This window comes from Arachis hypogaea, chromosome 10, assembly GCF_003086295.3.
Source record: "Arachis hypogaea cultivar Tifrunner chromosome 10, arahy.Tifrunner.gnm2.J5K5, whole genome shotgun sequence".
Lineage (NCBI taxonomy): Eukaryota > Viridiplantae > Streptophyta > Magnoliopsida > Fabales > Fabaceae > Arachis > Arachis hypogaea.
The window spans coordinates 105,552,780-105,619,693 of record NC_092045.1 but is presented as its reverse complement, the minus strand read 5'-3'; the positions used below and the strand labels follow the sequence as shown (position 1 = coordinate 105,619,693).

At 32.4% G+C, this 66,914-nt stretch overlaps 2 protein-coding genes across 2 annotated transcripts; both read left to right on the top strand.

Annotated features, from left to right (window-relative positions):
* Positions 1–33,273: 33,273 nt before the first annotated feature.
* LOC112716288 (ATP synthase subunit gamma, mitochondrial) lies at positions 33,274–37,295 on the top strand. Its single transcript, XM_025768161.3, has 9 exons — positions 33,274–33,572; positions 33,840–33,883; positions 34,011–34,163; positions 34,381–34,494; positions 35,437–35,564; positions 36,099–36,221; positions 36,399–36,518; positions 36,717–36,838; positions 36,974–37,295. The coding sequence occupies exons 1-9, from the start codon at positions 33,481–33,483 to the stop codon at positions 37,041–37,043; spliced, it is 966 nt and encodes a 321-aa protein (XP_025623946.1). The 5' UTR covers positions 33,274–33,480; the 3' UTR covers positions 37,044–37,295.
* Positions 37,296–40,055: 2,760 nt separating this feature from the next.
* Positions 40,056–41,734, top strand: LOC112717890 (protein disulfide-isomerase 5-1-like). Its single transcript, XM_025769815.1, has 4 exons — positions 40,056–40,142; positions 40,889–40,947; positions 41,039–41,121; positions 41,631–41,734. The coding sequence occupies exons 1-4, from the start codon at positions 40,056–40,058 to the stop codon at positions 41,732–41,734; spliced, it is 333 nt and encodes a 110-aa protein (XP_025625600.1).
* The last annotated feature ends 25,180 nt before the right edge of the window (positions 41,735–66,914 follow it).

Genomic DNA, 66,914 nt, shown 5'->3' with positions numbered 1-66,914 from the left:
AATTAGTGTTCATTTTTTTCATAAGAATTTCACGAACTAGTCTAAATTGTAACACTTTAATTACTGCTTTACATCGCATAATTATGTAATTGGATAATACATCTAATTTGATAGAATAATTTTATAATGAAAAAGCTAAGTTTTTGTGTGTAGAGAATAAAAATAGATATTTAATCTTATTTTAAACAATTAACAAAAATAAAATAACATAAAATTTGTTTAGATATTATTAAGTTGTTAGAAAAAAATTATTTTTTAATATAATATATAAATAAATAATATTTTTATATTATTATATTCAAATATTTTATATAAAATATTTAAATATAAAATTATTTTTATTTTTTTAAATTAAAAAATATTTAAAAAATAATATTTTTATAAAAAGGCACACAAACAAGTTTATACTCTATAATAAATGAAAAAGTTTAGGAGAGCAGCATTTTTATTAAAATTTGATCGACACTTAACTAATAAAAAAAAGTGAATAATCATACACTATTAAATATAATCTCACGCCTTACAAAACCTATTAACTTACTAGCACTTCTCATAATAAATTAATAATTATCCAACTATTCCTAACAAAGAATTTCATCCTCCTTACTATTTTTTCTCTCCACATGCCATGCACCTTAAGATTGGAGAAATAGATGTGCCAACTTTACTTAAAATTTATACAGCTCAACATATATTGATATGAAGGAGGAGGAGACTCCAATTAGCTTGAAGTAGCACCGGTGAAGGTTAAGAAGTATTGAAGAACTATAGCAGTAATGTTAGAGCAACTTGAATGGTGAGCTCCTTCCTTACTTTTTTCTGATACAAAGAGATTCAGATCATTAGAGAGAAGAGTGAATCGGTCCTTGCACAAGAATCAAGAAGGAAAAATTCTTTCTCACAGGGATTCTATATCTCCAATCATAACTTGTCATGTGGCAAGTTATTTTTAAATAATAATTAATTAAATAATTATATTAAATAATTAAATTATAATTAATTAATTAATTATAATTTAATTATTTAATATAAATATTATTTAAATAATTATATTAAATTATAATTAATATTATTAAAATAATTAAATCATAATTAATTTTAATAAATAATTATATTTTTATTATATTAATAATTTATATTAATTATTTAAATCATAATTAATATAAAAAATTATATTAAATTATAATTAATTAAATTTATTTACATAAAAAATAAATTTAATTTTTTACACATTATAAAATAATTTTTTAGTGCGTTGTTTATTTTTATTTATAAAATTTAGAATGCTAACCACATTACAAAATTATAGAGCTTAACTATATTTTTTATATTAAGTAGTTTTACAAATTAATGTAATCTTGATTATATATTGTGTATTATTTTTATATATAATTTTTTTATTATTAATATTTTTAACAATGAATTATTTTTGAATTTATAAATTTAAAAAATATTATTGTAAAAAAGTAATAATTATATTAATTTTAATTACTTTAATTAATTAATTAAGTGGAACCACGATAGGGACTAAAGTTAGTTCCTCCTAATGGAGAAGAGAGAGATACTTTGAGTTCCTATTTACTGTTTATGACGCAAAAGCTGATGTGGAGTTACTTTTTATGACAGGTGGGTCATAAATAGGGATTGGGATGAGTTCCCTACTGGAGATGGTCTTATGGAATGATTCTGTAAGTTTAGAACTCTTAGATATAATTTTGTGTCTAGAAACTTAAATATTAGAAAAAGTGATAAATAAATCTCTAATTTTTTTAATTCAAAAATAAATAAATTATTGATTAATTAAAAATACAAAATATTCTTTATTTTCTAAAAAGTGAGATATTTAAGTTAATTCGAAGAACTAATTTATTCTCATATATTCTGGATAGAGACTTAGATGTCTCGCGTTTTAAAAAATGAAAAACGTTTTTTTGTTCCAGGGTATCCATCAGTTCAGAAATCCAATGACTAATTCCTCAGCTACTACAGAGGCACACAAAATGGAGGACCTTTCCACGCAAATAAACTCCATTCTCATCCTCCAGTGAGTATCGAACTCAGGAGAGATACTTAAAAGACACAGATTATCATCCATCTGTGCCAACTTACATAGGTCGTTTTTTGTATTTTCAATTAGCTAACGACTTATTTATTTTCGAATTAAAAAATTAGAGACCTATTTATTTTTTTTTTCATTTTCAAAGGCCTAAAGCCAAAAGAACAAAAAAAAACCTAAGCAGCTCTGATTCTAGAATATACCCAAAGCAATTTCATAATCATTTAATACCATCCTCAATATACCAATTCTTAAGGTTTAACAATTCTATTCCAACAATTCTCCATCAAAACCATACAACTCATCATTTTCAAAATCATCATCAAAGACTCAATATTTACAACAATATACAACTCAAAATCATCATTCTCATCAATCATCGTCAAAGTTCATGACAACTCAACATTTATACCAAATATCACTAAACCTTATCAAGTTTACATAGTTTAACCTATCCTACGGTCATCTAACCTAAGTTTTTACACTACATTATATATTATCTACGAAAAATCAAAACCATATCTTAACCGATTATTTCTCCCTAACACTCGGGCACCTCAAAATTCCTCTATTCCACAAGTTTCAAAGCTCTAATTTCCAATTCTGCAAGTTCAATCACCCGAATTTCATTTCAGACTGCTAAATTGAACTCCAAATTAACAAAAATATAATATACTTCACACAACAATACTATAATCATTATAGAGCTCATTAATTTAGTGATTCAGTAGGGTTTAACAAGTTCTTACCTTATGCACAAGTCAAACGGACAAAACCCAGAGATTACCCGCTGTTAGAGTTCACTTAAATCATCGAAATCATTCAATTTCTCAATATCAAAACCTAAGATTTTCGAAAATGAAAAGGGGAGAAATGGGTAAGAAAATGTGATTTCCATACCAAATCGTTCGGTGAATTCTGTAGAGAATTTCAAAACGAACGCGTGTCTATAAATGACTTGTCAATCGAAACTCTAAATCGAAAGTTACGTGAATTTGAATTTTGGGTAAAGGTTGGGTTCATATTTCTTGCTCCCCCTCTTGCATTTCACGTATTTTCATGTGGTTTTGAGGAAGAAGATGACACTTTTGGGTTTTATATAATGGGCTTTAGGCCCAATCTAATCGGTTCGGTTTGTTGACTCGTTTTTTGGCCAAAAATTTTAAAATTAGTATTAAAATTCATTTTTTAATTATTTTTACTTCCTTTGACTGTAAAATTTTATTTTTTAATCTCTTTGAATAATAATTAATTTATTAATTAACTATTTATTAATTATTCAAAATTTACACCAACAAAGTATAGAATAGTATCAAATTAATTAGATATAAAAAAATTATTCAATTTTTTAAAAATGATATAGAACAATATAATAAAATTACTTAGAATTTAGTTTGAAAGATTAAAACTTTAAAGTTGTAACTTATAAAAATTTTTCATTAGCCTACGCTAATAAAATGACACCAGTAATTAAATAATATTTTAATATTTTATGTAAAAAATAAAATAAAACCAATAAGATATAAAATAGCATTAAAAAATAAAGTAATTATTATAATGATTATGATGATGAGTTTTATTGTATCGATTACTTTATAAAAGGCCATTCTAAGTAGTGCATTAGTACGAGAAAATTCAAGAAAAATAATAAGATAGCCCATGTACCAACTTGAAGAAAAAATATAGTTGATTAATCTACGATTTTGAAAAAAAAAATAGTAAAAATAGAAAAGTTTAACACTTGAATACAGGACATTTAATATAGTGTATGAAACTTTTGCTAATTGAACTCTAATCATATTTTATATAATTTTATTATTAAAGATTTTATAAAAACTTTGGGAGCAATGACCCCTATTATCTACACTAAGTTCCGTTAGTTATGTAATTACAACTGTTAAATATTTTTAACAGTAAAGTATATATCGAAGAATGTTGTGATATCTAAGGTTGCGAGAATTGGACCGGTCAATAAATCGGTGAGGTTATTGGTTCAATGATTTACTGGTTCGACCGGGGTTCAACTGGGATTCAACCAGTTTAATTAAATATTAAATAAAATTATTAAACTTAATAAAATTCAATAATTTCTAACTTAATAATTTCTAACTTACTAAAATATTCATCATGAAGCAACAAACAGAAACAACAAAACATATTCAGAATCGAAAACAGCAATGATGAAAATAATGAAACAGCAAACATATTAGAAGCAGCAAAAAATATTCATCATGATTCATGAAGCAACTAATAGAAGCAGCAATGCAAAACATATTCAAAATTTCTAAACATCAATCATGAAAATAATGAAACAGCAATCAAAATAACCTCAGAAAATCAAAAACATAAATCAAGAAGGCAGCATAGAACAGGCGAGCTCACAGAACCTCAGAAAATCAAAATCCAAAATCAAGAAGGCAGCATAGAACAGGCGAGCTCACAGAACCTTAGAAAATCAAAATCCAAAATCAACAAGGCAGCATAGAACAGGCGAGCTCACAGAATCTCAGAAAATCAAAATCCAAAATCAACAAGGCAGCATAGAACAGGCGAGCTCACAGAACCTCAGAAAATCAAAATCCAAAATCAACAAGGCAGCATAGAACATGCGAGCTCATAAATCAAGATCAGAACCTCAGAAAATCAAAATCAAGAAGCATAGGTGAAAGAACAGAGTCTTACCGAATTCAGAAGGAGGCGGGCTCAGCCGGTGGTGGTCGCGGCTGCTGTCGATGGTTGTGGGTGGCGACGAGGAGGCGGGCTCGGCCGGTGGTGGTCGCTGTTGCTGTCGATGGTTGTGGGTGGCGACAAGGAGGCGGGCTCGGCCGGTGGTGGTCGCGGCTGCTGTGGATGGCTGTGGGTGGCTATGGTGGCCTTGGTGGGTGAATGAAGGCTGGCGCCGAATGCTCAGATTAGGTTAGGGGAAAGGGGAAGAAAGGGGAAGAAAGGGGGGAGGGGATTACTGAGATTAGGGTTAGTGGCAGTGCCTTAGGACTTTCGCGTACGCCTTTCTCTTTCTTTCTTTTTTTTAAAATGCCAAAACGACGTCGTTTGGCATCTGAAGTTGCAAACCACTGAACCGTAAAAAAACTGGACGGTTCTTTTGGTTCGCCGGTTAACCGTCGGTTCGACCGGTTTTTCCACCGATTTTTTACCAGGCAGTTTTCAACGTTACCCGGACCAACTAGGTAACCGATTTCCGATTTTTCTGGTTGAACCAACCGATCCGTTCCGATTTTCAAAACCATGGTGATATCCATTATAACTAACTTCAAACCAAGTAATTGTAATTTACTAAGAAACCAACAAATATGTTAGTTGGAAAATTTATTTTGAATTAAATAGTTTACATGGTCACACAATTTTGACTTTATAATACATTTCCTTCTATTTTTGTAGTACCTCCTTCTTCATAAGTTAATTTAAGTCATTGTATATTTTGTTCAAGCTAGCATAATATCAAAAATGCATTTAATACTAACTCTTAAGTTTTATAAACTACTCTTCATCTTTACCGCTCTTAACCGCAGCTAACACACTTACACCTTATGAAATAGAGTTTCATTAGAATATTAAAATACACATAAAAAGACTTAAGTTACATAACATTGTACTTAAACTTAATAACATTGCAATTACAGAAATGTTGGAAAACACTAATCTCTTTGCATTATAACCTGAACTTGTGAGTTAAGTAAGATCTTACTAAGGTCTTTTACATAGTAGTTGCTACATTTAATAATATACTTGACACTGTACCATCTAACACATATAGCTTGAAAGCACAAGTGATCACACTGGAAAGCATCTTTGTGATAAAGGTGAGCTGATATAAGTTGTACATGTCCTACGTAGAATGGAGTCTTGAATATCTTCTTATGTTGACTTAATGGATCAAATCTTAAAAACATGGATTGAGATATTTCTGGACAGGCCAGAAATACATTCCTCTCTCTGTGGGTTTTTTTTAACAAAATAAGTTCTTTTTCAAAAATCAAAACAGAGTTTTCTAAACTTCGTATGTTGATAAATGTGAAAATCTTATCCCATGCATAATGAATTCCATTTTTACAAATTCTGAACATATTTATTCCGTACCCATAAGGAGTATCTCTATTGGAAATCATGTGAAGAGAATCTTGATATATCACGAGCCGATGATCATGTGACACTACATGATATGGTATTGGATAGTAAAAGAACTCTTGTCTACAATGAAAAATGCAACAATATAGGAAGGGCATGTTGAGTTATGCATGGACCAACTCAACTAAAAGGAAACTCCATCACTCGTGACACAAATTGGATCTAAGTTCCTTACATACTTTGGGCAAGGAATAACATATTGCCAATAAGAGCTTTCAGTAGAAAACATGGTTAGCCAAGAATCCTGATCGTCTAAATTCTTTTTAAATATATGAACTATTGCATATTTAGGAGACTTAGGATAGTATATACAGGCATATGTAAATGTGTACATAGTACAAAAGTGTTGAATAGCATCACGTATTTTGTGTAATGTATGAGTAGCAGGTTTCCATATTAATATTTGAGGTGCTTTACTTGTAGAGGAGAAACGCATACACACATTGTCGTTTGCAATGCTGATTATTCAAAACTAACCCCCTGGAATGATAGTTATAGGCAATGCAAGCTGCATGGCTTCCCTTGTTGTAGCATCTATCTTCACGATCCAATCAAGCTTTAGATTGAAGGGACCAAGAGTAAAATGAAAATAGATATACCGGCCTCTTATTTTTTACTTTGAGTGTGTCTCCTGCAAAAATAGAATCGCATTCAACTTGTCCCTCTAGTAATGATTTGTAGCTTTGCATGCAATCAATATTTTTGGATCATTTTTGAAAAAAATGTCAAAGAGTAATTCTTTTGGAAGTGTTAGATGGTAGACTTTTGTGGGAGATATGTCACTCATGCTTCCTTTTAGTTGAATAGATGAGCAGCTTAACGTTTTAAGTTGAGATGAAAAAGTTGTGCATAAAGGCAGTGTAGTGGTAGTGGCTATGTATTCCAAACATGCAAGCTGATGAGCGGATAATTTATACGCTTTTTGGCATTGTTTTTAGTATGTTTTTAGTATGATCTAGTTAGTTTTTAGTATATTTTTATTATTTTTTAGTTAAAATTCACTTTTCTGGACTTTACTATGAGTTTGTGTGTTTTTCTGTGATTTCAGGTATTTTCTGGCTGAAATTGAGGGACCTGAGCAAAAATCTGATTCAGAGACCAAAAAGGACTGCAGATGCTGTTGGATTCTGACCTCCCTGCACTCGAAGTGGATTTTCTGGAGCTACAGAAGCACAATTGGCGCGCTCTCAACGGCGTTGGAAAGTAGACATCCTGGGCTTTCCAGCAATATATGATAGTCCATACTTTTCCCAAGATTTGATGGCCCAAACCGGCGTTCAAAGTCACCCTCAGGAATTCCAGCGTTAAACGCCGGAACTGGCACCTAAATGGGAGTTAAACGCCCAAACTGGCATAAAAGCTGGCGTTTAACTCCAAGAAGAGTCTCTACACGAAAATGCTTCATTGCTCAGCCCAAGCACACACCAAGTGGGCCCGGAAGTGGATTTTTATGTCATTTACTCATCTCTGTACACCCTAGGCTACTAGTTTTCTATAAGTAGGACCTTTTACTATTGTATTTTAATCTTTTTGAAATCTTTTGAATCTTTTGATCACTTTAGATCTCTAGATCATCTTTGGACATCTAGTTCTTAGATCATTGGGAGGCTGGCCATTCGGCCATGCCTAGACCTTGTTCTTATGTATTTTCATCTTGGTTCTTCTGGTTCCCTCTCTGGGGCCGAGGCCAATGATCACTCTTGTTCTTATGTACTTTCAACGGTGGAGTTTCTACACACCATAGATTAAGGTGTGGAGCTCTGCTGTACCTCGAGTATTAATGCAATTACTATTGTTCTTCTATTCAATTCCGCTTGTTCTTGTTCTAAGATATCACTTGTTCTTCAACTTGATGAATGTGATGATCCGTGACACTCATCATCATTCTCACCTATGAATGTGTGACTGACAACCACCTCCGTTCTACCTTCGATTGGGTGAATATCTCTTGGATTCCTGATACACGATGCATGGTTGATCGCCTGACAACCGAGCGCTCGCCTGACAAACGAGCCAGCCATTCCGTGAGATCAGAGTCTTCGTGGTATAGGCTAGAACTGATGGCGGCATTCAAGAGAATCTGGAAGGTCTAACCTTGTCTGTGGTATTCTGAGTAGGATTCAATGATCGAATGACTGTGACGTGCTTCAAACTCCTGAGGGCGGGGCGTTAGTGACAGATGCAAAAGAATCACTAGATTCTATTCCGGCCTGATTGAGAACCGACAGATGGATAGCCGTGCCGTGACAGGGTGCGTTGAACATTTCCACTGAGAGGATGGGAGGTAGCCACTGACAACGGTGAAACCCTTGCTTAAGCTTGCCATGGAAAGGAGTAAGAAGGATTGGATGAAGACAGTAGGAAAGCAGAGAGACGGAAGGGAAGGCATCTCCATACGCTTATCTGAAGTTCCTACCAATGAATTACATAAGTATCTCTATCTTTATCTTTATGTTTTATGCGTTTATCACCATACCCATTTGAGTTTGCCTGACTAAGATTTACAAGGTGACCATAGCTTGCTTCATACCAACAATCTCTGTGGGATCGACCCTTACTCGCGTAAGGTTTATTACTTGGACGACCCAGTACGCTTGCTGGTTAGTTGTGCGAAGTTGTGTTTATGCCATGGTATTGAACACCAAGTTTTTGGTTTCATCATCGGGGATTATTTGAGTTGTGAAAAGTAGTGATCACAATTTCGTGCTATTTTATGCCATGGGGTCCAAACAATATTTTATAGTATTCCATATCTAAACTTGCTATTCTGTTTAAGTTGTACTGTTTATTAGAATTTATTGATAAATGATACAAAAATTTAGAAGATGCCATATTTTTAAAGGGTAGGACGTGTTTTGTTTGTGGTTTGGTTATTTTAGGTCCTCTTATTTTCTGGTACGAAAAATATCTTTAGTTTCTTATACAATCTTCCAAGATTTGTATTATTAGATGTGATGTGTGTTTTTTTTATATTGAGTGTTTTCGTGTATCTTTAAGTTGACAAATTAATTCTTGTTACCTCCATCATATATGTGTATTTTTTTTTCTATGCTAGTTGATGTGTATTATTCTTATTTAAAGATGTTTACTTTAATACATAGTTGCATATATGATTGTTTTATCTTTTATTGCATTTAGATGTTTATGTTGGCTTTATCAACTGTGTTCTGTAAGTGTAGTATCAGTCTTCATTAAAATTGGCTACCTGATAAATATAAAATCAAATAATAGAGAATGCAACAATGAAATTCAATACTGAAGGTGCCAAAAAACAAATAGAGTCCCAAAGAAAAAAAATATATTTTAAACTTTGACATCTCACATACATGGCCAAAATTATCCTGAACCAGAATTGTAACTTTCATTACTAGTGTTATTATTTTGCTAAATTATAGCTACATGCATTGCAGTTTTACTATAGAAAATAAATGATGATAATACACTGAAAAAAAAAATGATGATGTGGACAACCATCTTCAATAATTAGAGAATTTAACCATTATTTATTTTTAATAATTAATTGCAAAAGATAATTATCTACAATTTTAACAAATAATTTTATTTTTAAGATATTTTAATTTATATCTATTAATTCAGATAACAATATTGTTTTTTGTACAGTATCACACGAATTTACACTTATCTGTTTACATATTTTTTATATATGTAAGACTTCATTAATTTAGTCTGTGCTTTTTTTGCACTAATTTTAGACATATAAAATCTTCAGTTTTTATAATAATTATTACCATTGACTATATATTAAAGAGAATTTTCGATGATATGATAAATAAATTTATTGCTGTATAATGAAGAATTTAAACATTTTTCATATTATGTATATTTCTGAATGACCTAACAATTTCTACAAAAATAGAAAATAATATTTAAAAATTTTAATAAGTCCAGGATTATAAATAATAGTATCATATCTTACACAAATTCTATTTCTTGTTTTGATATCAATGCAACATCTCTTAACTTTTAAGTATACTAAAAACAATGTCAAAATGATTGAAATGACACGAAGTAATCTTTCATATCCATCTCCATTTAATTCTATGTCTTGAACTACTTGACAATAACTGAGAGAAGTTTTAAAAAATGCAAACTAAATACACATAGATAAAAGTATATACTTAAGTAATAATTACACCTATCCTTTAATATCCTAAGAAATTCAGGACCCATTTAACATAGTGCATTAGTACTCAATTAGTATGGATATAAACGACTATCAAATGTAATTACTCTTGTTAATACACTAATAAATGGTTACTTTAACATGCAAAGTATTGTCGTATTGTGATAATGCTCAGTGTGTATAGCAATATTTCTTGACTTTTTCCAAACACTTTTTAATATTATTAGAATTATGTGTGTATGATAAAATATTTAATTTCCTTTTTTCAAAGAACTTTTATTATGGTTGTAAATGTTAGGATAGTTTTACGTAAAAAATATTATTCGTCAGTTTTTTTCAAACAATTTATTAAGACTGATATTGACCAATACCATAAACTTAAAAATTATTTAGTCAAGCAACTACGAGTATGATTTTTCTCTGCACGTTAAATGCTATGTTTAATGCGACCATTTTTTTATATATCTAAAATTGTTTCATAGCATACCCAAACTCTCTAAGTGATTCAAAGATGCAATTCAAAACTTTATGTTTTAAATATAAGTTGCTCGCTGGAAATCATTTTGTAAACTTTGATTATGTATTGTGTCTTTCTAAAAGAAAGGGCTCGAAGATTTTCTTTCCAATCACATGAAATACAAATCCATTAAAAACACAACATAATAAATAAAATATTTTGCACCAAGTTCGAGAAATCCTTACAACAAAAATAAGGCAGACTAACTGGAAAATAAAGGATAAATATTACAAATGACCCAGAAATATAATGTATGATCTTGGCAATGCAAGTCGAACCAATATTTGACATTGGTGGTAACACTCATACACACTAAACAACCACAATAAACAAACACATAATGTTCCACAAAAACTAACCCCAAATAGCACACAACCATTAAAGCTTTAAACCCTAAGTCCTAGTAAGCATAGTTTGCACCAAAGCATGACTGTTACAACTTTTTCATGTAATCCATCACACAGGAAATAAAATTTTTTCATATGCATGGACAGATCTAATTTTAACATGATTATCATTAAAAACCCAATGAAACCTCTTTCTTGTGCTTTTAATAGGGTTATCGAACGACATAAAAGTGAGCATAGGCGATTACTTCAGCCCCAACCATTTGTAAGTGTCTCTCCATAATTTGGATAAGATCATGATCAACCATGATAACTGGCACGTACAAAAAATCTATTCTATTAGATGTAAATAGTTGTGACCAATTTACACCTTCATTGGTGTCACTTACCTGCCATATAACTAAGTTGTATGAGTAGATTGTGTGATCATTTGATGTCAAACACAGACGTTCATCTCTAAGCAAAAGGCAACAACAATGAGACATAGTTGCAGCAGGGACATAAATTTGGCTAAAAGTCAGAGTCATCAATGAGAAAGATACAATGTATGATTGTGAATCGTCTTCGTGGCCAACAGACAATATTAGCCAATGCACAACACCACTGGTTGCAAAATATGTTGGATCTAACCGGTAAACATACGATGGACATGAAACCCTAGCATGCTAGTTCTTGGTGAAACTTGTATACATAACTAAAGTGTACGCAGTGCTATTGGGTTCATCTTTAAAAACGTGTAAAATGGCATAATGAATACTATTCGACAAGTGCGCAAACGAATACGTAAAGGCACACTCACAAGAACTACGTTGCAAAGGATCATTTAGTACCCGAGACATTTGAATAACTGGGTTCCAAATCAGCAAGTGGCTTCTTCTTGAAGGAGGTTAGCATGTGGTGTATATAATAATAGTTAGTTAGACCTTTTTGTAATGTGGTTAGCTATTTGTTAGGCAGTGAGTGTATGTTATGCAAAGAGTCTGTTAGAAGGGTTAGTCACACTAGTGGATATATAAATTAGCACACATACACCATTGTAAACTAACTATACATTTTCTAATTCATCAGATCATTCTTTCTCCTCTAACGCTCTCTCTTCTTCTCTCTCTCTATTGAGTTCTGGCCTGATACTTATATGGTATCAGAGCTCCATATCCTTGTGACTATGACTTCCGCATCACTCACTATTGCACAAATTGCTCAAGTTTTCTCAAGTCTGATTGCAATGAAATTGGATGAAAAAAAACTTTTTGCCATGGAAAGATCAAGTAGAATCTATGATAGAAGGTTACGAAATGTTGAATCATATTATAAGCGAGTCAATTCCAAAGAAGCATCTTTCAATCGAAGATGAAGCTTCAAGCATGGTGAATCCAGAATACACAACGTGGAAGAAACAGGATACACTACTCAAGACTTGGCTTCTTGCATCAATGAGCAAGAGATTCAATACACGCATGGTTGGATGTATGTTTTCTCATCAGATCTGGAAAAGATTGGAGACTTTCTTTGCATCACAGATCATGACAAAGATTAGACAACTCAAGAACAACTAGTAAACACGAAGAAAGAAGGTTCGATTTGTGATTACTTGCTAGAGATAAAGAAGGTAGTAGATTCTTTAATTTGTGTTGGAGCGACGATAAATGACTCTGATCATGTAGACGCTATTTTAAATGGACTTCCGGAAGAGTATACCTCATTCATCACCACATGCTAACCTCCTTCGCTTCTTCCAACGAATACAAAACACTCCCATCTCGATTCCAATGAAGTGAAACCAACCGTGTTAGATTAAAAGGAAAGGCAAGTTCAGATTGCCAGTTTCTCCAGTAACGACATCAATCTTCACGATCCAATCTATTGAGTTGATCACAGAAGATGCAAACCCAAAGTAAATAAACAGTGAGCAGCCACACCTTTTCCATATCTCTGAGATTTGAGTGAGAAAGTCAAACGACGTTAACCTTTGCCTCCAATAATAGCACGTAGCACTGAAACTGAGGATGGTTAGAGCATCACATAAATAGAGGATTTCACTTATAACCTCATCAGGGAGTTGTGGAACCTCTACTTTTCTGCGAGGTATATCACTCATATTTGATTTCAAACATAGAAAAAGTTTAAAAGGAGGAATATAAAAATGTAAAGTGGAGTATTTGACAAACTCCAAACAATGCTTTGTGATGACAAATACTTGCTGAAGTCCATTTATAGAATACTAACATATCATTGAAATCATGCATACCTTTCTAATATTCAATAAATTTCACAAGTTTTGTGTCTTCTTTGCATGGTTTAGCTAACGTTAAGTATAAAATTACATTATAAAATAGTAAATAATAAAGGATATGGGGTGGATAAATAAAATTTGGCTTTTAAGGAGTCAGACTTAAAATACTATATTAGTTGTTAATAATGAAATAGTATTTCAAATTCTTTTATTACAAAATTTTTCCAGAAGTGTTTAGAATTGCAAGTAGATCATAGTTAAAAATTTGGTAAAGTATATTTTTTTCTCTAAAATTTGTTAAAAATTTAAAGAATACTCCTAAATTTTATTTTGTTTCAATTTTATCCCAGAAGATTTTAATTTTGAATCAGATATACTGTTGAAAGTTAAATTATATAAAAAGTTTAGGACTAATCTAATAATAATATATGACGATTATATTTTATTTGATGTGTTAAAGGTTATTCTTGTGAAATTATTGTTGTTGAATTGATCATAATTTTTTTGAAAAAAGTAGTCACCAAGAATATATTTAATTTAAATTGAAAACTTGTTCTAAGACAAAATTGAAAAAAATAAACCTTGATGGTATTTTTTAAACTTTTAACTATTTTTCAAGGATAAAAAATATATTTACCCTATAAATTTATTTTGACATTTTTTACCTTTGTTATTTATTTAATTATTTTCAATATATAATTAGACATTTTTTTAAATAATCGTTGCTAATCATAAATATGCAGTTTAAATGAAAAATTCCTCCAAAATGTTAATATTTACAAAAGATTTCGACATATCTTTGAAATTGTTAAAGTATCTATGTTCAAAATATGGGATCAAAACAAAAATTAATCCAACATTATCAAATAGTTTGTTAACAATTATGCTTTATCTCATCTATTTCAAATGCATTTTTTTTATTAAGAAGCTGGTACTATTGATATAATGAATCGAACCATGTCAATCGCAAGTACTTGCCAATAACAAGTCTAGAATTTTGCTATCTAGAAGCCATACAATTTGCATGTCTCCTTCAAAAGCAAACATTAATAGTTAACAATGACAATTATTTTTTCTTCTAGATTATTATGAACCCTAAGTAGCAAAAAAAAAAAAAAAAAAAAATAGGTAGTTGCAAACCACACTTAGTGTACATGAACTATGTATGTTAAGAGATGAGCTTGATTTAAAATATGAATTGTGAAATACAACCAAAGACTTGAACATAATCAAAATTTGAAATAATGGCCTCCATCAAAGCACAGTAATTAATAGGTTACTTTACTAACCATGGTTGGTTTTAAACGTGTTAAAAGAGTTACTGAGTTGACAAATTATTGTTTTTTTCGAAAATAAAAAACTTTAAGTTTAATTATTCTGTTGGTCCCAATAGTTTCGCGAAATTTTCAATTAGGTCCTTATACTTTTTTTCCTTTTAATTGGGTCTTTATACCAATTTTTTTTAATTAACTCCTTCTTAGTAGTAATTGGCTTAATTGTATAGGGACCCAAGAAAAAAAAAAATTGGTGCAGAGATTCAAATAAAAGGGAAAAAAGTATATGGATTCAATTGAAAAAAATTTGGTGCAGGGACCTAATTAAAAGAAAAAAAAGTATAGAAACCTAATTGAAAATTTCGCAAAACTATAAGGACCAATAGAGTAATTAAACCAAAACTTTAACCTTAAAGCTTATACAAAATAATAACAAAATATTGCCAACGGTATCGAATTGGGTTTCAAAAGTCAACATTAAATATTAAACAATCAATAATATACTATAACAAAAAAAAGCTACTTAGAATTTAATCAACAAATATTTCAATTGTATAATGATATATATTAATAACACAAAAAAAGACAAAATCATTGTTTTTTCAGTGTATGCTAATAATTTAATTTATGTTTTCTGTATTAAGTATTAACTAATTTAATCATTAACCATAGTATATTTTCAGCTTAATTCCCTAATGAAGGATCTAGTGTCCTCTATGTCTCTATGATTCTAGTAACCAATAACACGCTTTAATAGATAAAAAAAGGAGTATGAATTCATTAAGCAATTTTTTTTGTATTAATCATTAACCATTAAACAACCAATAACACACTTTAGTAGATAGAAAAAATAAAGGAGTATGAAGTCATTAAGCAATTTTTTTTGTATTAATCATTAAGCATTTCTTTGAAAGTGATATTGTGAAACTATTAAGTTTGGTGAGAACATTCAATGGCTTCTTCCAATTCTTTTTAGTATTCAGTTTGTATTTGATTGGGTCCAAGGCTGACGACTATCCAACCCAACATCATGACAAAAAAAAAAAAAACAGTCAAACCATTAAGTTTACACAATGTAAAAGTCCTAGACCAATAAAATAAGAAAAAAAATAATATAGGAGTGCTTACATAGAAGAGTATGGATGGATCGGGTTCATAGGCGAGTTTCTCAGCAGGTTAAGTTTTTTTTTTTTTTTGCCGGGTTGAGTCCACGACCAAATTAAAAAAAGTGCTTATCACTATCACGAAAGAATTTAACATCAAAATTGTTACATATTATTTATAATTAAAATTCTATTTACAATTTCTTTATAAAAAAATATATTAGTTTTATTAACCATTACTTATGCTAATTAATAAACTTTAGCTTATAGTATTCTATTATGCTTTTCGTATGGAGTTGGAAAGATAAATTAAAAAAAAAAAACATGGTCTTCATAATTTTTTAACTAATGATGGAGTTTGTACATATTTATTGTTAAAAATGCGCTGACATATTGAATTGGTCTCCTATTTTCAAAGTATAAAATTAGCTCAAACAAAGGTCTCTTTAGATACATGCTATGGAATATTAAAAATAAAGATAAAAAAAATTGAATTTAGATCCTCAAAATTTTAGGTTTCACTTTAGAAGATAAAATATGATTTTTCATCATTTAATTTATAGGTGAGACCAAGAGAAAACATGAGAGCGGAAATATTCAATGGTGAGAAATTATACTTTATCATCTCAAGTGAAAATTCAAAATTTAGAGGATCAAAATTCAAACAAATTAGCCATAATTATATACGGTTAAGTGAGTATTGCGTGATTCAACCATGGTTATGAAAATCGAATCGGTTATCGAACTATTCTAACTATTGGATTATTAATTTAGTAGTTTAACCGGTTCAACCGTAATTTAACCAAATAACTGTTCTATACTAAAATAATAAATAAAATATAAATAAACATACTAAAATATAATTAAAATCTAATATAAACCTTAAAATATCATCCAAATTAAAAATATAAATAAATATTCTCATTAAATATTTACGTTATACAAATATAAATAATGACATTATATTCTCATCAAATAAAAAGATATAAATATTTTATAATTATTTTAGTCTATCTAACTATTAATTTTTTACAAAAAAATTTAAACTAATAATACTATAAAATTGATTTATTCTATTGAGTTTAAAATTAAATCCATCAAAAATTACTATATAACCCGTAAGTTGTTATTAGAAAGAAAAATACAATAAATTTAAATGAAAAGAAAAATAGAATAAGATACCAATTCTTTCTCATCAGCCACGTTGTCCCGTCGATCGGCCTGGTATCAATTGCCACCACCGGCCTCTACCAAAGGTTGCATTAATACCGTGCCTTGAAGCCCGCTGCATTGCTCCTATGTTTCCGAGGACCGTCGTCACTATTCGCTGATTGCTTTTCGTTGTGCTTGTGTTCTTCGATGCGACTCAGCCATTTTTAATTTTCATCCCTATTATAAAATTTTCAAAACATCATTATACAGTTTTGTCCATGAGTTACATATATTTATTCCCTTATCTGTACATATTCTTTTCTTTTTTAGTTTTTTTAAATAGTTTTTTTCTTATTGTGATGTCTTGGACCTTTACATATTATTTTATACAATGTGGGCCTCGTACTCTACTCCCTGTCCTAAAAGCGTTGCTTTGTTCTTTTCTTGATTTCCAGTAGTTTACTTGTTAATCCTCCAAATACCAATTCCAGAAGAGGAGCCGAAGCGGAGATATGGCTATTTCTGCCTCCAAGAGTGACACTAATAGGTACAAAAACTTCAATCAAATTACTTTCATCATTCTATATTCTTCATTGTATGCTATTCGACACATGCCTGTGTGTTCCTTAAAAATTGATATGTGATATATTCAACTTGACAGAAATCGCATATTCTACCCATCCATAGTTTCATTGTTGAATCTCCTAGGTGAAAATCGTTCATCTAGATTCAACTATGAATATGTCAATCAGATTTGAACTAAGATTTCAAGAGTATTTTCACGGCCCATGGTTTTAATGTGTTGTATTTTTTCAGAGGTTTATACTGCAAAGTAGGTTACTTGTATTTGAATTTCTTTATTATGTTTGAATATCTGTTCTATGGGTATAAATTGAAAAGCATGTTACCTTTACCACGAAGAGAATTTGTTTTAAAACTCAATTCGTGCATCTTCCTCACAATTTGATTACCTTTTGTAAAAAAGGGTACTTACTAAATCAAAACAGTACAATCTAATATAGTTTACGTTTTGATAACACGGAAAATTTATAGCAACAATGAATAGTTGGCCTTCAAATAATGACAAAATAATCAAGTTTTGTCTCGTGAAAGGAAAGGTAAGTACATTTTTTTGTAATTTTATGTTAAATAGACTTAAATTTGAGTTTTCACCGCGAGTAAAATATGTTCATATAATGTTAAGGTGAGAGGCATTTTCCCAAACACTTCTTAGCAACATAGGGCAACAAATTTATTAATATATGTTTCGCAATTGATCACTGTGACAACTGCAGGAAGTTACAATTAGCCGGTAATCATATGAATAGAGTTATAGAAGAAGACACATTAAGAGAATTAGAGCCTTTTATCATTCAGAAAGAGATGTAACAATTAAGCTTTGGTATGTAAGCTTTGGTCTCTTTTATCTTTTCCTATGGGATATGATGACCTTTGAGTTATCCTTGAGACCAAACCCAAATTTCTATGTGAGAGACCAACTAACCTCTCACACACTTGATCAAAATAAAGTGAATTTCAATCTGAAGTACTCACAAGAGGATGAACAACCTGAAGTGACCACAATTAGTGTGATTCTAAAAAGTCAACAGATGTTGAAGAAGTAGTATGCCCTAACACAGCTGATCTTATGGAAATAGATAATCACATGAGGTAACATGATTCTTATTCTATATTTGATACATTTTACTTGAACAGGTTGGCATATGTTATTCCTTTCAACAAACACAATCCTAAAAATCAATTATCTGACAATTACATTGTGTTCAAATTCGGTGTTCTATTTTAGAGACATGATTTTCCACACTTCCTCCATAGAACTTCAGCCAAGTGATATAAGAGTCAACAGATTGGCAAAATTACACAACACTAATATCAGTCTATCTTGTATGGTTCACTTAATTTATCTTGTTGACAATTAGACTTATAAGTTTGTTTTGGAATGACGCCTGCAGTATATGTCAGTGGAATTCGCAGAAATATTGAAGACCTTCGAAGATGGTGCCATTTGGACTATAATAGGTCCCCTTCGCCACGGGGGAACATCTTCCTGTTCTAAGCCCATCAAAGCCCTACTAATCCTTTTGATATCAGGTTTGGATTGAGATGACATAATTTTTGCAAGGCTCATGCGCTGAAACCAAAAGATCTTCTAGCCTTTAGGATAATCTGTAAACATAATTTGCAAATTGAAATAGACATTCAAAGGTATCCGAGGATGTAGAACTTCCGTAAGTCTTGCCAGAAGATTATTTTCTATGAGCTGACCTCTGATATAATGATGTATCTTTTGAGCTAGAGTTATCAACTGATGTAAAATTTTTTCTAATATTATGAATATTAATTAGGGTTTTGGCCGTGTAGCATTTCATATTTTGTTTAAAAACATTGTTAAACATATATATAAACCTGTTGTGATGAAACCCGCAGGATGGATCTTCTATGAAGTATTTTATTAAGTTTACTCTGCATGTGTATCGACAAATTACAGGCTTTGCACTTACTTCTTTTTTCGTTCAAAATTAGGAATTGTCTTGTCAGAATATTTTGTAGCCAGGGAAAGAACCCTTATCATAATACTTCACCTAATATATACTTGCTAGATTATTCTTTAAAAGCACTTCAACCTTAGTGAACTATGTATATAAAAAAAAGCTTGTTCAAGTAATTTTTAATACAACCATGTTGTATTATAATTGACTCTTAATTCCATTTTAATTGCAATCCTTTATTTTATTGTATAACCATATATCTATTTAAAAACTAACCAAAGTATAGTTACATATAGTCATCAATATTCTAAAGCACCATGGTTATGCACTTGTCGAGAAAACAATTTTCAGACAAACTCAACAACTAATATTAATCTTATATATATACACACACACACCCCTTGCACCCACTTCTACCTACCTTCGTGAGTCAACTCCTAACTAATTAGAACTCACGACATGTTCCACTTAATTTTGATGTTCTTAACATTACACTACTAAAGCAACACACATAATATAACATATTCAACATTAGTTTTACGACATTAATTCCACATTTCACCCTTATGCAAATAACTAAAACCAAGATTACTCCAGCTTTCTCTTTCCAACATTTCTCCTGAATGTCTTGGTGCTGGAACCTTGACCATCTAGAGTACATATCCCTACCATAGCAGCATTCTCGACGAACTCATCGACCACCGATTTAGTGGGAGTGGCATGGACACTTTCACATTTGCTTTCAGTTGGGGAGTTTTACGTGTACCAAAAAAGTAAGGCATTCCAAAACATAACATCTTATAAATTCACTTTTGGGCAATGTTTAATTGCCTTCTAACCTTCGACGAACATATCAAATCCAACTCATCTGCTTCTGATTCAGTTTCCAATTGGCAAGTACCACCCAAAGTGGTGGAAAAACTATGATCCCCTTCATGATACCAGCACCCAAACTAGTAGAAAAACTTTGAACCCTTCCTTGAACCACTGAAACATAGTACTTGTAAGAAACAAAAGTAGGTAATCTTTTAACAAATAAAACATGTTAAACAAAATGTGAGCATACCCCAATATTAACGGATGTCAAAGATTCCGTCCAATAAAGATCCATCAGTGACTCATCATAACTTATCTTAACTACATTGTAACCCTGGTCAACCAACCTGATATTTCGAGACATCACAGATAATTTAAACAAATACTTCCTGTCAATAATGGCATGAAAAGCTTTTGGATACAAACTCCTCGAATATGTGTCATGTGTTTTGGCAATTAACAACTTAGAGACAACTCTTGTCAACAATTAAAAATATTATTAATCACAAATACTTACACTTGGATGATGTATTTCATTAGCTGATTTTTCAACAATAGCTTTGACTTCTGAATTCCATAGGGTTACCTTAATAGAAACGGTACCATCAGTAAGGATGACAGCAAAGTGATATCTATAAACACATAACGCAGTTTTAATGGCAATTAGGAACACCAAGTTGTATTGTGACAGATGCTAAATAAATGCACATTAATACATCTCCATTGTCATTTAATTACTTGAGAACGCCATTAAACCCCACCTTTCTACAGTGGTCACACCAATAGCAGTCCTTATTTAGCTGCACTTTTAAGGAATATGTGGTGCATGATACACAGAAACCAATCTTTCAAACCCACATTGACAGAAATTATAGTACTAACAACCCAACAGGATTTCTCCTAATAATTAAAAAAACATAACGTCTTTCCATCAACAGATTACATAAAATAAAGGAATATTTGAACTTAAAAACTGAATGAAAAAGCTCACGTGGTCCAAGTTGAGAACTTCTTCCATTGACTTGATTGGAATTGTTTCCCGAGATATTCATGAGACACGAAAGGTTGGTCTTGACTCTCAATAAGATTGATTTTCTGAGAAGCTAGATAACCTTGCTTAACTAAACTACATAACACAAAAATATTGAACATCACACAATACAGTTTTTGGTAAAAAAAAATTGTGCATATTTGAAGACAAAAGACTAAAAAAATGGATCCTTCACTCTTTATCATGTTTGCCTACCTCTTTTTAAAACTAATACAGTAGAAAAGTTAACATTACAATATACTTGAGAACGATCAAAGCTAATTTGGATGTTAACATCATTCAAATACATATATGATTTAAAAAGATGGGCGACCATAACTAATGGCTCACAATCTGACCTATGTAGAAATATAACCACTTCATCAACAAAGTTTCCAAATAGAGTACACTTCATCTTATTTTCCCTAAAAACATAGATAGAATGCATGAATAAGCACACCACCAAAGTCACACAAACACCTGATATAGAATAAATTATAACCCCCATAAAAATAATTTATTCAAAATTGATTCAACACAAACGGAGTCTCTAAAAACAAACTGAAAATGCTTCAAACAAACCACCATGCGTTTAGTGTGTTGCCCAGTTTTGGTTACCAAATCTCTTGCATCTTCTTTAGCTACCACATGACCAATGCAATCTAAATAAGACATTGAAAAGATTCTCTAATCACTAACTCTTACTCAAAATCAAGGTGACCAATAATTAAAGCAACCATAACAACTTAGAATAAAAGCCCCAATACTAACCAATAAGGTGGTTTTGAGCGACAACCGAAGCCATTGGCTCAATTTCTTCATACTTTGTGAATCAAAACAGGTTGAAAAAAATGTGTCAAGGGTGAGTCTAGACATAAACATTTTTGTATAAAAACTTAGTTTATATTTGTGAGGTATAGTCCTTGTTGACTTTCCATAGCTTTGCACAATAAAGTTCTTCATGGAATAAATTTCATGCTCGCAGATAACTCTCCTAAATATCACAATGCTGTTCTTTGATACAGTATAATGAATCGGATCACCCTATGAACAAAAGGCAATGACACAAAAACAAAGTAAGAAAAATATAATAAAAACATTAATAAACCCATAGACTTCATCACACTAAAATAATAACGATATCAATACACGATACACTTACCTGTTCATCCTAAAGGATCATCTCAATGCTAAAAGCTTTATCTGGATTCCACTAGCTCAAAACCTCATACATTCGTACAACGCCAACCACCACAGATCATTCCAGTTTAGACGGGTTGATGTCTACCACATGATCAAATCCATAGGTTACACTGTTTGAGACACTAACAGTTGCCTTCTAAAACTATCTTTGCAGTGTATATACGTTCTACATGACCTTATCATACAAACGTTTGTATATATATATATAGCACCAGCTTCACACAACGTGGACAAAAAAAGTTGCCATTGAAATGTATTAATAGCGCAGGAAAATTTAAGATATTTTATGCATATCCAAGTTGGCAATCCTATAAACTACTTATTAACCAATGAAAAAAGAGACGGTTAAGTTTATTGCATATCTAATCTTGGGATTACTGAAAGTAAATTGGTGGCTGAGAAGGAGTAAATTAGTGAGTAACTAAATGCTTCATACTCAGATAATAACTTGGGAAATTACATGTGCAAGCAAGTTTCTATTAGGCTATGTTTGTTATTTAGAATAGGACAAGACAAGACACTGAGAACAAAACACAAATGATAGAGGCACAAAATTTTATGTTCTTGTATTTTATTTGGTGATAAACTAGAACAAATTATAAAAATCTAATTTATTCTTATTTTTTTCATTCAAAAAATTTGAGAAGAAAAATATAATAATAAAAAATATAATTATGAAAAATTAACAAGAATAAGAAAAGAAAAAATAAAAAATAAGTCGTGTCTCTTGTTAGTGTCTCTGTGTCATTTCTGTCAGGATGGACATAAGATATACTAATTCAGTATCCCTGGATACAATGTCTCTGTCCATGTCTCATCTGTAAAATATAATTGTGTTTCTGTATTCCTGTCTTTATAAACAAATGCCTTAAGGAGTTGATAACCACTTGTCAATGTGTTAGCCATCAATTAATCATCATTGGTGTTTTTAATGGTGTGAGATTTTATTCAATGGTGTGGAATTATTCACTTTTCTTTTGTTGGTTAAGTGCTGACCCTAGACTTTCTCTTTTATTACTATTTTTCTATCCTATTTTTATTTCAAAAAATCTCAACATACAAGTCTTTTTACTATACAAGTCTTAGAAGTCCTCCATATCTCTTATCCCTAAAACACGCTTCTCTTTGGACGTATGTTTCACGCGCCTGTTTAACAAATTTTTCAATTAATCAACGTGCGAATATATAACTTTCTTTTTTAAAAGAATTTCGTTTTCTTTTTCAAATTTCTTCTGCGTTTTCTTGCCTTCTCTCTTCGACCTCTTTCGAGCGTTTCTCTGTGTCTTCTCCTTCATGTTTTACTTGCGTTTCTCTTTGCCTTACGTGCTTCAGATTTTTTGTTTTGTTTTGAATTTGAAGATAATGGATGATTCAACTTCAAATTCTCAACTGAACCAGAGCGAAGTGGATTTTGAAATTGAATCTAATGAAGTTCCTGAGGTGTGATTTAGTTTTAGTTAGTAATTGAATCTGAATTTAAATCTGATTAGTAGTTTTTTATTGTGTAGCTAAATAATCTGTGAACCTTGCTTGTGATATTTGCTGTTTGTTCTTCCTTATTTGAGTTGAATCTAATGCACTAGTTTTCCTTAGAATTAAAATAATTTTGTCCATTTTATATCAGACATTTAGGTGTAGATCAGTAATAATTGGGTGCATTTAAGGAATGTTTTTGTGCATTTATAGTTTGTTACAGTTTATTATTTTAGTTGAATTATTTTAGTTTCGTTTTAATATAGTGTATTTTTTAGTTTATTTTTGCATTCTTTTTGTGCAGTTGATGACCAGTTTGTCTCCAAGGTTGGAATGACTTTTAAAACTCTTGACGATGCTGCAAAATTCTACAAGAATTATTCAAAGATTGCAGGTTTTTCTACAAGAGTTTGGTCCAAAAATAAGAAGGGAAATGAAATTAAGAATCAATTGATTACATATACTAGAGAGGAAAAATGGAAATAAAAAATATCTCCGACCTAGAAGACAAATCCCTCAGCTGGTTTAAATTGTCCTGCAATAATTTATATACATGTAGTGAAGGATGTTGGTATTTGGATCATTTTGAAGGTCGTGTTGCATCATTCACATCCTTACTGTCCAGATCAAACACAGATGCTCAAACAGCACAGGGAACTAAGCATGTCCGTGCGTCGTACAATAGAGAATAATGAGGAAGCTGGTATTAGACATAGCAAAACTTTTCAATCATTTGTTGCAGCAGCCGGGGGTCACCGCGAGTTAAATTTTATCGAAAAAGGCGTGAGGAATTACATCACTAGAGAAGTGCGGAATGTTTCGGAACAAGAGGATGTAAAAAAATTCGGGAAATACTTATTAAGAATGAAAGAGAAGAATCAGTATTTCTTTTTCAAGCTCGAACTCGAGGACAATCAGTCCATTAAGCTTGCTTTTTGGGCATATGCAAGGAGTAGAGCTGCTTGTGAGTATTCGGAGATGTTATTTCATTTGACACTACCTACAATACAAACAAGTAGCATGGTGTTCTGGTTTATGATGTTTTATGAATCTGCTGTAGAGGTGTATATTGGCATTTTTTGGGTGCAAAGGATCATTATTTTGGTGCATTTTGTTGATTATAATTCTGTTTTTGTTGTAATCTGTTTTAGGTATAATCTGGTTTGTGGTTCTTTTGTCGAGGTGAATCTCCACGGCCAGTCAACACTTCTTGGATGCGCTTTGATGAAAAATAAAGATATTGAATCATTCAAATGGTTATTTCAATGTTAGCTTCGTTGCAAAGTAGAAAATGCTCCAAAAGGGATTCTCACCGATCAATGTGCGTCAATGAAAAGGGCTATCAAGGCTTGTATGCCCACAACAATTCACCGTTGGTTTATTTGGCACATCACGAAGAAGAATCCAAGCAAATTAAACAACTATAAGGGACACATAGAAATCAAACAAGAAATGAGCCATGTAGTTTGGAACTCTCATAGCAAAGATTCATTTGATAGGAATTGGAATGATTTTCTGCTGAAATATGGTCTTGTGGAAAACAAGTGGCTTTCAGGTAATATTTTTTAAAATCTACAGCAGAGGTGCAAATTGCATGTTTTTGGGTGCATTGTAGTCTGATTTGAGTGTATTTTGCAGATCTTTATGAAGACGTCATATATGGGTTCCAATTTATCTAGATCACTACTTCTGGGCTGGGATGAGAAGCACACAAAGGAGCGAGAGCATGCATTCATTTTTTAACAAGTTTATTATCCAGAACAGCTCACTTATTCAATTTGTCAAACAATACAATAATTGCCTTGGAAGCAGGGAGCAAGCAGAGAGAGAATCGAATGCTACAGATTTTTATATGGTGATACCGTGTGCAACAAAATCCTCTATTGAAGCTCAGTTTCAACATGTGTATACTCACCAGAAGTTTAGGGAAGTCCAATCACAATTCAAAGGGAAGGCAAACTGCATCACAAGATTAACGAACTCTGCTCTAGACTATTCAGTATACGAAATTGGAGAACAAGTTTCCAGCTCAATATTCAACAAGTTTGTGGTTACTTACGACTCAGTAGCAGCCCAAGTAGGGATGTCAATGGGGCGGGGCTGGGGCGGGGGGATGCCTCCCTGCTCCCCGTTCTCGCCCCAGAATTAATCCATGTCCCTGCCCCGTTCTCCGCCATGGGGGAATAATTGTCTCCATTTTCGTTTTCCGTGTTCCCCACGTTTCCCGCGGGGCCCCATTCCCCATCTCCCTATGTTTAACATTCATATGGAAATTATAATAAAAAATATAAAAAACCAAAAAATTACAAAATATTATTACAAACACACAAACATATCTTATCCAAGATTATAAGTCCAGAAATATAACATAGCAAATCATAGTCCATAAAATAAAATCTTGAACAATAAGGTTAGGGTTTTTCAATGAGTGAAATTACTAAAAAACCCCTATATTAGAAATAAAGTAAGGGTTATTAAGTAAGTTCAAAAATTCGGAAAATTATCGGGGATGGGGCAGGGATCCCCGCTCGGGTCCCCGCGCCTATCTCGGGGGAATTTCGCTCCCCGTCCCCATTCCCACGGAAAAAATTCTCCACCATTAGGGCCCTATTTGGGGCGGTCCCCGCAAGGATCCCCGCCTCCTGGGTATTTTTGACACCCCTGCCCAAGTCAAATGCCAATGCTTATTATTCGAGTCAAGAGGGATATTGTGCCGTCACGCACTAAGCATTTTAAGCTTTGAACGAGTAACCCAAGTGTCACCGAGATATATATTGGAACGATGGAGCAAGAAGGTAAAGAGGTGACACACACATTAAGAGCAGCCACGACGAGCCACTGTTGGAGCCAAGAAGCAAGAGGTTTGACGAATTGGTGTTTTGTTCGCAAAATATTTGCGAATTTGTATCAGAATCGGAGGAGCTGACTGTCATTCTGCACCGTGCGTACGATAACGTCATGGTTGAGATGGAAGAACTGAAAGCCAAAAGAAAGGGGACATGTTCGTTATCACACAAAGATGCCAACTTGAAATCCATTAATGAGCTTCAAAGTCCTCTAAGAGTTCGAACAAGAGGACGTCCAAAAAATAGGCTAGGTTCAAAGTTGGACAAACAGATTGCAAATGCCTTAAAGAAGAAGAAAACGAAAGCTTTAAACGAGGTAAAAGTGATGTTCTTTAAATATGTGGTGATTGAGTTTAATTTTCTTGTTAATAGGTTTGCTAATATGTGAGTTTATTATTTCCAGTTAAACCTCTTTGATGCTGCATCAGTGGTGCGTCCAAATTCTAGCCAATATCATGGACATGCTATGAATTATCAGTTCAGGTAACCAGCAGTAGGGGATAGTTTTTTGGGTGTATAGTTACAGAATATGGGTGTAAAGCTCAGGTTTTTGGGTGTATTTTGGAATTTTCTTGTGTTTGATATTTTACATTTATATATTTTTTAGATGCTGATGTTTATGTTATAAATTATTGTTTTGTTTAGTTTTTATGATTTAGGGTTTAGGGACTAGGGTTTAGGATTTAGGGTTTTAGGATTTTAGGGTTTAGGATTTAGATTTTAAGGTTTAGGGTTTAGGGGTTTAGGGTTTAGGTTTTAGGGTTTAGGGTTTTAGATTTTAAGGTTTAGGGTTTTAGGGTTTAGTGTTTTAGGGTTTAGGGTTTTAGGTATTTAGGGTATATATTTGGGTTTATACGGGTTATATTTGGGTGCATAATTAGGATTTAGGGTTTAGGGTTTTAGGGTTTAAGGTTTTAGGGTTTAGTGTTTTAGGGTTTAGGGTTGTTAGTTTAGGGTTTTAGGGTTTAGGGTTTATGTTTTAGGGTTTAGATTTTAGGGTTTAGGGTACATATTTGGGTGTATACGGGTTATATTTGGGTGCATAACTAGGGTTTAGGGTTTAAGGTTTTAGGGTTTAGTGGTTTAGGGTACATATTTGGGTGTATACGGGCTATATTTGGGTGCATAATTAAAGTAATTTGGTGTATTAGTTGGTTTGATGTTATTTTCCTTTATTTTTTATGTGCTTGTAATTTACAACTTTTGGATACAGCACAGACAGTTTATTTATGCAAACAAATTTTATAATGCAAATGAATTAAATATTTAGAGAATTTACAAGTGTTCAAACTATTTCAAAACTACATAAAACTGAAGTCAATCACTGTCACTTTCAATATCATAAGAATCTACTTGACAATATGGACTCAACAAAGCTGCAAATGGCTTCGACAATCTCATTGTTTCATTTCCCTTGATCGCTGCATCTCTGTCACGATTAATGTCATGGAAAAGAATTCTGGAAGCAAATGCAACTCTGAAGTGGTCGACCTCCGCCTACAGTTTGAAAGAATATTATTTGAATTAAATCTGTTAATTTAGAAAAGTAATAGAGAGTTATATAGTTTTAAATATAATTACCTGAGCCCAATTGTCCCACTCATACTTCCCCTTTTTAATATTTTGAGGCTCAAAAACTTGGTGCGGAATTTGCAACCACAAACTAACCGGCAAGTGCACCGGGTTGTACCAAGTAGTACCTCAATTGAATGAGAGTCGATCCCACGAGGATTGATGGTGTTTGAGAGTTCAAAAAGCATTAAAAAGGAAACTCAGAATATTAGAAGACAGGCAATAAATAAGTTGGGAATAAAATATAGAGAAAGCAGTTAAGGCTTCAGAGTTATCTATTTTCCGGATTGACTTTTCTTATTAATTTATTTTAATCAAGCAAGATTTAATTCTTGGCAAACTATATATGACTAAACCCTGATTCCTTAGACCTTTTTAGTCTCCTCTAAAATTCATCAACGGCCAATTCCTTGGTCAATTAATTCCAATTAGAGGGTAAAGTTCAATTCTAGTTATATGCCACAGAAATCCTAATTACCCAAATATGAGAGAATTATATGTCACGTATCCCATTAAATCCAGAGAATTAGAAATTTAGGAGAATATGTTTTCAAGCTGTTGTTCAAGTAAAGAGCTTTTCTAAGTTATACAAGAACTCAATTAGAAAGAGGGTCATACTTCCGTTCCACCCAATTTCATAAAATAACGAACGAAAAAAATTCTTGAAATATAAATCAGTACATAAATTAAAATAAAAAAAGCAACAAAATCAATCCATACAATACACAGAGCTCCTAACCTTAACGGTGGAGGTTTAGTTGCTCATAGAAAAAGAGTGAAAACTAGGATTCTTGTAAACTATAAATTTCGAATGAGGTGGAATAATCCCCAGAAGAGAAGTTTCTTTTCTTTTTTATATCTAATCCTAATTAATTTAAAATCTATTTTCTAACACTAAATTAATATCTTTTCCTATTTTAAAATAAAATACAAATTTAATCAAAATTAATTAAACTATGCGTGTAGCCTTTGGAAGAAGATTGGGGACCATTGGTATTATCAGAATCCACGTTGAACTTGAAAATTTCCAAGTTCAGCGTGGAGAAGGCAGCGTGTGCTTTTCTAGGAGTTCTCAATTCCACGCTGAACTTGGCAAGAACAAAGTTCAACATGGAGGATACAGAGGTTTATGGAGGCGAAATGTGCACTATTATATTTCGTTGGAAAGCCCTGGAAGTTAGCTTTCCAATGCCGCTGAAATCATATCAATTGGACCTCTATAACTCAAGTTATTTCCGTTTGAGTGCAAGGAGGTCAGGATTGACAACATCATTCGCTTTCTTCCTTTTCTGCTACAAAATTCCGTCAAATTCATCCGAATGCTACTTGAAATAAATAGAATTGTACACAACTCAAAGTAGCATCTATAGTGGCTAAAAGATATTTAAATTTTGATCAAACTCAATAATTTGAATGCAAATTTACTAGGAAAAGATAGAGAAGATGCTCACGCATCAATTATTTCAAGCCATTTCATGACATAAATAGCACAATCATAGATGAAAACAAAAAATAATTTAGCAAAAAAATAGGACAATAATTAAAAACACAAATTTTTAGAGTGAAAGATATGTACTCTATTTTTTGGCCTGAAATGTCAATGTAAGGAGGCTCAATTTCACGATCTTTTCTCTTGAGAGGTGCCCCAGCATATACCCTAATTCTTGAAATCACATACCCCTAAAAACAAAAAACAAAGCCAAATATAAGAAGGAATAAGTCTAATAAATGAATACACCCAAAGAATCATAATATACACCTTACATTGAATTGAAATGCACCCAAATTTTAAAACGCAAAAAACATAACCAACTTACAATAAATTTATTTAGCTTTATTCTGTCTTTGGAGGGACACGCCTTGTGATAGGGGTCAAGTATATAAAAATTTTTCTTTCTTACATCAGCCACACATATCCACTAATGATTTGAATAGCAAACAGGTGCAAAAATCTGAAACATCTCCACATTGAACAGTGTTTTAGTTTAATTCATAGATAACCAAAGAATTGTGATAAGAAGTTTTAGAAATGAAAACTTACATATGAATGTGATGCTAATTTTTTCCGGTCCGAAAAGGGTATAAACATTGGGTAGTCTTCTACATTAAATGGCTTTTTGGACTTCGGCTGTAAGAACTCACCATTTGGATGATTTCCAATGGCCATGTTCTGTAGCATTTGTGAAACACCAAAAAAAATCTTTTAATGCACCCAAAAGATAACAAAATGCACCCAAATTTTAATACATTACACCTTACCACAATATTAGGTGGGAGACAGTAAATTTCTTTCTGGAATCTTTTAATATTTTGTTCGTTGAGGATCTGGCACATGGCAGTCATAATCTAGAAAAACAAAACAGCCATATTAATTACATCAATCAATATTGTAGTCACATGACATAACATAATCATTAATCTTATTCTAATCTTACGTCAGCTTCAATATATGAAGTAGACTTTAAAGATGCAAAATGGACTCTTCCGACTCAGACTCAGAGGAAACATCAACATCAGTCTCTGATGAATCATTCTCAGAGGAAGAACTTGGTTTATTTTTTTTCTTTTCTTCTTTCTTTTCTTTTTCTTTCATGTCTTTCAATTTCTTTTTTGCTTCCGCCATCTTGACAATACCCTGAAATAGTAGAAATGTTAATTTACAGCTTTTACATAAATAAAACACACAAATTAGGGAATGTATTTTGTTTGCTTACCATATGGCCATCTATCTCTGCTCTAATTCTTGCAACCAGCTACTCTCTGTTCCAGTTTCTAACCTAGGGCACTGCAGCTTTTTCCTCTCCTTTCTTCTCCTTGTTTTTTGCGAGATGGAAAAAGATTATCATCAAGGCATAGAGGCACCTGTTGATTGATTTTTTCTTTTCAGACGGTAATTCGTTATGTCTTTAATGATGAAATTCAGCACATGGGCTCCCCAGTTGTCCTCTGTTATTTTCTCCATCTCAAAAATTGGAGCTATGTGTACGGAAAATACTTTGGTTATTGTACTTGGCAACAAGAACGCCATCTGAATATAGAGGATGAAAATCCTCTTAAACATCAGCCAATCTTGTTCACTTTCAACACTGATACTCATAATCTCATCGGTCAGCTGCTTTAGAATTTTGCCATGAAACCTTCTAAAAATGAGTTGGTTCTCTTCAGAGAGATTCTTATTACTCACTTTATCAGGAAATAGATCTCCTACAAAAAAGAAAACAATTTATTACTTGAAATGCACCCAAATATCACTCATGTGTACCCAAATATCACTAATATGCATCTGTAATCTGTTACCTGATGCATTGAGGCAAGGGCACCCCCTGTTGTTTTGGGTTTAACCTTAAAGGAACCATAGCTTGTTTTCATTGTGTTTTTTCCCAATTTAAAGGAGTTAGCCAACTCCTTTAATAGTTTGTGAGGCACATTCATTGGTGGTATGTGCATGAGCCCCTCAAATCTCGATCCACGAACAATCACTTTCTTCGATTCGCTCATCTTTTCAAATTTTTCGCTCAGTAGTCTGGTGGCACACTTTAAGTCTTTGGTTTGCTGTAAACAAAGCAAAATTAGAGTAATTTAAATAATCTATATTTATATTAAGAAAAATTGAATTGTTCTAAGATATATATATATATATATATATATATATATATATATTCACTTACGTTGTATTTTTGTCCACCTTGATTTTTGGTTATCATTTTTACTGCAAGGAAAAAGAAATATTGTCAATAGATAAAAAATGTACCCAAATACCAAAGTCATAAACCTAAAAACCAGTCACGTGCACCCAAATACCAGTTACAAACACAAATCCAGTCCTATACACATTTTATTTTTCAATTAAACAAAATTAAATGAGGTCAAAATCATATTCAACTTAACCAAACAAGTAAAATCATAAATTAAACGAGTTTAGAATGATATTTAAATTCAAAATGCCACTAGAAGCACCAGTCACATTCTATACTGACATATACACCTAAAAATGCTCCATACACAGTTTATATATACACAAACCTACTTAAAAGACATCCAAATATTCACAAAACAGAATTTTTATGTATACACCCAAATATCATTTCACTAGAACTACGTAAAATAGCGTAAACGACTTAAAGAGTTTCATTAGAACAGTAATATCAGATCTAAACCAAGAACAGTGAAATAGAGAGAAAAATATCCCGATATAGTACTTCGATTTCGAAATCAGAAACAGAAATGTGAAAATTCTAGAAGAAAAACGAAACAGTACCTTGAATTATGTTTGTTCCTTCTTTTTGGTCTTTTTTTATGGAGATTTGAATATTTTCTTCTTGATTTCTTCTACTTTTTGTGAGGACTTAGACGATTTCTTCATATTTTTTTTTGTTTTGAACATGGCTTGAATCTCGAGGGTTTATGTATTCATTGAGGAAGAAGAGGAAGAACTTTTCATTATGAGTGCGCTTTGGATAAGTGAAACGGTTGAGTAACGCGCGTGGTTTTCACGTTCGAGTGTGGAGAGTGTGGGTGCGCGTCTTTTTTGTTGGGCTTGGGCAACTTGTATAACTTGTAAGCCAAAAATGCTTATATGGGTAGCAGGCCTGTTTTTATTTTAATAATAATAATAATAATAATAATAATAATAATAATAATAATAATAATAATAATAATAATAATAATAAACCAACTTGAGTTGGTCGAGTGGTCAGTTCACTCGTCCGCTTATGCAAGCAGCAGACCCTTAAATGGAGCTCCAATCCACGACGAATTAGTTCGTGACCTGTCGGGTCGGGAGATACCGTGGTCAACCAAAATAATAATAATAATAATTTATTATTATTGAAAAAAAATGTATTGCGCCACGTGGTCATGTTATTGAACCAGTCATGTAATAGAAGCTAGTGAAAGTGAGAAGTGCGTAGGGTTGACACAACACGAGTGAAAAAGTAAAGAGAAGAAACACACCCTGTTTCGGAACCAAACAACGCTGCACCCTTTCATCGCATCACCATCACCCTAGGGTTTCGGAAGAACCGATCACCGAACGAGAAGAATCTCCCTGTTACCGAAATGGCCATGGCTGCTCTCCGTCGTGAAGGGAGGCGATTCGCCACCCCACTCCTCTCTTCTCCTATCCGCTCCTCTCTCATCTCTCACTCTCAGTCAGTTTCACCATTTCCATTCTACTTTTCTTTTTAGGGATTCGAAGAAATTAACCTTAGGTTATAGAAACTTTTGATCTGAGAAGTATTTCTCGTTTTCCGCTGTAACGAACAAATCATGATCTAGCATCATTTTTTTATTTTTCTTTTTTATGCTGAGCATTCTGTTTTTTGAATCTGAAGATCTGAAATTTACATATTTATATATGCAATGTGATGGTAGATGTTATATGTTCGCTAAAGCACATGATTTTACATTATTAACAGAGAACAAGCTCCCAATGGAGTGCGCTCTATTTCGACTCAAGTTGGTAAGGATCAATATCTAATGATGTTTTGATGTTTTTTATTGGTTTTTCTCCGTGTTAGAAGTTTTTATTCTTAATAAACTTATTCGCTAGCATTTTTTTGGTGAATTTGTGTAATTGAATGGTACAGTGAGAAACAGGATGAAGAGTGTTAAGAATATCCAGAAGATCACAAAGGCAATGAAGATGGTTGCAGCCTCTAAGCTTAGAGCTATTCAAACCAGAGCTGAAAACTCCCGTGGCCTCTGGCAACCATTCACTGCCCTTCTGGGTGACTCTCCCAGTACGTAGTGCACTCTTTTTATCTTTTTGGCCTACTTTTAACAGTTTATGAATGGTGATTGATGTTCGATTATTAGTTTATTACATATTCTGATTTTTTCCATATACCTATTCATGTAGTGATTTTGCAATAGTTTATGACATGGGTTAGCTCTCACACACACACATCTGTTTTTTTAATTAGATTGAGTTTCTGATGAATTTGAAATGGTGTTTAGGTGTTAATGTCAAGAAGAGTGTTATTGTTACCGTTTCTTCAGACAAAGGTCTTTGTGGTGGTATCAATTCCACATCTGTCAAGATAAGCAGGATTTTGCACAAATTGAGCTCTGGTACTTATTCCACTTCATATCTTCTTGGGTTAATTACTATTTATGTTTGTCAGAATTGTGTTCCCTTATTAAAATGAAATGGTTGAAACTGTAATTTTGTTATATTCAATGATTTTATAATAGAAAATGTTCGGATGATGATGATCCACTTTCAGTGGCCAGAGCATGTTTGTTGGATATTTGCAGCCCTGAATACCCATTCTAGGGTCTTAGAATTGTTTTTTTTCCGTCTCTTTTTTTAGCATCTTGTTTGGTTTCATTACTAGCTATTGCTAAAATGGATTGTAGCAATCCAAAATCAATTCCAGATTTTCAGTAGAAGTGATAATCACTTCTAGGTTTCACTCAATGTTGTCAAAATCACTTCTCAGATTGAACTACCAAACATAAATTACTCCTCATGTCAATTCTAAGTGAAATATGAAAGTCAAATGCTGCAGAAGTTGGGGTTTTGAGAGTAAATATCGAGTACTCGTTTAATCAGAAAGAAACAGGGAATATGAGATCCTTGTATTTCATTGGCATGCTTGTCTGGGTGGTGGTTTCCAACATAGAAAATTAACATATGATATACTCATACTACCCATTCAGTGGTACAATTGAATGTTACGTGCATATTGACTAAAATCTTGTAACAAATGACAGTTAGTATTGAAAAATTTTAAAACAAGTAATAATTAAAGTCCTATAGAACTGGTGATATTCAAATATTTTATGTGAATATAATATTTTCGTGGATTCCTTTCATCGGAAAAAAAAAAAAATTACGTGGATTGCATTGAGGACTAATAATTTTTCTCCTTTATACACTTCTTTTTTAAAAATATCCTGTCTTAAGTTACAGCAGTGTTTTGTGTATTCCAGTTTATTCTAGTCTCTCTCCCTCGCTTTCCTTTTTCTCTATTTTTGGCTATTGACTATTATACATCCTTACTTCAATAGGGCCTGAGAAAGAGACAAAGTATGTCATATTGGGTGAGAAGGCTAAGGCTCAATTGATACGTGATTCCAAGGATGACATTAGTCTCAGCATAACTGAGCTGCAGAAGAATCCCCTGAACTATTCTCAGGTTATTTATTCTGTCTCTTAACTGCTCCATGGTTTAATTTTCCTCCTCTATAACTTCTGATTTAAAGTTCTTGTGTTTGTGTTAATTTTTGCATTTAACTTCTTATATTTTGGTCTTGTGACTTTTAATTACAGTGGAAAATGATAGGGATCAATAGTTTAATAATTAAGGAAAAGTGAATTCAGCAACTGAGACAGATATTTGTAACAGAGAATATTCTGCAAATTAAAACTTAGTAGTGTATTTTTTACATTTTAATGTTGAAATCTTTTGTTTACCCCTTTAAAAACAAAATTAAGCACTTGTTGCTTGTTGAAATTGTGAATTTAGTCTACATGGAAACGCTGAAAATTTTAGACGTTGATGGAGCATATTGGCATTGGTTGATATAGTATATAGCCAGCCCTGCTTAGTAGAGTAATACTTGATGTTGAAGGTGGAAACTTCATGTTGACTTTGATTATGGTGAATCAAAATTGTTGATTGATGACTCTTTCCTGACTTTTTCATTCTTTGGAATTGTTATGTTTTCAGGTTTCAGTCTTGGCAGATGACATCCTAAAGAATGTGGAGTTTGATGCCTTAAGGATTGTGTTCAACAAGTTCCATTCAGTTGTCCAATTTATGCCAACTGTGTCAACTGTGCTCTCTCCTGAGGTACTACTTATCCAGCATTATGTTGTCTAGGGTATCCAAGTTGTCACTGCAGTGGACCTTTGCCCTTTACATGTTATGCAGCAAGACTTGAAGGGACTTGAATATGTTTTGCAGTTTGAGTTTAATTGCATACCATCTGCTAATTCTGGTGGTGTTAATGATTTCAATTTCCTGTAGATTGTGGAGAGAGAGGCTGAAGCTGGGGGAAAGCTTGGGGAGCTAGACTCTTATGAAATTGAAGGTGCCGAGACAAAAGGAGAAGTTCTTCAGAATCTGGCTGAGTTCCAGTTTTCTTGTGTGAGTGTAGATTTCGCCTCATTTTTGTTTGTTTTCAGAATTCTCAAGACTTGGTTAATGTTTATGGTTTCTTTTGTCACTCTGTTCAATTCAAATTGATACTTTTGGGCAATCCATAAAATCTTTTACCAGTTAATTTAATGTCTTTCTGTCGCACTCTACTTACGATTTTGTATTTTATACCCACTTTTGCTACAGATATTGTTCAATGGGGTGTTGGAGAATGCTTGCAGTGAACAAGGAGCAAGAATGTCTGCCATGGACAGCTCTAGCAGGAACGCTGGAGATATGCTCGACCGACTCACTCTCACCTACAACAGGTCACTACTTTCTCTCTTGTATTTGGCTGTGGCACGCGAACAATGATCAAAGCTTTGATCAATTAACTCGCTTGTTCTGGTGTGTATTTTGCATTTGAAGTTGTAGAATGCTGATTTTGTTCATTTTTCTGGCAGAACTCGTCAAGCATCAATCACCACTGAATTGATTGAGATTATATCTGGAGCTTCAGCACTGGAAGGTTAATTGCACAGTTCATTTTGTAGTATATTCAACAATGACGAAATTAAGTTGTTCTTTCGAAATTGCCGGTGAGACAGTTTTTTCCTCCGTAGTTTTCTTTCTTGTGTAATAATTATTCCAATGCGAAGCCCATTTTTGGGGATTTTCATGGTTTGTCAGACATTTCTGGAATTGTGGTTTTTGGAACATGTCTGTTAAACAACCCAAGTGACTCATCATAAGATTTTCAATTTTAATAATGGTGGGTCTTTTTTTTTCCCTCTCTTATTATTATTATTATTATTATTATTATTATTATTATTATTATTATTATTATTATTATTTGTTACTCTAATGTTTGGTCTCATTTTAATTTAAACTTAATTAAAACTATTTGAAACAATTAAAAATAATTTAAGTCTACATATCATATTTAACTAAAATATAAATATAAAATAAAAAATTAATGTCTATATATCATATTTAAAAGATTACACACGGATGAAAATAGACTTTAAAAAATTATCTAATTAAGCATAACAATAAAAAAATACATTACATAAATAAAGTAATAACAAAGACATGGTAATATTAGCCAATGAGTTATAATTTAAATGGTATAATTCATTTAAATGGTATAGTTTTTTTATATTTATTTAGAGTCTCAGATTCTGAGTCTCATTTTTAACTTAAAAAAGGGATGCTGTAATATTAAACTCTGCCGTTGATGCTTTTGTCGGTAATGAAATTCGACATTTCTTTGAATGAACTTCTTAGGAACAAAGTGAGTTTAGTAAAGTTACTAGCACGGTATATTGATGTAAGCTCTCATTATTTTTCCAAGTTTTTCTTTATCCCAAAATCGTGATGGGCCATGATTGATTGTGAAATGAGTTTGCAACATTCTAAATGGTCGTTCTACATGCTTTTGTCATCCTTCTTGATATTATGTAAATAACTTCCGTTTATCTCGTTGCGGTTGGGATTTTATTTTAACAAACATTATCCATTTAAGATACATCTCATTTGACAAATAATATCTCATATTGTACGAGTTATCATTTATAGTTTAGTTTATTATCTTTGGAGTGCGACCTTGTAAAACATCGTCAAACACTAGTGAACAAAACTGTATTTCTTCGTTTCAGTGGCTTCAAAGAGTTGGTGGGCTAACTCCATTACATTATTTTCATTTGAACTACTCCTTATTCTTCATGATGCTTGATCATGACAACTACCAAATCTTTGTGCCCCAGCATTAATCCTATGCCATCATAGTTTTATTGCAATTGCTCTTCTCTTGATCAATTTAGGATTACTTTTATCACAATACTCATGAATTCTTTGTGATGCTTGATCATTGAGATATTTAACCATGTACTTACGAGTAGTTTATTCTCTTCCTATTGGCGATGACCACTGTCTTGGCATTTATGTTTAACATGGTTGTTGTTGAGATCAATAAACTCTAAGCCTTCGTTGCTAGAAAATTCCAAATATTGTGTACTCTATTAATTCAACTGGCGTCTGGATTGATGGATCAAATGAACTCTCAACACTTTGAAATGGATTAGATGGTGTATTCCTATTTTTCCAACTATTGGATTAAATAGGGCAGAAAATGAAATGGAAGTGATCCAAAACTTTGATTATTTAAGAAAAATAAAACTTGCAAATTGGATGGGACTTGAAATTGAGAAGGAAAATGAGTATTTGAATTTTGGCTCATTGGATTTGAAAAATATTGCAATAGAAAAATTAGAATTTTGCGGATGTGAAGATTGAGAAATTTGTGCATTTGGATTGGAAGAAAAATTGTAACTTTGTAAATAATTGAAAAAAGAACTTACATTAAATTGATTTAGATTCATTTTTCTATTAAATTGATAAAAGATGAAAAAAAATAGGGTAATAAAATATAGGAGTACAAATGAGTACATCTAAGTTATTTGAGTATTGATTTGATCCGAAAATTATTGGAAGACGGTTCTCTTAGTACAAGAGGGTAAAATATTATGTTAACGTGGTAAAGTAGTTTGACCGAATTTATATAAATAGTGGTTGGTTATCTATCTTATCAGAGGCCTATGCAAAAGTTTTAAATGGGCTTCACTCTGATCATTGTCTTATCCTGGTGCGTTGTAAAGGTCGTTCTTATTTTAAAGGGAATTGACCTTTCCGATTTATTACTGCTTGGGCTACTCATCTCGGGTACAGGGATATTGTGAACCAGTATTGGTGGTCTGGTAATAGAGGGATTCATGGCAAACTTTCGAAAGTGCAGAAGAATTTTTTAGAATTTAATTGGAAGGTGTTTGATAACATTTTTGTTAGGAAATGTGAATTACAGTACCAAAATTAGTTATTTGCAGAAGCGTTTGGAAGTGGTGGATAATATTTATTTGCGTCCGAAAGAGTAGCAATTGATTGATGACTATAATAATACTCTACTACAAGAAGAGCTCATATGGTTCCAAAAGTTCAGAGTGCAGTGGGTAAGGTTTGGAGGTAGAAATACAATATTCTTTCATGTTCAAACTCTTGTACAAAGGAAGCATAATAAGATTCATGGTCTTTTCCTCAAGGATGGGGTGTGGGAGACTGATCCGGAAGTTCTGAGTCGGGAAGCAGAGTCTTTCTACAAAAGCTTATTTTTTTTGTTTAGATGATGTTGATTTGGGTTGTCTTGATAATGTGCCTCTTCCTTCTCTGTATGAGAAAGCTTGCGATGATCTTACACCGCCAATTACTTTGGAAGAAGTAAGAACAACTATTTTTCACATGAATTTTTTTCAAGTTCGGGGTCATGATGAGTTCCAAGCTTTCTTCTTCAAGGAATATTGGGAGATCATTGGTCCTGATGTTTAGAATTTGGTTAAGTAGGCGCTCTCCAATGTTGCTCTTGATCCGAGGATGACGGAGACTTAATTGGTTCTTATTCCGAAGGTTGAAACGCCGGTATCTTTGAAGAACTTCAGACCGATTAGTCTTTGCAACGTGATTTTGCACTGGACGGAAAAGGCTGAGCTGATAGAGATGGCGCTGAGGTGGTACATAACGGAGGCCAGGTGGCATGGAACATTTCGTAACAGGACGTATAAGTCCTTGGAGACGAAGCATTTCGTAACAGGACGTATAAGTCCCTGGAGACGAAAACGACGCCGTTTCCTCTCCTCCCCCATCTGCCCTTTTCTTCTTCCTTCATCCCTTTTCCCTTTCATTCTTCTTCCTCAGCCCCTGCCTCCATCACCACCGCACAGCCACGCCTCCGTCAACCACCATCAACGCCGGCGACCTCCTCCTTCCTCTCTTTTCGCGTCTTCTTCCCTTTCTCACTCCCTTACTCCCATTAGTCTCTCTCTCCTCACCCTCCTTCCACCCACCGTTCGTCTGCGACAACCTTCTCGACGACCCACTACCCCCGCGCCGCCGCCTCTCTGTGAAAATTAGTCTCAAATCTCGAGGGGTTAGGGTTTTCCTCCGCACCAACAATAATAAACAGTGTAGAATCGGGATCCTCGAACCTCTACATAAATGACACTCTCACTGACGACGAGCTTCGTTCGATCTTGGCGATGGTTTCACATGCTTGCTCGAATTGGACCTTGCCCAGTCCATTTCGCGATCGTTCTATCCCGGCGTCACCGATTCCGACTTCGACGTCATTGCCAATGGTTTCACACGCTTGAGGGTCCTCAATTTGCATAATTGTAAAGGTGAACTCTTTTACCCTTTTTTTTCCATGTTGTTTTTGTTTGTTTCGAGAAAACCGTTGAAATTGACCTTTGGGATGTTGCTTTTCTTCTGATGGGGAGTGAAAATTTCAATGAGATTCACATGGAATGTTTTTTACTTTTCCCCCTTCATAGATCAAGGAGAAGGACACTGCATGGTTTGTCAAGTTCTGCGTTCCCAGGTGCAAGCATTGGTAATTGATTCATTCATTCTCTTAACTGCTTTTATATTGTTGAGCTAAGAGTGATTTTTAAGCTGTAAAATGATGATGCTTATTATTACAGTAAGAACTTAGGGACGCTGTGGGATGATTTGGAAAAAGCAATTGAAGGAACTGATGAAATAGAAATTGGGGAAGTGGATTGCGGTGATCATCAAAGGAACTTTGTGGCATATGCTTATAATGTAGTGTCGTATGTTTCTTAAAATCTCATGCTATGTTTGAGTCTACTCTGCACTCTGCTTCTACATTTATGAGTTCAATAATTGATATATTTTGTTCTTGTAAAATTCTAAATTGCATTTGACAGTTAATTGAGTATCAACACTGTCAAGACACAAGTGCATGAATGGAGAAAAATATTTTTGAATGGTCTTGGATTATTGGATATAATTTATGTGTGATTCTTTACTGCTTTATCTAATTATCTAAGAAGCCATGAATGAAGAAAGGTATTCTTTAACTCAATGAAAAACATCATGACTTTTTTCACCATCAATTATTAACTAATTTATCCACTTAATTATTTATTTGTTTTACTTGCTGGATGCCTGTATTATATATTCTCCATTGCATTCTCATGCCATGTGTTAACCAACATTTGAGGGAGCATTAATAAATCGAATTTTAAGTTTACATGATTTTTGAATTGCCAGGTTTAAGAGATGTTGATTCATTGAAGAACTTTGTTTTGGAAGAAGCTGATAAGGCAGCAACAAATGTACAAGCACAACAACTAGATAGTGATAGAGAATTATAACTACTTTTTTAGGTATATCTTTTGATTCAGCTTTATTTTTATATTCTCTGTCTGGACCCTCCAGTGTTATCCCTCGACACATGGAATGTTTTTTGACAAATTGACCTTTGGTGAAGGCTGGCAAGAGAGAGACTAATGGGAGTAAGGGAGTGAGAAAGGGAAGAAGACGCAAAAAAAGAGGAAGGAGGAGGTCGCCGGCGTTGATGGTGGCTGACGGAGGCGCGACTGTGCGGAGGTGATGGAGGCAGGGGCTGAGGAAGAAGAATGGAAGGGAAAAGGGACAAAGAAAGAAGAAAAGGACAGATGGGGGAGGAGACGAAACGGTGTCGTTTTTGTCTCCAGGGACTTATACGTCCTATTACGAAATGCTCCGTCTCCAGGGACTTATACGTCCTGTTACGAAATGTTCCATGCCACCTGGCCTCCGTTATGTGCCACCTCAGCGTCACCTCTGCCAACTCAGCCTTTTCCATCCAGTGCAAACGGCTGAATTCAACGGAAGGACATAAATATCCACATTTTTCAGGGGTCAGGGACTTTAATGTACTTTTTATTGCTTGAGGACGAAAATGTCCACGAAAAAAAGTCAGGAACGAAAATGTCCTTTACTCTATTTCTTTTCTTTTGCTTCCAAATGGCTTCGGCCAATTCTTTCTTTCCCTTTCATTTTTTCTTAAATAATAATAATAATAATAATAATAATAATAGTAATAATAATAATAATAATAATACAATTAGATTAGTGTTATGATAATAATCAATTTTAATTTTTTTCCTATTAAAATAATTTTTAATAAATACTTTAAACTAATAGAATAAGTTATAATTAAATTAAATTTCAATAATCACAAAATTCTATTTATTTATATTGATAAAATAATTTTTTTAAAAATAAAATTTTAACAAATATAATGACTCATAAATAATTAATTATTTAATTTTTAAAAATTTAAGGTCTTACATAATGCGTACTGGCAAAAGAAATGTTTAGAAATGAGTGAGAGTAATAATATTTTTCAAAGAGAATTATTTGCTATTTGGAGAGGTTATCTCTTAACTTAGAATGTGGATCAACAAGATATTATTAGTGAGACGGATTGTGTGGAGGTATTTAATCTTATTACTAATCATCAAGATAGTTTTAGGTTTATTGATCCATTGATGCTCAAAATAAAAGATATCATGCATTAAAATTGACATGTTGACTTTCGCTTGATCATGAGAGATGCAAACACCGTGATAGATACCATAGTAGAGATGGCGATGAGGTTACAACTTTATCAATTGGAACTTCCTTTTCCCTGAAAAGAATTTAAGAATAGTCTTAAACCGGACTGCCTCTTTATTTAAGTAGTTTCTTCCCTTTTTTTATCTTTTTTGTTTAATTTATTTAAGTTACAAAAAAAATTATTTGAGTATATTTTAATTGAGCTTTTGGTGCAAGGTTATAATAACAACATTACAATGTTCATTTAATGAGTTTAACGAAATTTACAAATGGTAGCATTTCACTAATTTTTTTAAAAATGATATAGTTTCTTCTTGTTAATAACAGTATTATTTTAAAAATGATATCTAATATAAATTTTAATTTTAAATAATTTTAATTATTATAAAAGTTAAAAGTAATACCCAAAATTGATTCCATTAAAGTATTGCTACGAGACATACGATTTCATATACTTGGTTTGTGAGAATGTATATTCCGTTTTCTTTTTAGGTCTTGGGATATTTTTTATTTAACTACGATGACTTTAGAATTTGGGAAATACATTGCAAGATCCACCTCGAGTATTATTTTTGAGAATGAAAATACGTTAATAATTGATTCAAATTGTATTGGCGACCAAAAAGTATGTGTTGTATTGCAATGGTCTGAATATTGGATCGGTCGGTCAAATTGGAAACCGCTATAAAATCCGATTCGGGTGACACGCAAAATCGTCTAGTTTTAAAACTGTTATCAAACTAAAAATCAGTATGTTGTATTAAACCGAAATGGAGAATTTTAGTATACAGATCAAAGTTGGTACAGATTTAAAGATTTGTCTACACCACACTTTCTAAAGTCACACTTTAAATCGTAACTCTTCACAAAGAAAAGCGTCACCTAATGGAAAAAAGTAAATTAGAAGATTTAAGAGAAGAAATAATCAAGTTATCAAAATTAATAGACCAAAAATTAATGATTTTAACTAATGTTAACTGTAATGACACCGAATTCTTAAAATCAATACAAGATGATTTTTCTCAAAATCTTTATTTTACTATAAGTTTTATTGAAGGACTTCAAAAACCTGAAAAAACTTATTTTTCACACGGAATTTCTAAGAAATGTTATCATGGAAATGATTCCCCACATCTTTATCATACTTTTAACCCACAATTAAATTCTATAGTAGATATGCTTGAAGAAATATTAGTATCCATAAAATTTCAAAGAAATAAAGAAAAAGAGAATCCCAAAGAAGAAAAATTTCAAAATATAATCAACATAACAGATCTAAAAGTAAAACCACCACTAAAATTATGAATATTGAAGAAAAGTTAGAAGAAGTTACAATGCTTTTTAAACAATTAAAAATGGCTCAAGAAAATAATATTATGGAACAAGGATTTCAAATAGAAGAAGAATTAGTAAATTCTAAAAATATAGAAAATGAAGAACACATCCTAGATTATTCAAGTGACGAAGAACCAGCAATTCCAATACAAGTAAAAAATGAAGCTGGAACATCTAAAGATAACCAATCTCAATATAAATGGGAAACAGGTTTTGATAATTATGCTTTTAAAAAAGGGTTTATAAATAAAGATTCAAAATATACAAAAATACCATCAAAGTACGTTCCTAAAATCCAAGAAATGGAAGGAGAAAGAATGCTTGATTTAGACTGTAAAAAGAATGAAAAAGAAATTTTCGAAAATTGGTTGAATTCCTTTTTATTAGAAGCTTTTACTAATCCAAAGCTTAGTGAATTGTCTGGAAGAGATATTTGCAATTACATAGGATTTCATACTAAAGGAACTATAAGAGATTATATGACATCAATAGAAAACCAAATAATAGAAGATTTAGCAACAAAAATAATAGCTTATGATAAGATATTATATATAATGATGATTCTATATAAAGAATTTTTTGGAAAAAATATTATAGATCATAAACAAGAAGTCTATAATAAAGAATATCAAGAAGCAAAAAACCATTTAGCTAATATCCAGATATATGATCTATGTAATGTGGAATCTTATATATGTGAATATAGAATACATTATTACAAATTAAAAGAAGAAGATAAAAATCATTATCTTAGTATGTATATAACAAAACTTCCATATCCTGCTAATGAATTTATAATGGAAAGATTTATAAGAGAAATAAATAGAGGGACAATTGAAAATAATTTTGGTGGAGCAACCGCTGTAATAAGAGAGGAAATAAAAGAGCGTTATATGCAAGAAGCAACTCAAAAAAGATTTGCAAATATAATTAGAATCTGCTGTCAGGATAATGAAGAGATACCCAAAAAATATGGGCTTAATAAAAATTTTCAGAAAAAGAGAAAATATCAATTTAGAAAAAGAAAATACTATCCAAACTGGAGAAAAAAGAGGTATTTTAGAACAAGAAATAACAATAAAAACAAAAGGCAAAAAAGTGACTATTGCCCAAATAAAAAAGAAAACTGTAAGTGCTGGTATTGCCAAGAAGAAGGACATTATGCAAATGAATGTTCGAAAAAGAAGGATAAAAAAGATCTTACTAAACAAATAGAAATTGCTAAGTCTTGTTTTATGGAACCTTTAGAGGAATCTGATGATAACCTAGACTATATTTTTGAATATGTCTCAGAAACAGACTCAGAGGCTGAGTAATAATGCCACATTTATTACTATAAAAATAACAGAAAAATTTATAAATGCTTTTATAGATTCTGGAGCAACACAATGCTTTGCTAGTTCAAACATAAAACTTGATTGGAAAAAATTAAAGAAACCATTAAGAGTTAGAATAGCTGACAAATCAATACATAAAATTGACCAAAAAACAGAGATGACTGAAATTTTTATTCAAAATTATAGGTTCATTGTTCCATCTATATATATGTTAGATTCTGGAATGGATTTTATCATAGGAAATAACTTTTTAAAACTATATCATCCATTCATTCAAGAATTAACATATATAGTTTTAAAAGCTCCACATGATTCTTCAATAAATCAAAAATCAAAACGTATAAAAATACCAACTACTACTATAGATAAGATCTTAAAATTTAAAATATTTTCTATATTAGAAACATGTTATTTAAATTTATACTTTCAGATAAACATTCCAAAAAATAATCTTGAAATAAAGATAGAGGAACTTTTGGATGAAATTTGTGCTGAAAATCCGTTAGATATTAAAAATACAAATAACGAATTAGTAAGCATTAAATTAAAAGACCCTATAAAAGAGATAAATGTTCCAAATAAAATTCCTTATTCTGCAAGAGATAGAGAAGAGTTCTCTTTAGAATGTAGAGATCTTTTGGAAAAAGGAATTATAAGATTAAGTAAAAGTCCTCATGCAGCTCCAGCCTTTTATGTCGAAAACAATAATGAAATTAAAAGGGGAAAACGAAGAATGGTTATTAATTATAAGAAGATGAATGAAGCAACTATTGGTGATGCTCATAAACTTCCAAGAAAAGATTCTATTTTAGAAAAAATAAAAGGAGCGACTTGGTTTTCATCTCTTGATGCAAAATCAGGATATTGGCAACTTCGTTTAGACGAAGAAACAAAGAAATTAACTGCTTTTACTTGCCCAACAAAAGAATCAACAAGTGTGTTACTCTATGAATGGAATGTATTACCATTCGGATTAAAACAAGCTCCAGGTATTTATCAAAGATTTATGGAAGAAAATCTAAAAGAGTTAAATAAATTTGTTTTAGTGTACATTGATGATATACTAATTTTTACAAAACAGGATAAAGAAGATCATCTTCAAAAATTATTAATAGTTTTAGAAAGATGTAAGGAAAAAGGACTAGTTCTTAGCAAAAAGAAAGCAAGAATAGCAAAACAAGAAATAGAGTTTCTTGGATTAATTCTATCCACTCAAGGAAAGCTAAAACTTCAGCCAAATGTCCTAGAAAAGGTAAATTTATTCCCTAATAAAATAGAAGATAGAAAACAATTACAAAGATTTTTAGGATGTATAAATTATATTTCTGATCAAGGTTTTTTAAAGAATATAACAGAATACACTAAAAGCTTATTTCCAAAAATAAGTACTAAAAAAGAATGGAAATGGGATGAAAAAGACAATATGCAAATTCAAAGGATTAAACAATTATGTGAAAAACTTCCAGAACTTTATACTCCAGAAGAAAATGACTACTTAATAGTAGAAACAGATGCTTCAGACATAACCTGGTCAGGATGTCTAAAAGCTAAGAAAGCTATAAAAAGTTTGGAACAAGAAAAAGAATCACTAGATTCTAAATATTCCCCAAAGGAATTACTTTGCAGGTATATTTCAGGGACTTTTACTCCAACAGAACGGAGATATACCACTCATGAAAAGGAAACTCTAGCAGCAATTAAATCTCTTAAGAAATGGAAAATTGATTTACTACCCAGAGAATTTACATTAAGGACAGATTCAAGTTATCTAACAGGTTTCATACGATATAATTTAAAAGTTGATTATAATCATGGACGATTGGTAAGATGGCAATTATTTTTGTTACAATATCCAATAAAAATTGAATATATTAAAGGTGACAAAAATGTTATTGCAGATACATTAACAAGAGAATGGAGTTCGTCTACAACGCATTAGATCAAGAAATTCAGAAATACGAAGAAGAACTTGAAAAATGCAAACATTGTCAGTAAATAAGGATACAGATCCAATCCCTCAAAAAGGCCATCGAAGCAATGAAATCAACACAACAACCAAAACCATCAGAGTTCAGCCAGCTAAGCGTGGTGGACAAATCAGGTGAAGAAAAAATTCCAGAAAATAAAACAATTGCTGAAATTATCAAAAAATCCACCTAAGATAAAAAATATTATGTAATTTATAATGGCCCCATGAAAGGAGTATATGATGCCTGGGAAAAAATAGCACCATTTACACATCAATCAAGGATAATTCATAAAGGAGGGTTTTTAACACTGGAAGAAGCAAAGGAATCTTTCAGGGAATATGAAGCTCTTCATCCAGAGCAAACCCTAAAAAGAGTAGATAAAGCTCCAATTCAAACCCAGAGAACAGGAATAATAAGAAACATTCCTACAAGGGCCGAAATCAAGGAAAAGAAAAGGGTCTGTAAATCAAATCTCAGAGAAACCCTTAACATAGTCCTAAATTGGACTGAAGAAAAAAGGGCAATCTTGGGATATTATCCTATTGCCAAAGAACAGCTAACAAAGCTGGTTATATTTCCAAAGGCTTCCCCATCTGACACCTATCAGTTTTTCCAGTATGGATTAATTGATACAATTTTAATTTTTAATGATTTGAAAATTATTAGTGAGTTTCCTGCAGGATTTATTGATGCAGTAAAGAGATTTAAAAATATGATTGACAACGTAAATCCAAGGGATATATCCCTAAAATTTACGAATAGTCAACATATTTTTAATGAAGAAGAAGAATGCTTGGTTCCAACACATCAAGTAATCTTCATGTCCGTCTTCCCAGGAAATTTTCAACCAATTGATCAAGTTCAAGATTTAACAATCTACAGTCATGAAGGAAGACTAGCCAGTACACTAGCAAGGGTCTTCGAAAGAACTCAGAAGATAACAAGGGAATCTCACACAAGAATCAACTATAAAAGCAGAAATACTTTGCTTGTGTCCAGTAAAAGGAATGAAATTGAAGAAAGAGAGATGAGACTCTTAGTGGAATTTGAATCAGCATTCTACAACTTATCTGGACTCTTAGAAAAGCTCCCCGAAGGGATAAAGAGGAATCTCTGCTATTTGATAAAAGACAGAGAAGACCACAAGTGCCAGCTATGTGTCTCAGAGTTATCTGAAGAAAGCAATCATAAAACGGAATCAACCCACATGATAAAGGAAGAAGACAACGCATCTGAAGGTCACATGATGAAAGAGGAGGACAGCACATCTGAAGCATCTCTCAACATTATTGCATAGTGACGTAAGCGCTTAGGTCATAGAGCACCAACAATGTAGCTGGTGCAAGATAATAAACAATGACGTAAGCAATGACGTCATAAGAAGGGTAAGGATGGGAATTGTCCATCAGACCCAACCATTATAAATAGGTTACTTAGGCAATTGTAGAAGGCATCAAACAATAGAAAGCAGAAGGCTAAGAGTACTCATATGCTAGGAGAGCAAGGAGGAAGCGGCCGAGGCGATTCTATAGTTTGAAGAAGAATTCCCTTAGGAAAAACCAATTCTAAACTCCCCTCTGGAGTTAGTATCTACAATCTCCCCTCTGGAGATAAAAACATCTTATGTAAAATATTCTAAATAAAGGAAGTTTTTCTCCAGAAAGGTACGCCTTTATCTTAATCTCATAGTTATGAATTATTTAGAAAGTTTAGAATTAACGGAAGAATCTGATTATTATAGATTATCTGCCTTATTAGATAATGAAAAACAGGCTGTTCTAAAAACGGAATTAAATCTCAAATCAAATGAAAATTTTAATAAACAAAATCTTTTAAAAGAAGTCTTTAATAGAAAAAATATAATATACTATGAAAAAATTCAACTTGAAGCCCCTATAAAGATAAAATCTGCTAATGGAGAACTTGAAATAGCTTTGATAAATGATGAAGAATTGAGTAAACAGATTGAGAAAATTAAGGATCAACAAAAAAGATCTAAAATTGGATGGATTCATATTAGTACTATATAAGTCTTAATCAAATCTACATATATGAAAAGAATTAATTCACCAATAACCTTAGCAATCTGTGACAAAAGAATTACTGATGACCCAATAGATCAAATAATTGGAATTGTTCATGGAAACTTGGCAAACGTAAATGTTAAATTCAATGCCCATCTTGGATATGCTATACCTTTATCAACTGAAAATCTTGGAAGATCTATAAGTTTGGCTTATAAATTTCACAGAAAGAATCTAATGGAACAAGACGATGAACCATTTTCAATTACATATGCAATAAATTATGCTTTAACAAATAGCCATCATAGTATAATATTTAAAAACAGAGAAAGAATTTATGTCGATGAATTATTTCAGAAAATTGTAAAAACAGAAATACCAAAATATAAAGCTATTGAAAACCCAGTTCTTTTACTAAAAGAACCATCAGGAAAATTAGTTTCATCGAATTTCCAAATAAGAGAATCCAAAATTAATAGCCCTTTAAGTTTATCTAAGTTAAAGATTAAAGAAGAAAATTCTGAAATAAAAGAATTAACAAAAAAGGTCGAAAAATTAAATGAAACCCTAAACACTAAGTTATGACAATAAATAAAGAGAAAATATATGTAGCCTATCAAGATAAGAAACAAGAGCTCTTTGAAAGAGAAAATCGGTTGAATTATTTACAGTTTTCTGAAATAAATCAAAGAGCATTTAAAGCTCTAAAAATAATCTATGACAAATTGAAAGGAGAAGTTGAAGAGTTAGAAAAATTAATAGAATCTCTAGAAAATAGTGATGAATCGATGATCGAATTTGCAGAAATTCTAAGATAAATAATGAAGTATACAAAGATTGAAAGACCAGAAAACAAAATAAAAAGAAAAAGGGCGAAAAAATTAAAAAGTAAAATAAAGGAGTATAAAAGGGAATTAAATAATCTTCAGTTCGAAATTAGTGACCTTATAATAAAAAGGATAGAAATAAGAACAAATATAAACAAGTTGGAACTAAACTTACAAAATTTATAAATGCCTGGAACACCATATTATGACTTAAAAGAATTAAAGCTGTTGAAAGAAAAAATGGAAAATGAAGTTGAAAAATTAAAAAGATATTTAGAAACAACAGAAAGTGTAGAAATAAAAGAAGTTTTGGAGGATTTGAAAAATTATATTAAAGAAAAAGACAAACAGATAAAAGATTTTATATACAATAATCAAAGCAAAAAAGAATATTATAAACTAAAACAAGATTAAAAAACTATAAAAATTAGTAATAGTAGAAATGCTCAATACTTTTTATGAAATTACAAATCATAAAGTACCATCAACCAAATCTATACAAATTATAAACTCATTCGAAGCAAAATATGAAGAGTTAATAATCTTGAAAAAGAAATTACATTTTAAAAATTGGTATCAGAGCCAAGTTAACGATTAAGGGTAACACTTTCTCTTTAAGTAACACTTTTAGTGACACGCTTTTAAATCAATAAAAGACAAAAATCTGTAAATCTGTACAAAAGTACATCTGTACAGTAGATGGACCCAACCGAAATTTGTTCAATTTTTTAAAATTCACCTAAACGACACCGTTTCAATATTGAAAATTAAAAGAAAAGAAAATACAACGGCAAAATTTAAAAAATAAAACAAATCTTATATCACTCTTCAGAAATTAAATTAAAAAAAAAATTCACGAATTTCAGCAGTCAGAAGAATCGAGCTCTGCTTTTGTTTTCCTCCTTCTCGTCATGTCGCCATCTAGTGAAATTATAAATTAAAAATACACCAAACGGTTAAATCATTAAATTAATGAATCAATCATTTAAACGGTTCGATAACTGATTTGCGCGGTTTTCAGAACCTTGTTGAATTGCAGTTGCTATGAAGTTCGATGTATTTTTCATTCACATGTATATAACACTTGATATTCCAGCCTACTAAGAATAAAACTAAAATAACAAAAGAGGATTGATAAATAAGTAGACACTTATTACTATTGTCAAAATTAACCAATCTTGGTACTTTAAACTTTTTAAAATCAAATTTAAATTTCTAATATCTAAGTACAATTAAATAATCCTAATCTAAAAGGGTATTTTTGTTTCTTTTTATTTTCAAATTAAATTAAATTTTTTAATTTCTAATATAAATTGAAACCTTAGTATATATACACCAAAATCAATCACTATATATAAAAATATGTATTTAGCATTTTATAAAAAAATTTTAGGTTTAATTACTTTGTTGGTTTCTATAATTTTACCAAATTTTCAATTAGGTTCCTATTCAATTATGTCTCTATACCATATTAGATTTTGTAACTAAGTCCCACTGTGACAAAAATATTAAAACTAACAGAATATTATGTTAAATTATACAAAATATTCAGTCAAGTGTTAGGCATATTTGTTTTGTTTAACGGAATATTCCGTTAATTTCAACATTTTTGTCACAGGATGGACTGAATTTCAAAATTTGATATGCTATAATGACTCAATCAAAAAGAAAAAAATATAGGAATTTAATTAAAAATTTAGTAAAATTATAGAGACTGACAGAGTAACTAAACCAAAATTTTATACTACTATAAATAGGTTTGATTACTCGTCTAGGTTTGATTATTTTACTATAATAACTTTTATTATTCTGGTAGATGATTATTTAATTAAAAAAATGAATCAATATTTTTAAATATATAGAAATACAAAATAGGTAATTAATAACCTAAAATGCATTTATTTTGTTTTATATTGATGGATGAATGGACCATTATTTTTAGTGGTGTTTATAATTATTAAATTGAAAATTCATTTGATTGAGTTTGAAATTATTTGAATTAAACTTACTTAAAATGTATGTTTAAAACAATTAAATAAAGAGATTTTAATTGATCTAATGATTAATAATGATATTAGGAATATATTTGTATTGGAAATAGCTTAAATAGTTTTAATTTGACATGAATTTAAACAAAAAGTGAAATCAATTCCTTCTAAATCCTATAAAATTAGATCACATTTTAAAACTAATCCAATCAAATCTTTTTTATCCTTGAAAGTTTCAAATAAAGCATCCATTTTTATCATTTTATAAATTAATACAATATCTATTTAGATGTGATTTATTTTTATGTGCTATATTTCTACATAGGATAAAGTATCAAAATAATATTTTAAAAAAATTCATATTGCTGACAAAAATAATATTAAAAATGTAAATGACAAATAAGTTTTTGAAAAACTTAAATAATATCAAAATAACCATACATTTTATATATATATATATATATATATATATATATATATATATATATATATATATATATATATATATGTATGTATGTATGTATGTATGTATGTATGTATTAAGAACAAACTTTAGAAATTGAATTTTGATGCAGTATTTTGTGAGAAATATTAGAAAAAGAGACATTTATTCATCCTTAAAATTTGATAATTTTATGCTAAGTGAGTTTTTGTGTACACCTTTTAAATAATTATCTAATATTTTTACAAAAATTCAAATCAAATGGATAAATCTTTTGCTAAAATAAAAATTATTTGTTATTTATAAAAAAAGTATGATTTTTTTGTTATTTTTATCATTTTTAAATTATTTCGAAGTTTATTTGTAGTTCATGTCTTTTGGAGTAATTTTTGTTAGCGGAATAAATTTTTTGAGTATTATTTTGATAATTTACTTTGTTACATATATATTTGCTTGATTGTGTTATTTAGTATAAGTATATATTATATTATATATTATAAAATATAGTTTATAAAAAAATTATATCTTGAAATACGAAATGTTTTAGGGATGTTTCCTATTTTAAAGATTTTTATTATAATAGTAAGTGCTAATTAGTGATTTTTCCCATGGTTTCATGATATTGTCACTTTTTTAAAGATATTTCATTTATATTTGATTTTTTTTTATTTTTGGTTTATGGAACCAAAAGGGACCTTGAAAATTGAATATATTAGTGATTAGTCCTTATTTTATTTCTCTACATTATTATTAAAAAGTTGTAATCAAATGTTATCTACACCCATACAATTTTGTTGTTTTTCTCCTTTCTCTTATTCCCAACTCTTGATGATACCTAGCACCAATTGTAACTTCACATTGAAAATTGAAAGAATAGAAACTTCATCATCATCACAAACCAACAATAACAAGCTTCAAGAATTCATCATAGAATTGCATGTTCAAGAGTGGTACAAGCTCTATGTGGAGCCAATTCAAGGCTACCCTCCATTAACAATGGATGAGGACTATTTTGTCTCACCGAAGTTAACTTGCAATTTCAAGGTCCCTCTTCTGATTTTGACTCATATCATTGACCCTCTTCTTTGTGACAAGTTTATATCAACATGTTTGGATTCATTTCCAATAGGAATATGTGTGGCTAGGTTTATCCGACCACACATTGTTCAAAATATAACAAAATTAGCACACATGAATCACGGTAAACCAAATATGTTTAAGATGGTGTATGATGTCAAGGTTGTTAAGATTGACCTAGCAGTGGCATAGGTATACAACATATGCAGTTTAATATTTTGATACTTTTTATTTCTATTGTTTATATTACATTAATCTCTTCGAGTTTTTTTTTTAAATATTTTTTAAGTGTTTTTGTGGAGGTTAGCCACTGTATAATTTGTCTGTCGATGAGTTTTTGCAAACTTTCCATCAGAATAAGTTATATGTCGGAAATAAGAGAACAAGGGGTGGAGGAACCTGCAAAAGGTACTACGACGCTCAAGTCAATAAGTGAATAATAGGCTTTGCAAGTTGCAATAATTTGAACAACATTTTTACCCTTTCTTTTATATCTGAAATGGAAGATAATAGTTGAGTCTCTGACTTATTTTGCCATTAAACGAAAAGTAATAGCACATTTGAGCGTTTTGATATATGCTTTGATGATCGATCGTTATTGATAATCGATCTATAACATTCATGGCCAAGTTATAACGTATAACCGATTTATAACTGTCATAGCACCGATTTATATCCGATTTGAGCATTTTCATTAAAGCAAGTGCAATTTTGTTTAAATGCATTTTTGGAATAGTAAAATATGAGTAAAAGAGGTTAGTCTTTCTCTCTCTTTATCTCTGAATTTGTCCCTTCGTCATCTTCTTTTTTGTGCTGTGGTAAATAATGGGTGAGAAATAGGCAAAAGAGTTGCACAGGATTAATGATGACGGGTCTTATAATTGGGTGAATGACGATGTTAAAATTCGTGGGTCTCTCTTTGTTGATAAAGATAGTGTTGAGGAAATAGATACTTCAAAGATAGTAATAACTGGGACTCGTATAGAACTGTTGTTATGCACAAGGGTTGAACATGTCTTTCATAGAGAAAATTATTTTGAATTTTTGAGTATTTCTATATGCATAGTTGTGTTCTGGATGAGCTTCGAGTGCAGCTTCCTTTTGCATATTTTGAGTGTAGTGTGTTGAAGCAGTTGAATTGTGTGCCGTCTCAATTACACCAAAATGGTTAGGCGTTTTTGAGGTGTTTTAAAATATTGTTAGAGTTTTTGGAAGTAAAACCTTTGTTAGAGTTGTTCTTTTCAATGTTTTAGGCTAACGGGGTTTGGGTAAATTTGAATAGCTTGCCTGGGTTTGTGATTTTTAAATATATAAGTCATCATTCAAAGATTTTAAAAAAGTTTTTTGAAAATAAAATCAGCGGAAGAATATTTTCTGTTTTATCTTTATGAACATCTCAGCGAGAAGTTTTCTCTCTGGTGGTGTTCACAGCCACAACATATTTTGGGTCCGGAGGAGATAAATCCAAGGAATGAGTGTATAACAGACTATCTGTTGGGTGCTGTTGGTAGAGAAAAGTTGATTTCTATTTTTAACTTCCGTGGGAGGAGGACAAAATGTCAGTGGTGAATTGTCTTGGTAAGGTTTGATAGAAAATGTTTGTCTATTTAGAAATGGCTCGTATTTGTATGTTATTGTGTGTTTTTTCTTTTTTGTAGCTGAAAAATACCCAGGGGTGTCGGCTACGAGCCTGAGATCTCGTCTCCAGACAAAAAAGAGATGGTGAAGGGAAGGTCAATCAACCGAGTTGAGGGAGGAAGAAGATCATTTTTAAAAAGAGAAAATCTGACCTTATTGATGTTGATGCGTCCGATGACTTAGTCGAAAAATTAAAAGAAATTCCTTTGGAAGGCTTGACCACTTTTGTAAGTAATCAAGAAAAATTGCATGGTTTTGCTGAGGATGGTGATGGTTCTTCGGTATGGAACAAAAATTTTGTTCTCATGGTTGTTGCGGATGAGACGTTGTAGTCCTCATTCGATGTGAACTTAGTGAACGAGTTTGGAGATGTTGTAATTGATCAATACCTACAGGTATGAGTTGACTATATATATATATATATATATATATATATATATATATATATATATATATATATATATATAAAATAAGATTGTAAAAATTAGTTAGCTGAGAAAATTTCCTTTATTTAGGTGCTCAGATTCTAACTGGCGAGCATTGGTTGAAGTAAAAAGGTGAAGCATAAGAGGTTGTTAGAGAAAGTTGATGAGTTTTCCGGATTGAAAAGTGATTTAGATAAGAAGAATGATACCATAGCCGAGGTTAAAAAGAAGTTAGTTATCAGAGAAAGAGGAAGAGCTAAAAGCTGTTAAGAGTAGTTATGAGAAAGAAGCATAATTACTGAAGAAGAGGGAGAGTATTTTCTCTAATATGAATACCCAAATGAATGATCTTACTGTAAAATTGAAAAATTTGGAGAACAATAGGCAAACCGAGATTTTAGATGCCTTTGCTGAAGGATTTGAGCGTGCTGTGATGCAAGCGAAGCTATTAGCCCCCTTTAGTGACTTCTTGGCGATGGATCTGGGCAAAGTCATTCGAGAGGGTTTGTTAGTGGATGACAATGATGTTGCTGAGAATGAGGATGACAACCTGGATGATTGATGTTTGTAGTTTTTGTTTAAGTACTTTTGGTCATCAATGTTTTGATGAAATTTGGACTTGCCAATTTGTTTTGGCTTTTTGGGTTATAATAAATAGTTTTTTGAACTTATCTTGTTGGGATATTATTTTGATAACTATTTGATAAGTTATGAATGTTTGATTGGTTAATTTGATTCTTTGGCAATGACCATTTTAGATTGCCGTGAGTTGGTATTGTATTATACAAATACGTTTAATTCCTATTTTTCATAGGTTTGATATAAGTACACTTATATTAAGCGAGAATATCTCGTTTGATTTGTTTGACAATAGATTATATTAGAGTTTGAGTTCGCATATTTGTATATTGCGATTTTGAAGAGTTATCACTAGTGAATAAATTTTGTGATTGTTCACAATTTGATTGAATGAGTTAGTTAAATGTAGGTAGTCATAGTTCAGATTGATATGGATCGAAAGATAGTTGATATAAATCGGAAGAAAGGAGATAGTTGATATAGATCGGTCTTTCTCTAGCCGTAATGAGTTGTTATATGACCTTTGTTTACAAAGGTGCAGGTAGGCTTGTCTCGTTAAAATCTCTCCAAGCAAAATCCTCTTTGAAAAAAATCTTGTGAGTAGGAAAAAGAGTACAAGCCTGTCTCTATCTTTTTAGCTATAATGTGGCTTTAAAGAGAAAATATTCCAAGTGTTAGGTAACATTGTACCATCTAGAGATTCGAGCTTATAAGCTCTATTTCCGAGGACTTTAAGTATTATGAGTGGACCTTCCCATTTGGCGACAAGTTTTCATGAGATGGAGGTCGTCTAGGTTGCTCGGTCTTTCTGAGTATGAAGTTGCCAACTTGAAATGAGTGAGGATTGACCTTCTGATTGTACCACCGAGCTATGTTTTGCAGCATTGCTCGGTGGTGGACATAGGCTATGTCTCGAATTTCTTCAATTAAATCGAGTTCCATTCTCCAAGTTTCGTCATGATTGGTTGCTTGTGTTCTTCATGAGGATCGAGAGATCTCCAAAGGAATCATTGCATCAGACCCATAGACTAAATGGAATGAGATTTTCTTAGTAGTAGAATGTGTAGTGGTGTTATAACCCCAAAGAATTTCTGGAATCATCTCAGCCCAAAGTCTTTTTGCTTCATCCAATTTCTTTCTCAAAGCATATAAGACAACTTTGTTTGTGGCTTTAGCTAATCCGTTAGTCTGCGGATATTCATCTGAAGAGAAGTGTTGTTGAATTTTAAGTTTTGTAAAAAATATGTGAAATTATGGTCGACAAACTGACGACTATTGTTAGTAATAATATGATAATGTATACCAAATTTGCATATAGTGTGCTTCCAAAGAAAGAAAATCATTTGTTGTTATGTGATTTTGGCCAGTGGTTGCGCTTCGATTCATTTGGAAAAATAGTCAATAGCCGCAACTAAAAATTTTGTCTGTCTTGGTGCAATAAGAAATGGGCCAAGGATGTCAATCCCCTGCTGGTAGAATGGCTAACTTACCTCAGAGTAATGTAATAGCTCGGCTACTACATGTATTATCGGCGCGTGTCTTTGACAATTTGTACAGGTTTTTACCTTTTGGTGACAGTCTTATTGTAAGCTCGGCCAAAAAAATCCACCTCGGAGAATTTTGGAGGATAAGCTCCGTGCTCCCATATGCGTGCTGCATATTCCTTTATGGACCTTGGCCAAGGCAAGGTCGGCTTCTGACTTGTTTAGACACTTTAATAGAGGACGATTATAGCCTCGCCTATACAAGTTATCATTTAACAATGTAAAGAATGAAGCTTGTCTCCTAAGTTTTTTCAAATTACTAATTTTAGGGAAAATATTCCCAGTTTTTAGATAATGGATGTAAGACCATCGCCAATCATCTTTGTCAGAGATGTGGAAAATGTTAATAAAATGGATGCTTGGTATAATCAAAGTGGATTGTAAGAGAGTAGCGGTGTGTGATTGTGTACTGGCGAGCTTTAACATAATGTCGGCTCGGTGATTTTGTTCCCTGGGAATATGATGAATTTCAAATTTTTAAAAATAAGATATGAGTGTTTTGACAACATCTAAGTATTTTGTTACGAGAGGATCTTTGACTTGAAAAGATTGATTTACTTGTTATACTATTAGTAAAGAGTCACAATATACCTTTATTGTAGAAATATTTAATTCGATGGATAACCTTAAGCCGGCAATGAATGCTTCATATTCGGCCTGATTGTTGCCAGCCTTGAAGGAGAAGCGTAGAGAATGTTCAAAATAATTCATTGGTGTCTTCAAGAAGGATTCTGGCTCCTGACCCTTGGGAGTTAGAAGTGTCGTCGTCGTATAGCGTCCATTCTGCTGGCATATCATCGGAGAAGGGAGCAGTAAACTCGGCAACAAAATCGGTAAGGTATTGTAATTTGATTGAGCCTTGGGATTGATATCTGATATCAAACTCGGATAATTCAATAGACCACTTTATTAATCGCCCAGCTAGTTCTGGTTTTATCAGCACTTGTCGTAACGGTTGCTCAGTTCGAACATTGATGGTGTGACTCTGGAAATAAGGTCAAAGACGCTTACCTGAGAATACTAAGTCAAGGGAGAGCTTTTCTATCTTTGGGTAGTGAAGCTCGGCATTTTGCAGCGATTTGCTAATGAAGTAAACATGATGTTGCATCTTGTCCCTTTCTGTAACAAGAACAGAACTAATTGCCCAGTTAGTAATGGATAGATAAAGATAAAGCTCTTCTCCAAGTTCAGGGTTTTGCAAAATAAAAGGTTTTGAAAGAATAGTTTTTAAATTTGAAAAGCAGTTTCAAATTGATCATCCCATTTCAAGTTGTTTTTCTTTTTGAGTGATTGAAAAAAGTAGAAAGATTTGAAAGCTAAACAAGGTAAGAATCTTGATAAAGCAGCGAGTCTGCCTGTTAATCATTGGACCTCCATAACTGTTTGAGGACTTTGTATTTCCAGAACAGCTCAGCATTTTTCAATGTTTGCTTTTATACCTCAGCTTATCAGTATAAAGTCGAGGAATTTACCTCCTTGGACACCAAAGGCACATTTCTCAGGGTTTAATCTCATGTTGTACTTTCGGATTTGTGAGAAATCTCCACAAGGTCGTCTACATGAGATTTGCTGACTTTGGTTTTTTTGACCATGTCATCAACATAGACTTTGATGTTCTGACCTATTTTGCTTAGCGAATATTTTGTCCATAAGTCGTTGGTAAGTAGCCCCTACATTGTTAAGGCCAACTGGCATATATTTATAGCAAAAAATTAACGTATTCAGTTATGAAAGCAGTTTTATCTTGGTCTAATGGATGCATGAGGATCTGGTTATAACCAAAATATGCATCCATAAAACTTAAAGTGCCAAAGGTAGATGAATTGTCAACTAAAGCATCAATGGATGGTAAAAGGATATGCATCTTTAGGACATGCTTCGTTTAGATTGGTGAAGTCGATGCACATACGCCATTTACCATTAGGTTTCTTTACCATGACAACATTAGCTAACCATATTGTGAATCTGAGTTCTCAGATGAAGTTGGCATCAATGAGGTTTTTGGTCTCTTCCAAGGACGCTTATTTCTTTTTCATTCCGAGGTTGCGCTTTTTTTGTGCTATAAGTCGGATTGACGAGTTTATCGCCTGCTTAAGAAATATTACAGAGAGATCGATGCCTAGCATGTCTGTGGGTGTCCAAGCAAATATATCAATATTTTGTTAGAGAAATCGGATGAGCGTCTCCTTTTCATCACCATGCATGGTTGAACCTACAAAAGTGAACTTATTTGGATCATTAGTTAAAGGAACCTTTTGTGATGCTTCATTTGGGGTAGGTTGGTCTTGAAACTCGGCGCGCGGATCTAACTCGACTAATGATGGAAGCTCGAGTGAGTTGTATTTATTTGTGCACCTATAGCTCGGTTAGATATAAGCATTTTTGAGACTGATGTTATAACAATGTCGAGCTTCACGGTGGTCACTGTGAATTATTGCAACAAGGTTGTCCTGCACATGAAACTTAACACAGAGATGAATTGTAGAGACAATTACACCGAATTTATGCAATAAAGGTCGCTAAGTATTAAGTTATAAAGACTAAAAAAATCAACCCCAAGGTATTGAACATTCAGAGTTTTGGGTAGAGGACTCTCACCAAACCACCCTGATGCCAACATAGGTACTCGTTCACCTTAAAACTCACAAAGTCTCAAGTGGATGGCTGCAGTATGTTATCACTGGTAGCACGAATCCCCACACCTTTGTACTGTTGTACTAGCAAGTGCACTGGGTCGTCCAAGTAATACCTGAGCAAGTCAGGGTCGATCCCACGAGAATTATGGTTTGAAGCAAGCTATGGTTATCTTGTAGGTCTTAGTCAGGCAGATCAGAAGATTGTTGGTTGTGAGATCATGAAACTACGAAGACATATAACTAATAAAGATACTCTGTAAAATAAGTGGAATCAGTAGTAGGAATTTGAGAGAAGGGTATAAGGTATTTTATCAAAGAAATCAGTAAAAGAATTATAATTGAGGATTGGGGTTGCTTAGCCTTTCTGAGTTAACTTTGGTATTACTGTCTTCTTTGCTTGTGAGTGATCTCTTCAATGGCAGGTTGTAAATGATTGGCTCCTTTATTGAGAGGTCATCAATACTCCTCCGGATTGGAACCCCATGGTTAGTGTGGATCCATCTCTGCTTGAGGGTGAAGCGCATACAGTCCATTCTCCTTAATGATCCTACTCAAAATGCCACAGACAAGGTTTGATCTTCCGGATTAGAGAATGCTGCATCATATGGTTCTAGCCTCTACCACAGAGACCCTAATATCCCCGAAATCGGCTGAACTGGTGTCTCGAGAAGTCCCCAACGAAGTCGTGGATTAGCCGTCTGAGAGATGTATGATTCAAGCTGGCAGTGCGTGTTTTCGACTGAAGTATTCACACGAACCCAAATAGACGCGGGTGTTTATCAGGGACGTTCATCTTAATGTGATGAACAGAGCTGATTGTCACTGATCATCCTATCCACCACGTTGAAGTACGAATATACATCTTAGAATTAATCACACACAGATCGAAAAAGAAACAGTAATATTTTTATTAATTTATAGGGCTCAGCAGGGCTCCTCCCCTCAACCTAGGAGGTTTAGAAACTCATACTAATGTAAAATACAATGGCAAAAATGTGTATGCTGAATGAGATGTGTAAAAAGTGTTCAAATAACATAAATAAAATCCCTTAAATACTAACTAATGACTAGTAAGGGTAAAATAGTCTTTTAATGCTAAAATTCACTTCAGGGGCCCACTTGGTAAGTGTTTAGGCTGAGCTTTGATGAGATCCGCGTGCTATGAGGTCTTTTGGGAGTAGATACTTTAGAGCAGCATGGTCAGTATAAATAATGACCTTAGATTCTACTAGGTATGATCTGAACTTGTCAATGGTATAAACCATTGTAAGTAGCTCATTTTCTGTAATAGTGTTGTTTTTCTACGCATCATTTAGTACACGACTAGCATAATAAATGACATGCAGAAGCTTGTCATGTTTATGCCCTAGGACTGTGCCAATTGCATGATCACTGGCATCACACATTCGCTCATATGGTAAGTCCCCGTTGGGTGCAGAGATGATAGGAGTAGTGACAAGCTTGGCCTTTAGAGTTTCAAAGACATGCAGGCATTCTGGGTCAAAGACGAATGGAACATCAGTGGCCAAGAGATTACATAGAGATTTTGTGATTTTTGAAAAATCTTTTATGAACCGCCTGTAAAATCCTGCATGTCCTAGGAAGCTTCTGATTACCTTGACATTAGTAGGAGGACGCAATTTTTCAATCACTTTCACCTTAGCTTGATCCACTTCTATCCCCTTATTTGAGATCCGATGCCCAAGAACAATGCCTTCAGTCACCAAGAAATGACATTTCTCCCAGTTTAGAATTAGGTTTGTCTCTTGGCATCTTTTCAGAACTCGGGTTAGATGATCAAGACAGGAGTCAAATGAGTCTCTGAAAACAGAGAAGTCATCCATGAATACTTCAAGGAACTTTTCTACCATATTAGAGAAGATGGATAACATACATCTGTGAAAGCTGGCAGGCGCATTGCACAGGCCAAATGGCATTCGTCTATAGGCGAAAACGCCAAATGGACATGTGAATGCTGTCTTCTCTTGATCCTGTGGATCCACTGCTATTTGATTGTATCCGGAATATCCATCTAGAAAACAATAAAAAGCATGACCTGCTAGTCTTTCTAGCATTTGGTCAATGAAGGGTAAAGGAAAGTGATCTTTTCTGGTGGCGTCATTGAGTCTTTTGTAGTCAATACACATACGCCACCCTGTAACTGTCCTTTTAGGGATTAGTTCATTCTTTTCATTATGAACCACTGTCATTCCTCCCTTCTTAGGAACAACTTGGACATGGCTCACCCAAGAGCTATCAGAAATGGGATAAATGATCTCAGCCTCATAGAACTTAGTGACTTTCTTCTGCACCACTTTCTTCATGGTTGGATTTAATCGCCTTTGTGGTTGCGCCACTGGTTTGGCATTATCCTCCAGTAAGATTTTATGCATGCATCGGTCTGGGCTGATGTCCTTAAGGTCACTTATAGTCCACCCAAGGGTGGTTCTATGCGTTTTAAGCACTTGAATTAGTGCTTCTTCTTCTTGTGGCTCTAATGCGGAGCTTATAATCACAGGATATGTATCTCCCTCTCTCAGAAATGCATATTTCAGGGAGGAAGGTAATGGCTTAAGCTCAAGCTTTGGAGGCTTCTCCTTTTCCTCAGAGGTTTCTAGAGGTTCCTCTAAATCAGGTTGAGTATAATCAAGGATATCATCTAGCCCTTCCTTGAGGCTTTCGGCCATATTGACCTCTTCCACCAGGGAATTAATGAGGTCAATGCTCATGCATTCCTCAGGAATGTCTGGATGCTGCATAGCCTTAACAACATTCAGTACGAAAATTTTCTCATTGACTCTCAAGATTACTTTCCCTTTTTCAATAGCAATGAGGGTCCGTCCTATAACTAGGAAGGGTCTCCCTAGAATAAGGGATGGACTCTTGTGCCCTTCCATGTCCAACACCACAAAGTCAGTGGGGAAGGCAAAGGGTCCCACCCTGACAATCATGTCTTCGATCACTCCTGATGTTATCTTAATAGAATCATCAGCAAGTTGAAGGCATATACGGGTTGGTTTGACTTCATCAAGCAAACAGAGCTTCTTTATTAAAGAAGCATGTATTAGGTTGATGGTTGTCCCAAGGCCACATAGAGCTGTCCTTGTACAAGCATCACCCAGAGTACATGATATCATAAAGCTTCCAGTATCTTTAAGCTTTTTTGGTAAGCTGTTTTGAATGATTGCAATGCACTCTTCAGTGAGGAGGACTATTTGTGTCTCTCTCCAATCCTTCTTATGACTTAGAATGTCCTTCATGAACTTTACATAAGAAGGTATTTGTTCAAGAGCCTCTGTAAAAAGGATCTTTATCTCTAATGTTCTGAGATACTCCGCAATGTGGGCAAACTGTTTATCCCTTTTCTCTTGACAGAGTTTCTGAGGAAATGAAATCTTAGCCTTATAATCATCAACCTTGGTTGATGGAGGCCGAATGCCATGTGTGTTAGAATAGGGGTTACTAGCTTACTTAGGAGGGTTGTTATCAGTGAGTGGCTGACCTCCCTTGCTGGGGCGTTCAACGCCCATACTGTTGCCCCCTTGGGCATTTGAACGCCCAATCTCTGCCCTTTCCTGGCATTCAACGCCAAGAGAGATACATTCCTGGGCATTTGAATGCCCAATCTTTGCCTTTTCCTGGCATTCAATGCTAAGATGGATACCTCTATGGGTGTTTAAACTCCAAGAGTCATCTTTTGCAGAGACCTGGTTATCCTCTATGGGCTTTTTGTTCTTATTGTGCTGAGGTTGAGTGCTTAAGGTTTTTCCACTCCTCAATTGAATGGCCTGGCATTCATCTGTTATCTGCTTAGATAACTGCTGCCTTGTTTGACTCAACTGGGCTTCTACATTTTTATTAGAAACCTAAGTTTCTCGCAAAGCCTCTTGCAGTTTCAGTAATTATTGGGCAAGGGTGTGCAGTTGCTGAGTCAATGGACCATCTTGTTTTGGAGGGTTAGATTTAGCAGCTACTGCTTTAACCTCTCCTTTCATAGAAGTCTTAGCAGATGAGTACAGATGCTGATTAATGGCAACTGTCTCAATAAGCTCTTGGGCTTCTTGAATGGTCTTTATCATGTGTATGGAACCACCAGCAGAGTGGTGCAAAGACATTCTAGCCATGTCTGAAAGTCCATAGTAGAAGATGTCTAACTGTACCCATTTTGAAAATATTTCAGTGGTTTTCTTAGCATCCTTATATATCTCTCCCAAGCGTCATAAAGAGATTCATTATCTCCTTGTTTGAAGCTTTGGATTTCCAACCTTAGCTGAGTCATCTTTCCTGGAGAGAAGTATTGATTTAAAAACTTGTCTACTAACTGTTTCCAAGTTTTCAAGCTAGCTTTAGGCTAGTTATCCAACCACCTTTTTGCTTGGTCCTTTATAGCAAAAGAAAAAAAGCAATAATCTGTAGACATCTTGGTCTATTCTCTCACTGTGTACTGTGTCAGTAATCTTTAAGAAATCTGCTAGGAACTCTATAGGTTTTTCCTGTGGAAGCCCAGAGTACTGGCAGTTTTACTGCACTAGAGTAATAAGCTAAGGATTCAATTCAAAGCTACTTGCTCTGACGTGAGGTATGCTAATACTTCTTCCATAAAAGTCAGTAGTGGGATTTGTATAAGATTCCAGAGTTTTTCTGAACTCTTCATTCCCATTTAGGTTCATGATGGAGAAAGGTAGAAGAAGAGAAAGAAGGATGAAGATAGAAGGAGGAGTAGAAGAGATAGAAGTAGAGAAGATAAATAATAATTAAAATATTATTTTATTTTATTTTATTTATTTAAACCAAAATTAAAATTAATTAATTGAAAGGAATGAAATTCGAAAAAGAAGAGAGAAGAGTCGAAGAGGAGAATTCAAAAATTAGGAAAGAGAAGAGTTAGTTAGGAAGTTTGAAAAAGAAAAGAGAGAATATAAGTAATTAATTAAAAAGAGATTTGAATTTATGATTTGAAATTTGAAAATTAAAGTTTAAATTTTGAAATTTGAAATCTGAATTTTGAAATTTAGAATTTTAAATTTTAAATTTTGAAATCTTAAATTTTGAATTTTTTGAAAAAGTCAACAGGATAAGATAGAGATTTGAAAAAAGATTTGATTTTTGGAAAGGTTTAATTTTGAAAATTTGAAATTTGAATTCTTAAGTTTTAAATTTTGAAAAAGATGAGATAAGATTTTGAAAAAGGTGAGATTTTTGAAAAAGATAGGATTTTTATTTTTAATATGGTTTAATTTTTGAAAATTAAAAATTAAGATAAGATAAGATAAGATAAAATTTTGAAATTAAAATTTGAATTTTTATTGAAAATTTTTGAAAATTAAGTAAAATTAAGTTAGAAAATATATTTTTATTTTTGAATTTAGTGATGAAAGAGAAAAACAAGTAAAAGACACAAGAGTTAAAATTTTTAGATCTAATGTTCCTTATTTTCGAAAATTTTGGAGGAAAACACATAGGAACACCAAATTTAAAAATTTTAAGATCAAAACACAAAAAGGACTCTAGAACACTTTGAAGACCAACAAGAACACCAGGAACAAGACTCAAAAAATTTAAAGAACACAAGAACATACGAAGAATACCAAACTTAAAACTTTTGAACATCTAACATTAAATTTTTGAAAAATTGAAAGAAAAAAATATAAGAAAACACCAAACTTAAAGATTGAAACAGGATTTAACCTAAGAAACTATTTTTGAAAATTTTTTTTGAAAGAAAGATTCGAAAAATCGAAAATTGCTGTAAGAACAAAGACAAAGATTCAAAGAATATAAAAATTTAACCAAGAACAAAATAAAAGAATCAAACACCAAACTTAAAATTTGAAACAAGACTCAAACAAAAAGGCACTAATTTTGAAATATTTTTAGAAAAAGGACTCAAAAATTTAGAAAATTACCTGTGACACAAGCAACAAGACTCAGATCAAGAACAAAAATTGAACAAAGAAAAGAAAAAATATTTTTGAAAAGCTTTTTAAAATTTTTTCGAAAAAATAGAGAAGAAGAAAATAAAAATAAAAATAAAAATAAAAGACTCAACAAGAACACAAACAAAGGCTCTCAAATCAGGAACAAAAATTAAACACAGAAAAGACAAATATTTCTTGAAAAAGGTGTAGGA

Excerpts from the sequence above, each read along its gene's own strand:
- LOC112716288 (XM_025768161.3), top strand. The coding sequence starts at position 33,481 with ATGGCCATGGCTGCTCTCCGTCGTGAAGGGAGGCGATTCGCCACCCCA. Across the intron at positions 33,884-34,010 it reads CTCTATTTCGACTCAAGTTG|TGAGAAACAGGATGAAGAGT; the intron begins GTAAGGATCAAT and ends TGAATGGTACAG. Across the intron at positions 34,164-34,380 it reads CCTTCTGGGTGACTCTCCCA|GTGTTAATGTCAAGAAGAGT; the intron begins GTACGTAGTGCA and ends AATGGTGTTTAG.
- LOC112717890 (XM_025769815.1), top strand. The coding sequence starts at position 40,056 with ATGGCGCTGAGGTGGTACATAACGGAGGCCAGGTGGCATGGAACATTT. Across the intron at positions 40,143-40,888 it reads CCTTGGAGACGAAGCATTTC|ATCAAGGAGAAGGACACTGC; the intron begins GTAACAGGACGT and ends CCCCCTTCATAG. Across the intron at positions 40,948-41,038 it reads GTTCCCAGGTGCAAGCATTG|TAAGAACTTAGGGACGCTGT; the intron begins GTAATTGATTCA and ends TTATTATTACAG.